General features: G+C 40.8%; 2 long non-coding RNA genes across 2 annotated transcripts; both read left to right on the top strand.

Moving 5' to 3' along the window:
• The first annotated feature begins 10,730 nt into the window (after positions 1-10,730).
• On the top strand, positions 10,731-13,910 carry LOC129630002 (uncharacterized). Its single transcript, XR_008703458.1, has 3 exons — positions 10,731-11,063; positions 12,371-12,471; positions 13,409-13,910. It is a non-coding gene; the product is annotated as an uncharacterized LOC129630002 (long non-coding RNA).
• An 11,716-nt stretch (positions 13,911-25,626) lies between these two features.
• On the top strand, positions 25,627-70,634 carry LOC129630141 (uncharacterized). Its single transcript, XR_008703555.1, has 4 exons — positions 25,627-25,771; positions 26,881-27,017; positions 69,627-69,757; positions 70,286-70,634. It is a non-coding gene; the product is annotated as an uncharacterized LOC129630141 (long non-coding RNA).
• The last annotated feature ends 1,455 nt before the right edge of the window (positions 70,635-72,089 follow it).

The raw sequence follows: 72,089 nt of genomic DNA, 5'->3' as shown, positions 1-72,089 counted from the left end.
AAAGCAGCCAAATCAACCCCAGGTTGACCTGTGATGCTTCCCAGTCCTCCGTAGTATTTGGATCAAGTTTTAGAGGAGTCTTCAATGACACATTAACCCAAAGATTTCAGCGCAGCATCTCCAGAGTGGAGGCTGAGACTTAGCTGTCCTTGGGTGCCTCTGGTCAGCATTCTGTCTAGCCCAAGTGGCATCTTAAAAATACCGTTGGCACCACATCAGGTTTAACAAAAATATTGGGTCGTTTAGACCCCATGGACTATATATAGCATGCCAGGTTCTTCTTTCAGACTTCACTATCTTCTGGAGTTTGTAAAGGGTCCATTGATTTGGCAATGCTATCTAACCATTTCATCTACTTTATCCTTGTGACTCTGGTTTTCCCTCACTCTTCCCCAAGGATGTCTAGCTTTCCTTCCTGACTGCCAGCCCTTCTGACCAAAAGTGACCCCAGGTTCACCACCGGATGGCTCACCGGGTTTCACAGACGCAACTGCCACAAAGAGCCAACAGCCTTCCATAAAATTTAACATCATCCCTCATAGTTCCACTCTAGCAGCTTTCACTTTCACTTTTCACTTGCATGCATTGGAGAAGGAAATGGCAACTCACTCCAGTGTTCTTGCCTGGAGAATCCCAGGGACAGGGGAGCCTGGTGGGCTGCCGTCTATGGGGTCGCACAGAGTCAGACATGACTGAAGCGACTTAGCAGCAGCAGCAGCAGCTGGTTAGTATTTTTTTCTGGAAAAAACTAATTCAGATTGAAGTGTACAGTTTATTTTAAGCCTTTACTTTCCAACTTCTCCCATAAATGCTTGAGGTCTAATTTCTACAATCAATTCCTTAGTCCATAATGCCCACAGCGGTTCTACTTCTCCCATGGAATCCCGACTGATACAGGGAGGAAGGGAAGGAAATGATGGAAGGTCTCTGGCTTGGAAGATGAACTGGATGATGTATATGAAGAATCTCTAAAAAATAGCTAAAGATACATATCCAAAGCTTTTGAAAGGAACCCCCTAATGGCTCTAAAAAGAATGGAAGAAATTTTGGATTAATCTAGAGGACCCAGAAATGTAGGGGAGAGCTCATCCCCAAACCAGGACTCATTTTCATAAGGCTTCCATCTCTAGGTCACAGATGCATCTGCCTAACTAGCTATGCAGAAAGAGATTCATCTCTAGATAAATTTGTTTTTGGATATATCAGATACCACTACCCTCAGAAATATGGCCAAAAACATTTATCCTACATCCATATTAATATAACTTCTTTACAATCCATTTATACATTTTTGTTTCTATATAACTATCATATAGGGTCTCAGCAATTCTAATAGATGGAGAAGATTTGCATAGCAAGGTGCCTCTGTGACCCTTAAGAAGACTAAACTAGATTATGAATTTTGGGAGAAGGAGTTACAATGGAAGGAAGGTCTCACCATCCTTTCATCACTCTTATCAAAGATAGAGAAAGTTACTCAGAAGAAATAGCTAGTACAGCTTGAAATGTGAAGTTTATTTTCAGGACCCATTTTCAAGGCATATTATGATGGCCTTCCTAGTTCTCTCTGCTGCTCACTAATCACATTGTCTGTGGCAGTTACACACTTATGATAAGGAAAGGGAGCTTTGAAAAGTGCTAAGAAGAGCAGCTCCACATTTTTTTTTTTTTCCTCTGATCCAAAACTGAAGATTTGAGGCATGACTCACAATCATTGTGTGTGCTTAAGTTTAGTTTTTTCCAATTGATTAGGAATAACTTTATAGTATATGAGCATTTTCTAAATGTGCAAGATGTTATAAAGTTGTTCCTAGAGTATCAAGAAATTATTTTGTCAGCTGGTTTTTCTCTAGGAATTAAAAAGAAAATTTTTAATCTAGGGGAAAGCTATGAAACTGGAAAACAAATGAGGACACCCATGTCTGTCAACCTCAGATGTTTTAAAGCATTTTACTGAGGCAGGAATTGAATTGGAATACTACTTCCCAGGTAGGTGGCTCAGTGGTAAAAAATCTACCTGCCCATACAGGAGATCTAGGAGTCTCAGGTTCAATGCCTGGGTCGGGAAGATCCCCTGAAGAAGGAAATGGCAACCCACTCCAGTATTCTTGCCTGGAGAATCCCATGGACGGAGGAGCCTGGCGGACTACAGTCCATGAAGTCGTAAAGAGTTGAGCATGACTAAGCACACATGCACTACCTCTGAGAAAGGTAAAGTCTTTGAATTATCTGCCCACTTCTCTTCATCCCCACTGCTGCCATCCTGTCCGAGCTCACATCACGTCTCCCTGGAGCATTACAGCATCCTTCTACATGGGATCCCTGCTTCCAGCCTCTCCTCCTACAGTTGTGCATAACACTCAGTAGTCAAAGGAATACTTTTTAACTATGTCAGATTATGTCACTCCTCTGCTCAAATTCCCCATGGCTTGGTTTTCCCTCAGGGTAAGAGCTAAAGTCTTTGCATTTGCCAGAAAACCAAATGATTCCCGCTTTCCCTGCTGGCTCAGATGGTAAAGAATCCGCCTACACTGTGGGAGACCTGGGTTTGATCCATCGGTTAGGAAGATCCCCTGGAGAAGGGCATAGCAACCTAGTCCAGTATTCTTGCCTGGATAATCCCATGGACAGAGGAGCCTGGTGGGCTGCAGTCCATGCGGTCGCAAAGAGTTGGACAAGCGACTCGGTGTGCTGAGTGACTAAGCACGGTATATCTCCCAAGTTAGATCTCTTTTACTCTTTAGATATGTTGGCTTTCTTGCTCTTCATTGAATATGCAGACAACTGCCTCCCCAGGGCCTTTGCACTAACTGGTCCCTTTGCTTGGAGCACTTGACCACCTTCCTCACTTCTTCAAAATTTTGTGCAAATCTTACCTTCTCTATGAGGCGACACTGACAGCCTTATTAAATAGCAAATTTCCACATATTTCCTCTCTTCTGATCCATCTTACTCTACTTTTTTAAAAATTGTAATTATCACTTTTTAATAGCCTATATAACCCACTTACAATAAACTTGTTTATTTTTTGTATCCTCCCACTAGAATGTAAACTTCATGGAGCTGGTATCTTTGACTTTGTGTACATTGATACAACCAAAGTACCTAGAATTGTGGCACATATTAGGGGCTCAAAAACTACTTGTGGAGTTGGATTGAATGCTCATAGTAAATACTGAGATTCAGCAGTTATAGGATAATGAGCTTTATTATATATACAGTTGGTCTTTGAACAGTAATATAGGTTTGAACTGTGTGGATCACTTATAGGTTGGATTTTTTTTCAATAAATATGTACTACAGTACTACATGTACCATGGTTGGCTGAGCTCATGGATGGGTTCCTCTAGATACAGAAGGCTGACTGAATTCATATGCTGTTTTCCTCTGGAGAGACAGTTGACACTTCTAAATCCCAAATTATTCAGGGGTCAGCTGTTCAGAATCAAAAACAAGTATACAGAAAGATACAAAAATGATTCGGTAGTAAGAGTTGTCTGTCACATATGACATGATATAAATCAGAATTAAAGTGATTCTGTCTTTTGTGTCTAGGGGTGATAAGTGTTGGTCAATGTCACACCAACATCATGGCCACCTTGTTGCCTTAACAATGATAGAATCTGTCTTGAAATATAAAGAGGCAAACAAAGCATATTTCAGAAGGGATACTCAAGGACTAGCATCTGAAGTCAGTTACCCTTTGTGTAATGAATCTCCCATAATTTAGATATCATAAGCTTTAATAGTTACTGAAGCCTGGCAACATGGTCGGCACTGAGTGAGGTACTTTACGTACCTTAGCGCATTTAATCCTTTCCCAAGTCAGTAGATGCTGTGATTTTGCAAATGACTAAACTGAGATAGAGAAGCGCTCCCCAGTATTCTTGGTGCCACACAGATACTAAGTGGACTCACCTGAACCAGGCTGACTCCTGAGACTGCTTTCTTTGATGAGCATAAATATGAAAAAAAAAATTGCAAGGAACTTGTTTGCTTATTTGTACTTGTGACATTGACAAGCTTACTCTCTCTTCCCAATTCTTCCCCTCTAAGAGAGGATTCATTACTTTCAGGATGGCTCTTGGGTTCCCTTTTGTTTTACAGAATGCAAATAATGTCTGAAAAGACAGAGGTTAGTATGTTGTTGTTGTCGTTGTTGTCTCTGAGTTTAGTCACTCAGTCATGTCCAGGTCTTTGCAACTCCATGGACTGTAGCCTGCTAGGCTCCTCCGTCCATGGGATTTCCCAGGCAAGAATACTGGAGTGGGTTTCCATTTCCTTCTCCAGGGGTTCTTCCCTACCCAAGGATCAAACCATGTCTCCTGCAGTGGCAAGTGATTCTTTACCACTGAGCCTTCAGGAAAGCCCCAGAGGTTTATATAGATGCACATAATAAAATTCTGATCAAAGAAGACAGCAGCAACAGCCTACTTGGCTTGAGCTTATGGGATCGTTTTTTGAGGCAATCCTAAAAAATAAATTGGCGAGGGGGGTTCTATTTTATGGCTGTTCCAGGGATCAAACCTGTGTCCCCTGCAATGGCAGCTCAGAGTCTTAAACACCTTCATTTGTATTATTTTCTTTACATTCCACATATAAATGCTATTATCCAGTATTTGTTTTTCTCTGACTTATTTCAATAAGCATCATATTCTCTAGGTCCATCCACATTGCTGCAAATGACTGTATTTCATTCTTTTGTGAGTAACATTCCATTATATATACATACATATATATGTGTGTGTATATATATATGTACACATGTGTATATTGTTGTTCAGTCAGTAAGTTGTGACTGACTCTCTGTGACCCCATGAACTGCAGCACATCAGGCTTCCCTGTCCTTTACTATCTCCCTGAGTTTTCTCAAACTCATATCTGTTGAATCAGTGATGCCATCCTACCATCTCATCCTCTGTCACCCTCTTCTCCTCTTGCCCTCAATCTTTCCCAGCATCAGGGTCTTTTTCAATGAGTCAGCTCTTCACATCAGGTGACTTAAGTATTGTGGTCAGCTTTAGCATCAGTCCTTCCAATGAATATTCAGGGTTGATATCCTTTAGGATTGACTGGTTTGATCTCCTTGCTGTCCAAGGGACTCTCAAGAGTCTTCTCCAACACCACAGTTTGAAAGCATCAGTTCTTTGGTGCTCAGCCTTCTTTATGGTCCAACTTTCACATCCATACTTGACTACTGGAAAAACCATAGCTTTGACTATACAAACCTTTGTCAGCAATGTAATTTTCTTCAATTGTTTTCTAATATGCTTTCGAGGTATGTCATAGCTTTTCTTCCAAGGAGCAAGTGTCTTTTAATTTCATGGCTGCTATCACCATCTGCAGTGAGTTTGGAGCCCAAGAAAATAAAATCCGTCACTGTTTCCATTTTTCCTTGCCTATTTGCCATGAAGTGATGGGACTGGATGCCATGATATCTAGTTTTTTGAATGTTGAGTTTTAAGCCAGCTTTTTCATTCTCCACTTTGACCCTCAATTAAGAGGCTTTTTTAGTTTCTCTTCACTTTCTGCCATTAAAGTGGTATCATCTGCATATGTGAGGTTGTTGATATTTTCTCCTGGCAATCTTGATTCCAGCTTGTGAACCATCCAGCCCATCTTGATTATTGCCTTGACTAATATAACAGCCAGAAGGCCCTGACTCTCAAAGTTCTCTCTCTTCAGCTTTCAGGGACTGTCTGCAAAGTTTTAGAGCAGCATCACCAGTAGAACTCTCTGCAATGCTGAAAATATTCTATATCTGTGCTGTTCAGTAGGGTAACCACTCACCACTTGTGGCTGTTGAGCATTTGAAATGTGGTTAGTGGGCTTCCCTCGTGGCTCAAATGGTAAAGAATCTGCCTGCAATGCAGGAGGCCTGAGTTCAATCCCTGGGTCAGGAAGAACCCCTAGAGAAGGAAATGGCAAGCCACTCCAGTATTCTTGCCAGGGAAATCCCATGAACAGAGGAGACTGGCAGGCAACATACAGTCCATGGGGTTGTTAAGAGTCAGACATGACTGAGTGACTCACATTAGTGTGAGGAAGTGTGTTTTTAGTTGTATTTACTTTTAATTAAATTTAAATAGCCATATATAGTGAGTGGTTACCAGAGTATTCAGGACAGTTCTATTAGTCTATAGTTCTGCTGCTGCTACTAAGTCACTTCAGTCGTGTCCGACTCTGTGCGACCCCATAGATGGCAGCCCACCAGGCTCCCCAGTCCCTGGAATTCTCCAGGCAAGAATACTGGAGTGGGTTGCCATTTCCTTCTCCAATGCATGAAAGCGAAAAGCGAAAGGGAAGTCGCTCAGTCGTGTCTGACTCTTCACGGCCCCATGAACTGAAGCCTACCAGGCTCCTCCATCCATGGGATTTTCCAGACAAGAGTACTGGAGTGGGGTGCCATCACCTTCTCTGAGTCAATAGTTCTATAGTTGTTTTATTTTAAATGAAGTATAGTTGATTTACAATGTTGTGTTAGCTTCAAATTTTATACCTATTATAATATAAAACAATATACATATTCTTTTTCAGATTATTTTCCTTTATAGATTATTACCATATAGTATATTCTCTGTGCTATGTCCTTGTTGGTTACCTGTTTTATGTACAGTAGTGTATATATGTTAATTCTAAACTGTTTTATCCCTCACCCCTTTCCCCCTTGATAACAATAAGTTTGTTTTCTATGTCTTTGGCCCTATTTCTGTTTTGCATATAAATATCATATGATATCACTTATATGTAGAATCTAAAAAAGTGATACAGATGAACTTATATAGTTCTACAGTTTTATAGCACACAGTAGGCATCCCACTGAACAGATGTTCTCTTCCTCTTCTCTGTGGCCAGCCAAGGTGCTATTAAAAATGTTCTGTGAAAATCTGAAATTGAACACTTAGAGACAGAGCAAGGAGAGTGTTATAATTTCCTTATTCAAGAAGCACAGACTGACTTACACTCCTACTGTGCCCATAAACCAGGCATTCTGAAGAATAAACAAGTGTGACTTCTGTCTTGAGAAAGGTATGATGATCTAGGAAATTCAAACTGCACAAATACCAGAAAATCTCTTGGGTTAATATGCTAAGTGAGAGAAAATAGTTAACGTACAATTGCTATTTATGATTTTATTGCCAGTTGAAAGCATTTTAATGTAATCCCATGTATGTCATTCCCACCGTCCTCACCATCCCATCCCCAGCCCCTCTAACTCATACTGTGTTTAATCCTGACAATGACTTATGGTATTCATTTATTACCCTCCCTCCTTTTTATTGATGGGGTGAATGAGGCTCTGGAAGACTAGGAAACTTACCTAAGGCCCACACTGTAGTGAGTGGCAGAGAGGGCTTTGAGCCAAGGACTGTCATGATGGAAAGCTTATTTTGTCAACCATTTAGCTCTACTACCTCTGCCTCGTTCTTTATAACACATCTTTCACATTGCTTGCTAGGTTTTGAGTGTCTATGTATGTGATTCCTTTTTCTCAATTTTATTTTAATTAGAAATTTATATACACAAATGGAGTTTGAATTTGGCATTAGTTGTAGCCTGGTTTACCCGCTGGTGGGAGTAATCACAGAATGTAATTTACCACCCAGCCTGTCTCCTCCAGCAAGGGAGCGACAGCCCAGTGTGAACTGTGTGCTTAACATTTGTTTACAGGGCCAGCTCTTTGTATTTTCTCACATGTGCAGAATATGAAGGGAACATATTGACTATCAAATGGTTCTAGACTGGCTTCCTCATTTTCAGAGGAGAGAATTAGTAGGTCCATGAGTTTAAATTACTTGCAATGATAATTTCCCAGAAGGTAAAATTATCCTTCACCAAAGAAAAGGCAGCAGGACTTTTAAAATCCCTCTATGCACATATGAGTTATATTGCATTTTATGATATTCCTAAAATCCTCTTGTTCATAAATTCAAAGTTGACAGTCTCCTGGCAGCCACTGCTGCCATCTGTTGGTGCTGGGCAGAGCTGACGCATAAGATGTTATATCTATGAAAGTTCTTAAGTTGAAAGTTCATCACAGGAACCTCTGCATTCATTAAAAAAAAAAAAAAAAGTAAATCATGTGGAGTCAGGTAGACCCGAGTTCAAATCTTGATTGTGCTTCATGCAAGAAGTGTAACCACTTTCATTCTTCATTTTCCATTTGTAAAATGCAGGTAATATCTAACCCACAGGGATCTGTTAAGGATTAAGTAACACAAATATATCTGTTTGGGCAAAGGCTAGCCAAAACTTAAGTGGCTTAACAGAGTCTCCTGTTAACATCACTGTACCTTGCTCACATCACAGGCCAAAATGGACGCTCCAGACCACCAGGCAGCTCTCATCCAAGTGGTGATTCCTTACCGAGCTCCTTCCATCTCATTACGCCACCATCTTCAACTCTGGCCTCCAGGGTCACCAACATCCACCAGCAAAGCAAGAGGAGAGGGCATGAAGGTATGCAAGGAAGTTTTCATGGGCCAGGCCTAGAGCTGCACACATACATCCATCTCATTGTTGTTGTTGCTGTTGTTCAGTTGCTAAGTCATGTCCGACTCTTTATGACCCCATGAACTGCAGCACACCAGGCTTCCCTGTCCTTTACCATTGCCCCGAATTTGCTCAAACTCATGTCCATTGAGTCAGTGATACCATCTAACCATCTCATCCTCTGTCGCCCCTTTCCTCAGTCTTTCCCAGCTTCAGGGTGTTTTCCAATGAGTCAGCTCTTCACATCAGTTGGCCAAAGTATTGGAGCTTCAGCATCAGTCCTTCCATGAATATTCAGGGTTTAGCCATGAAATTAAAAGACGCTTACTCCTTGGAAGGAAAGTTATGACCAACCTAGATAGCATATTCAAAAGCAGAGACATTACTTTGCCAACAAAGGTCCATCTAGTCAAGGCTATGGGTTTTCCTGTGGTCATGTATGGATGTGAGAGTTGGACTGTGAAGAAGGCTGAGCACCAAAGAATTGATGCTTTTGAACTGTGGTGTTGGAGAAGACTCTTGCGAGTCCCTTGGACTGCAAGGAGATCCAACCAGTCCATTCTAAAGGAGATCAGCCCTGGGATTTCTTTGGCGGGAATGATGCTAAAGCTGAAACTCCAGTACTTTGGCCACCTCATGCGAAGAGTTGACTCATTGGAAAAAGCTCTGATGCTGGGAGGGATTGGGGCAAGGAAGAGAAGGAGACGACAGAGGATGAGATGGCTGGATGGCATCACTGACTCGATGGACATGAGTCTGAGTGAACTCCAGGGGTTGGTGATGGGCAGGGAGGCCTGGCGTGCTGCGATTCATGGGGTCGCAAAGAGTCGGACATGACTGAGCGACTGAACTGAACTGATTTCCTTTAGTATTGACTGGTTTGATCTCCTTGCTGTCCAAGGGACTCTCAAGAGTCTTTTCCAGCCCCTTGGTTCCAAAACATCAGTTCTTCAGTGCTCAGCCCTCTTTATGGTCCAACTCTCACATTCATACATGACCATTCCATTCATCACAGATCAGTCTCATGGTTGCATCTCACTGCTGAGAAAATGGGGAAACATGGTCCAGACATGTCTGCCACAGTCATAATTTTTAGCAACAGAAACATAAGCATCACTTTAGTGCAGTTATACATTTTTCTTTATGTATTGTGTAACACTGCTTACACTTTTCTCTGTTTTTTGTATGACACAGACCTGAAACTAAAAGGCAATGTGGTATGGTGAAATGAGCAGTCTTGGAGATGTGGCTTCCAGTCCTGTGATCTTGGCCGTATCACTTGGCCAATCTGAACCCTAGTCCTTATCTGAAGAAGGATGGGAGTAAAGCCAGTAGATAACTGCATGGTCTGCCCTCAATTTCATCTCTGATTCTATAGGTTTATAGCTTCGTGCACAGAGGTGATGCAAAACAAAACAAAACATGCCATGACTTTGAGTAGGCACGTGATAGAACACAAGTTTTTGATGGGTTTAGATGGGAAGACTTCTAAAAGAGAAGTTGCTTTAAACCCATTCTTGGAGTAGGTGATGGTTCTGAGTAGAGGGAATGAGATATGGGATGCTATGCAAAGAAGGCGTGAAGAAGATAATGAAAAAAATCTGAAGGAGTGGGTATGATGAGGAGAAGCACCTGGCTGAAAAGGGGGAATGTTTCGGAGTAGGGCTGGGGGTGTATTAAAGATGTAGTTAGTTAGGAGTTAATAATGGACCGCCAGACTCAGGTGGTCATATTTAATCCAAAAAGATACCAGTAGGAAGCCAATTATGGTTTTGTTTTTTTAAATGGGTAATGGTTTTTGTATGTATAAGTGACATCATGAAAAACTGCTAGTCATTATGAAAAGCAGTCTGATTAGATCATGGCTTGACTGTGACATAGTATTTGATATGACAGTACTTCTTATTAAATTCCTGAAATTCTAATGTCTAAATACTCCACAAGTAATCTTTCGAAATATTAGTTATCTGAATTACATACTCATTTCAAGGTTAAGAAAAAAAAATTTTTATCCAGTAATGGAGAAAAGCTGAGGATGTGGGAAAAATCAAATGGTTTACATTGAAAGACAGCCCTCATTTCTCTGCTTTATTTTATTTTTAATCAAGGTAAATATGTAAGTAAGACATGAGTCAGAGCAAGCTCAGAAAGTACCTAGAAGCCTTCAGCATTTGAAACATGCGAGCTAGTTTCATGTGGGTGAAGTTTGGTTTTCAGGAAGACACATTGAAAATAGAACTTGTTTATTTAGACTTTGCCATTGCCATTCTTAGGGAACAGACACACGAGGATGTTCGAAGAACCAAGATGGGGAAGAACTTCTTCCTGGGAACTGCTGCAGAGCTTTGACTGGAGAGAATATGGCCCCCAGCGCACACCCTGTGAACACTGCAGCTTTTGTCTGGACCAAGTCTGGGGAGGTGCAGTCTTAGAGAATCTGAGCAGAAGTTCAGTCCAGTCTTTCAACCAGGTCTCCAATGAAGGCCTCTGTCACACTCTCGAGAAACACTAGAGGACTGAACACTCCATGGGAAAGCTGATGATGACCCCTTGGCGCTCCTTCAGCTCTAGTAAGCTCTTGGAAAGCACTATTTCTGGGTTTGTTTGTTTGTTTGTTTGCTGGCTTGTGTTTAAGAAAATGGTTACATTTTAGATAGGTAACTATTTGTTATGTACTACATATGAATTTTTTTACACAAATGAAATACTCAACTGTTAAATAACCATGTGACCTTGGCAAGTCACAAGACTTTTTTCTGGGCTTCGGGCTTTGGTTTTCTTCTCTGTAAAACACAGAGACTAGACTATATAATCTCCAAAGCCTCTTCCTGATCTGAAATGATAAATTCTAATTCAAACAACTTCCTCTTTCTGGTGAAGTAACATGAAGCCTGAGGTTGCTTTATCACCTTGTTCTAAATCTCTATCACTCTTTAAAAGTATAGGAGAAAGACCGGCAGCCCGTCGAGCGCAGCCTGTGGGAAGGAGGCTCTCTTCAGCGCAGCCGCACAATGGTGGGAGACTGAGCTCAGAGCTGTTTCCCTCCCACCCCCACAGTAGGGGGGTGTTCACACCTTTACGCTTCTTAGAAACACCTGCGGCTTTTATTGTGGCTCTGCAGTACATTCTCTGGCTGAGCGCACTTTCCAGTTTGGCAGTAGTTTATTTGCTGTCTACTCTTATTCTTTATCCACTTCCATGTTTTTAAGTGGGTTCTACTACTTCCTCAGAAGTTAATTTCTTCTACAGCAAGACCATATCCTAAATACAGCAATTATACCCAAAGTGTTCAGGAGAGAGTATGTGATAATAATGTAATATTCAGTGCTGGGAGCTAGAAAAATAGCACAGGATTTTAGAGCTAGGCTAATTTGGTAGCCATCAGCCACAGGTGACTTTTTAAATTGAAATTAACTAGATGTGAATTCAATTAAAAATTCTTCCTCTCTGTCCTACTAACCACATTTCAAGTGCTCAGGAGTCATATGTGACTGGTGATACCATTTTGAACAACCCAGATATAGCACATTCCATCACCACAGAAAGTTCAATTGGACAATGCTGCCTTAGAGATCAACTAGTCATAGAATCATATTCTTAAAAGATGTCAGGGAGCTTTAAATACACTAATACACTCTTCTATCCAGGACAGTTCAAATCTTTCCAGGACCAAAGAATTTGTCACCTCACAAAGTGGTCCATTCCATTTGGGGAAAACTTTATACTAGAGTTCTTCCTTAAACTGAGTCAAAATCCATATCTCTGCAACTTCTGCTCTCTCTCTTTACACATTCGATATGTATAATACTTCTTTCACTTGGAACTTCATCAGAGGGACAACACCACTATTGTGTCAACTTTATCTGCTGTTTTCCAGTTAACCGGTCCCCCCAGGGAAGAGGCTGAGGCCTGGAGCAGTTCTGCCTTACGCCTCACAACTCCATGACAGAGCTGGGACCGAATCCGGGTTTCCATTTGGTATGTTCCAGTCACAACTTCCCTGGAGAAGGCAATGGCAACCCACTCCAGTACTCTTGCCTGGAAAATCCCTTGGATAGAGGAGCCTGGTGGGCTATAGTCCATGGGGTTGCAGAGTCAGACATGACTGAGCAACTGACACATACAGTCACACCTTACTGCTTCCACAACTATACCATTAAAGAATATGAGTATATGATTTTATAGGGCTTCCCAGGTGGTGCTAGAGGTAAAGAACCCGCCTGCCAGCGCCAGACATAATGAGACATGGGTTCGATCCCTGGGCCAGCAAGATTCCCTGGAGAAGGACATGGCAACCCATTCCAGTATTCTTGCCTGGAGAGCCCCATGGACAGAGGAGCCTGGTGGGCTATAGTCCACATGGTCCCAAAGAGTCAGACACGACTGAAGCAACATAGCATAGCATAGCATATATGAGTTTACAGAATTTAAGTTCATGGTCTTTTACTTTTCTTTCCATTTTGTTGTTGTTCTCCATTGTTTTATTCTCTTTTTTCACCACATGCTGCCTAAGAGACACTAGACTATTTCTTCCCCAATAGAACAAAGATTACTGGAACTCTGCACAAGGATTTCAGAACATAAAACAATTGCTTCCCTGCCCCTAAAAACCTCAGCTGCCAAGCATAGCAATCACATTGAATGGCTTACTTCAGTTTGCTGGTTTGACAGTAGTATGAGGATAGAAGAGGAAGCCAGAGGCACATGAGGCAAATGATCACTTCCAGATGGTGTCTAAAGGATGCTCCTGATAACTATTCAGTAGAAAGGCCATGGGGCTCTTTGGAGACTCCACAAGTGAGACGTTGTGTTAAATGCCTGTTACAGCTTCAGATCTGTTTGACAAATGCTCTTTAAGGTATGGGGTCTGTCCTTGGTCAACAAAGATGATTGACACATGGCCTTTACCCTCCAGGCACTGGCAGGGAAGCCAGGTGGAGTCAATGAACAGTCAAGAACCAGTCTAGATGACCCTACTGAACACCTGGATGTGTGTGTTTCAAAGCAACCGGCAGGTCAGTCTCAGAGCTCAGCTGGTCACATGCAGTTGCTGCCACAGTGAAGCACTGAGAGTCACTCAATAAGAGGATCCACAAACCCATCTTCCTAGGGAACAGGACTCTGACCAGATGTGCCCAGACCCAGCAGGATGTCAGGCACTGCACAGCTATCTTCTGTACCAACAAAAAAAAAGTGCTACCTGATTCACTTTAGTAAATTTGGCATACCATCAGAAATAATAATAATGTCACCAAGTTCCACTACCAGCCATGCCCCTTTAATATCCAGTGCTAGGTCCATGGTGGACTCTATGTATGTATGCATATATTCTTATGTGTATTTGCATAGATTTTATAGAGAATTATTTTATATATGTGTGTACACATACATATGTAGGTGTGATTTTATGTTATGTGTTTTATATTTTAATGGTCTTATAATTTGTGCATAAATATACATTTATATAACACATATTTCTAGCTGTGATACTTATAGAATATTTTTATTTAATACATATTGTATATATGTAGGCATGTATACATACTAAGGACATTCCTGGAAGAATACACAAGAAATTTTTCCTGGTAGTTACCTTGGGAGAGTAGGAATGGGAATCTTGGGGCTAGAGTAGGGAAGGATATATTTGTGCTTCATTTTATAGCCTTTAATTTTTTACTGTCCATTCATTACTGTTAGAGCAAGGAAACATTTTTATTAAAACTGGGTTACACTAAGGACACCATCATCTATCTTCACCCCATCTTGCAATATGAGCTCCAATGTACAATCAGTTAGAAGACCTTGTTTCAGCCTGGGTTTATCCAGGCACCTTACCTTAGATTATTGAAGTTGCTATGTCTTTTCTATGAACTCCTAAATGCAGGTGCATAACACTTGCTGGTCAAAGAGTGCTCACAACTACCCAGCCTGCCTGAAATCATCTAGACTCTAGTCCTCTGCATTAGCCTGTTTGTGAAAAGGGATGTGCGTAGTAGGAGTAGACTATGTTGGAATGCCAGGGAAAAGTGGTGGGAGCAGGAAGAAGAGGAATGAGAGTAGTACAGGCTAAGGCATCAGAGGGTGGGAGAGGAGGCCCCCGGGAGCCCTGCTGTAACTCAGGCCTCCTTGTGGAAGGGTGCTCCCTCTCTGACATGAGGCCAGAGCTGCCATAACTTGCCCCTATTCTCAACTGATGTGTGAAGATCTTCGCTGGGACAACAAGGTATCATTCTAGATAGTTTCATGAGAACATGGTAAAATTCGTGTCTCCCTGAGCTGCCTCCCATCGTCCTCTGTCAGGATCCTTTATTAACTCTCTTGAATCCTCTTATTTAATTATTAATTCAACCAGTGTTTATTGAGTCTCTCCTCTGTGCTCTGTCCTGTAGATATTGGATCCATATGATACTACCCCAACCATCAAGCTAGTCTCTATTCACAGTGGGTAAGGACATGAAACATGCCACGTAGCGTGTTTACTGGTATAGGAGGGAGCTGTGCAGAGTGCTAAGATGGTGACTGAGGGACAGGAAAGAGACATTTCAGTATAGGTAAGAGTTTGCCACACAGGAGGCTTTGAAAAGAGAGGCTTGGAAATGCATGATAGACACAGAGGAAAGTGAATAATTGGGTTTGGCTGACATGCAGAGTAAGGGCAAAGTGTGTTAGTTGGCTCAGTCATGTCTGACTCTTAATGATCCCAAAGTCTGTCCATGGAATTCTCCAGGCAAGAAAACTGGAGTGGGTTGCCATTCTCTTCTCCAGGGGATCTTCCCAACCCAGGGATCGAACCCAGGTCTCCTGCATTACAAGCAGATTCTTTACTATCTGAGCCACCAGGGAAAGATTTGCAAAGGGACAGAGCAAATCTGAAAAGCCTGGGCAGAGTCAGATTGTTTTGTGTCATGCTAAGGAATCTGCACTCTGTCCAGTAGACAAAAAAAGGGTTAGAGAAGGTGGGATTCCCTTCATTTGATTTTACATCTTTTAAAAAAAACATTGTTTATTTGGCTGAGCCATGTCTTAGTTGCTGCATGCGAGCTCTTAGTTGCAACATGTGGGATCTAGTTCCACCAGGGATCAAACCCAGGCCCCTACCCTGGGAGTGCAGCATCTCAGCCTCTGGACCACAAAGAAAGCCCCCAATCTTACATCTTTTGTGAAGGAACACAGTTATTTACCTTTAACAAATTAATAATTTATTCATAATGAGAACTTTTCGACCTACTTACTTTATTACAAAGTACATACAATTTGTCATTTATATTCAGTTTCTCTCAACTAATTGCTTTTGGCCACTCAATATTAGTAAGCATAAAGCACAGAAGAAATTCTAAACCCATTGGGAATCAAAATCCCATTTGATGAGTTGATGAAAGTTATGATTTTTCCTCCCATTAAAATGTAGATTAAAATATTGCATGTAATTCAGGGGACTTTTTGAAACTCTTTTTAAAATTCCTGAGTCCAGAGTTGTATAGAAAATCAAATAAAAGTTTTGTTTCTAATAAAGAAATTATAGAACAGTCTTATGGACTCTGTGGGAGAGGGAGAGGGTGGGAAGATTTGGGAGAATGGCATTGAAACATGTAAAATATCATGTATGAAACGAGTTGCCAGTCCAGGTTCGATGCACGATACTGGATGCTTGGGGCTAGTGCACTGGGACGACCCAGAGGGATGGTATGGGGAGGGAGGAGGGAGGAGGGTTCAGGATGGGGAACACATGTATACCTGTGGCGGATTCATTTTGATATTTGGCAAAACTAATACAATTATGTAAAGTTTAAAAATAAAATAAAATAAAAAAAGAAGACATATCCAATTCAAAAAAAAAAATTATAGAGTCTTATGTACTTACTTAAAGCCTCATAGAGTTCAAAAGAATGAATTAAAAAAATCTTATTTCAGTGATAAAGTCTGAGGTAATATCCCAAATACAGTATGGGGTATTGAAGTATTTTGAAGACTTTTTTTAAAAAGACCTCTAACTCATATTAATATGGATAGGGTCACTAAGCTATTTTAGGATGCCCAAACAAGAAATGAAAGAGGAAATAATCCTATAAAATAAGGTGAAAAACAGTTTCATCAGATGTCAAGTTTTCAAAAGTCTCTTAACTGCTGCTACGTAAATGCTGGGATGAGTTTGTAACCATAAATAAAGATCTTTCCAATTTAAGACTTGCTAACTTTCAGAATAAAACGTGATTCTTTTATTGATTTATTGACCCAAGAGACCCTTGAAATTGCATTCTTTTTGCATGTGGAGTGAGGATAACAGATTTTGGAAATATTATTACTGAACTTTCCTGTTTGGATCCGCAGAGAAGGGGAGGTAGGAGGTGATGGGGGTGTACTGGAACATTTTGTGGCAGGAGTGCAAAGAAAAAGATTCACTGTTTGGCTTCTGAAAACCAAAATAGGATTTTCATGTTTTGTTTGTTTTTTGTTTTTATTGCTAGAGACAATAAAACCTAATTTCATTGAAAACAAAGAACAATTTTTCTAAATTCCTATTTGTCCTATTAACATGGGAAGAACCTGATCTGGTAACTTGGTCTTGAGGTTTGGTGTAAGGAAGGAGGATTAGAAAGGAGGATTAGAAAGGTGGAAGAGTGTGGAAAGAACTGGTGAAGGGGCCAGCGGGGGAGAAGAGAGGGAGGAGAGGAGGGACTGAGCCCCAGCCCCCTCCCCTTGGCTTGCAGGCTCCGGAGGGCAGACGTATCTGCTGGCCAAGCTGAGCAGCCTTACTCCTATTTGTGAATGTGGGAGAGACTGTCCTGCAGGGCATGTGGGGCCACCACAGACTCAGGAAGTGCCTGAGCTCGCCCTCTGGAGCTGCCCTTGGCACTCAGATGATGCAGAGAGTTCTTGGGTTCCTGCTGGCAGGATGAGGGCTGCAGCAGAAGCAATTGTATGTTGACCAACTTGGCAGAAATCCCCAGGTAGGAGCAAGTGGCTCTGAAGCCAGGTTGCAGCCAACCTCCAGGGGCCAAGTCACCAGAGAGGAACCTTGGCCTCAGGCCAAACTGAGAGAACACAAGCCAGTCATACCAGCCCCAGACTTCAAGAGCGGCCAGCAGCAGCATGCCCAGGGCAGAAGCAGAACAGCCAGAGCGCAGAGAACACCAGCCAGCATGTGGCCAGGGATGCCACAGAGAGCGTAGCAAAGCCCATCATTCAGCTAACCTCTGCCCCATATGAATAGAAGGAGAATTCTCAGACGAGCATGAAATGAACGACTGAATCACCCAAAAGAAGCCATTTGAACCAGCTCTGACTCATGGTATCATATCATACTTGCATAGATTGAAATTTAGACAGAAATAATCAGTTCTTTATTGATGCATTTAAATGCCCCCACCTCCAGCAGGATGGGAACTCACAAGAAAGATGAAATTAACTGTAGAGACACAAAGAAGCTGCATTTTCTTGGTACGTGGAAGTCTACCGCGAGTGAATTTGGAATCCTGCTTCATATTTTTTTCCGCTACACAATCCTACCGCAAATTTAGGATTATATTGTAATTTATTCTTTTCTTTGAAAAATGAGGAAAAATCCAAATGTAATTAACAGGGCTTATACTTGTAAGTGCACGTGTCATATATCATTGTATATGTTTCATGTATGTGTGACTTTTCTGTTACGTAGACCACATAGTCTGTGTGCTTGTGTATGTGTGATACATATTAATATATGTATATATCTTAATAGTCTCTATTTCCTTTTTTTCGCTACATTTCCTGTGTGCTGAGCTGGGGTATTTATTCTTCTGAATGATGCAATGGGTTAACAAGATAGTATATCAGGAAGGAAATCTTCTAAGGTACAAGGACCTTGACACTACAGTTTGTTTCGGTTTGATTAAACAGATGGAATTCCACGCAAGTGGAAAGTTGTGAAGGCGGACACCTATAGCACGTACATCAGTGAACAAAAGTGGTAGGCAGTCACTGAGATGAAAGGTGACGGGGTGGTGTCTGGCATCTCACCTTTTACCAGCAGTACTCTGCTGCTTTGAGGCTTCAGGTTAAAAATCCAGGTTTTATAACAAGAAGAAAAAGTGATGTTTTTGTTTGTAAAATGTTCAAACTCCTAACCATCAGAGAAGAGAGTGGGTGATTACCTGGAACGTTTCTCTCAAAAAGTAATTCTTTTATGAACATGTAGAGGAAGCACCAGGAGCTATAGTTAATGTGGGAGGTTTTTGTTTTTTTTTTAAATTATTGACATTTATAAAAAGAATTATTCTTCATTTTGCAAATAGATGTTAGGGAGACATCAAAAGTCAACCCCAAAATTTTAAATGCAGTATTTTGGAAAGTTTGGTGTGACCTAATTTTGGTTAACTGGAAAAATTTCTAATTAAAGATGAACATGTTTGAAGTAACAGAATGCTTACAGGACACATTATTTCCAACTAATTCTGTAATGTTGAAACAAGAATTAATGGAAAACAATGATGTGAAAATCCAAATTTAACTTTTTTCTTCATTTTTGAGAGGGACATAAATCTTGCCAATTTAACTAGAATCTGTTTTCTTTCTGCTTACATTTTTACAGCACACAGGGTTGAAGAAATCTAGAGTAAATATATTAACATCATGTTAAGTTTAGATGCATTATTTCCAATGAAGAAAAAAATGTCCAATTTAAAATAGAGGAAATATCAAAGAAAAAAAATAAAAAAATAAAATAAAATAGAGGAAATATCCTTAATGTTAGTGGATGTTCGAAAGTGTGATATCTATAAAGAGAACAGCAAACGGAGAGCTCATGTTTTTGAAGAGAATCTATCAGTGAGATAAACCAAGAAATTCTGATTTGGGTCATTTAACACTTGTATCATTTTTGTATACTTGATTTCCTTTTGTTTCTTCTTTTCTGTTTAGTGGTACAAGTGGTTTGTGGCCAAAGAAAGTGGAGACGGCTTGATTATGTGCCATCACCCCAATTCACCAGCACTCTGAGAAGCAGCAAGCTAGTCAGTGATGATGGTAAGCAGCACTCATGAGGAAACCACTTCAAAAAACTAAGGTCAGTGTTCACAGGACAGTGTTACTGCAAAGCTCCATGCAGAATAAAGATTTCTTCTAAACAGAGGCATGCTGTCAAGGAAGGGAGGGCACGATTGCGGAGTGTGGAGCAAAGGGCAGGGATTTTGAGGACTGACTGCCCTGGATTTCAACCTTACTTTCAGTATCAGTTGGGAAAAGTCACTTCAGCTCTCTGCTCTCTTGCCTTGTCACATATCAAATAGGAGTAAGGATACAGACCTTTAAGATTATTATGAATATTAAAGTAAGTAAAAATATTAGTTAAAAAGTGCTAAGTTCAGATCAGATTTGAGGGGACTTTATTCATTGGTGGTTGTTCAGCCGTTAAATCATGTCCAACTCTTTGTGACCCCATGAACTGCAGCATACCACGCTTCCCTGTCCTTCACTGTCTCCTGGAATTTGCTCAAATTCATGTCCATTGAGTTGGCGATGCCATCCAACCGTCTCATCCTCTGTCACCCCCTTTCCTCCTGCCATCTGTCTCTCCCAGCATCAGGGTCTTTTTCAGTGAGTCAGCTCTTCACATCGGATGGCCAAAGTATTGGAGGTTCAGCTTCAGCATCAGTCCTTCCAATGAGTATTCAGGGTTGATTTTCTTTAGGACTGACTGGTTTGATCTCCTTGTAGTCCAAGAGACTCTCAAGAGTCTTCTCCAGTTCCTGGTATTTCTACTTAAGACAAATTAGAGAACAAGTATATGCAGATTAAATGCTTTAACATGATGATCTACTCATTTTTATGAGCAAACATGCCCTCCCTAGGGTCTCCCCCTAGGGGAACATGGGCTGATGTGGAGAGTCATTAGTTCCTACCCCTTGGCAGCTCTGGAAACCTCAATCTCAAGGCTTTCCCACTCTACTTCCAGTTATTATTCAGATGATTCAGGTGAATCCTCTGTGCTTTATCAGGTTTATGGTTAATTCTGCTCATTCAGAGAAAACTAAGTGTTTTTTAATCCTTTCTAGAATAATTCAGAAATAATCTACAGAGGGCCCTCCCTTGCCAAGGGCTTTAATTTCCTTTACCTTCTTTTCCCATTTGATGATGATGATAAAGAGATCAGCTGTCATTTAGTGAGGACCTGTTACACTAAGCACTGTGCTAAGTCCTTTAAGCACATTATCCTTCCAACAATTCAGAAACGTGTGTATTTTTATCTACACGTAAGTTTGTTGATATCAAGGATGACTGCTTACTAGGCAACATTTCTGAAATATCTGGAAGTGAGCTTTCTGAACATTTTGGTTCTGCACCTGAAGCGATGACTTTGCCACCTGCCATCCTAGAGAATAAGGACCCCCTCAGGCCACTTGGCCTTGTCCAGTGGTGATTTCTAATTCTGGTCAGCCACACTGTAAGGCCATACTTCCCACATCTCTCCCTGAGCCTAGGGTTCAGGGAAACCAGGATGGTCCAATTGGAGCCCTTCTTGTTAGCCAAGAGGGCTCACTGAGTTCTTCAACTTAGTCACTTGTTCTTAGCCCAGAGCTCCTGGGAAAGACCCTTAAATGTCCTCTTGAGTCCCTCACTCCTTTCATCATGCATTTTCACTGTGTAAAACAGTATCACTTCCACACATCCCTAAATTGCACTGTATGAATGAATCCCTCCCTGAACTAAGCACTCTCACATGAAATAATATCTCATATGATGTTCATAGTAGAATTTAAGTATTAAAAACAAGGCCATGACTGTGATTCAGAAATATCAAATAGCTTTGCTAAGATGACCCCGGCACTAGGCTCTAGGTCTTTTGACTTCAAGTTTAGGACTTTTTCTGCAATACTAGTCTGTTTCCTGATCTTGTCAACAATATATTTTCAGGAATGTCAGAAGTAAGACAATATCATTCATACCTTATTTAAATGCTTGTTCAGTTCTATGGAAAATGATGATCTTATGATGATAATGTCATTTACACATAGTAGCATATAAGAAATTTAAGTGTTGAATGCTAAGAAACATTAAGTACTTAAAACATTTTAAAAGAGTGATTCACTACCATTACTAAGAAAGTATGTGATGGGAATGATTCACCATAGAAAGTTTAAATGAGACTTTGAAATAGACAATGTACGAATCACAAATAAATGTAATAAAGAGAGAGAAGAAAAAAAAAATTGTGGTTGCTTTTCTTACAACTAAATATCATTTTACTAGAAAAGGGTTTGGCCAGTCTATTGATTCATCCTGAACGGATGCTGTTTTTTGTTTTAGATTTTTTTTTTTAAAACCCACTGCTCATTTTAATAATTTCATTTCTATTTCTTCTTCTCCTTCTCAGTATCCTTCTACTCCTCCTTCTCTTCCCCTTTTTCTTCTTCCACCTACCCATTCTTTTTCTTTTTTTAAATTTCTTTGAGTATTAAAATTATCTTATGCAAATAAATCACATATTTAATATCTATCACAAAACTTAATACCTAATCAAAAATTAGTACCTATCAAAATGAATTTTATGTTTGGCTTTATTTATTCTTTTTTCTCTTTGCCTACAGATAATGCCTATAATTTTGCTCTGAGGGAGATAAAGATATTAGAATGATCTGCCTCTAAAGGTAAAATAAGAGAAGAGTCAGTGTTGAGATGTTATGAACTCACTCTTCAGGGAAGTTTTTAAGCTTATGTAAGAGAGTATATTGTTAGAATTCTCCAGAGAAACTGAGCCCATAGGAGATTGATTGATCTATCTATCTATCTATGAGAGAGATTTATTTTAAGGAATTGGTTCACACACACATCTTTGTAGAGGCTAGCAAATTCGAAAGCTGCGGGGTGGACTGGCAGGCTAGAGACATGGGGAAAGGAAGCATTGCACATTAAGTCTGCAGTCAACATGCCTCACAGAATTCCCTTTTCTTCACAGGAAGTCAATTTTCTTCTATTTATGTCTTCACCTGCTTGCATGAGACCCACCTACATTATGGAGGATAACCTGCTTTTACTCAGAGTCTGCTGATTTAAAGGTTAATGTCATTTAAAATAACACTTTCACAGAAATATCTAGAATAGTGTTTGACCAAATCTCTAGGTACTATGGCCTAGCAAAGTGAACACCCAAAATTAACTACCACATCTGATTAGAGAGGTCATCATGCCTGCAGAGAGAGCTTTAGCCTTGTCCTGTTTTCAGCTCTATCAGAATAAGTGGACTAGTGATCAGTGTGCTTATTCTGATAAAGTTGAAAACTGGTCCCTTAATAAGCTGTGTCAAATATAACTCTTCTCTCTCTGGCTTAGCCAGAAATTTCTGTTTTTTACAAACTGAAACCTGGTTCCCTACATTTATGGAAATTTGGAAGGGAAATTATTGCCTCAATCCCAACTAAAGTGTCACAAATAGCAATACTAACAAAACTGGTAAAAGCCTTTCCTCCAAAATCTAAAGCTCTGACAGCTCCTTCCCCACTACTCACTTAATGGTACTAACCTATGGGGTTATTAGAGTCACTCTTCCATAATTTCCTAAGAATTCCAGTTCTCCAATTGCTTTCTTCTAATTTCTAATGACTCTATTCCCCATTCTGTCTTATAAATGTAAGAATAGCCTAACAGCAGTTGAGTCAGAGCTGGGGAAAGCAGAAGTTGTGGGTCCTGATTCTCACAATTCTGAATAATCCCACCCTCCCTGGGGGCTTCTACCTGAAGAAGTTGCTGCTCTGTGTGTGTGTGTGTGTGCACGCACACGTGCACACATACATGTCCATTTATCTTTGATGGGTGACGAGTTGAGAGAAGGATTTGAAAGACATAAAATAAAGAGGGGATTAGAATTTTCTTGATCATTTTTTTGGTTCACTCTCCTTAATGCTTAAAAAATTAGGACTGAGAGGGTGTAGTGAAGTTTTTTTAAAACATACAACCAATGTAAAAAGTTCATCTAAATCCTTCTGCATCAGGGTTTGCATCGTGCTGGTGCTGTCAAGAATCGAGTGTAAAAACTGAAACTGGAAGAGGAAAAAGGTATCCCAAGCTGCAGGTGTATGGGTCTATTGAGAGTTTGTGGGGAAATGACCTGACCAGACTGGACACCAGCAAGAAATGAGATTGGATAAGGAGAGCACAAAACCACATTTTGGAGGGTCTTGGAAACCCCACTGAGATGAGGCTTGTTACAATTGTATTGTAATAAGTAGGCAAAGAGACTGGATGGAAGGGGGCTGGTGAGAAGTGAACAGAGTGAACAGAGGGCCAAGGAGCTTTGGGGAAAAAACCACACTCCTAGAGGGTGAGAAGAGGTGGCTGGTGTGTATCTTCTCCCATTGTTACCTAACTGAACTCGGGTCCACTGGTTCAATACATAGCAAAGCCAATCTACTGACACTGGGTTGTGGTGAAGGAAATACAGTGTTTACTGCAGGCACCAAACAAAGAAAACAGGCAGCTAGTGCTCAAAAGATCAGAACTCCCCTGTGGCCTTCAAGGAAGGGTTTTTAAAGCCAACGATAGGGGTGTGGGTTGCAGGATGCCTGATTAGCTCATAAACATTCTTCTGCTTGTTTGGTGGTGAGGTAACAGGATGATGTTTCAGGAGTCAACATCACCAGTCTTCTAATCCCAGTCGGTCTGGGGTCTTTGTGGTTATGGTCAGCAGTTTCCATCTGGTGGGAGTCTGGTTTCTGTAAAAACAACTTAGGAATATATGTCAAGCATTGTTATCTATGTCCTTCAGGGAGGAACGAAAGGTCCTGTGGCTCTGCTATGTGGCTCATCTATTGTCTGAACTGTTGCTAGTTTCCCGACTCAACAACTATATTTTGTTTCTACATATTCACATTTTCCTGATCATTAACTCCTGATCATTTGCGACTCAGAGGAGGTGTAAAGCAAAGCCTTTTGCTTCAAGAGACAAGGAACACTGTGGTGGTGGGGCTCATATAGCCAAGGGGTCCCAAAGGGTCTTGCTCGGTGTTACCATCATTGATTTCCTCCCCAAAGTTAGAAGGGAGGTCATCTGATGATGGAAAAGACAATAGACTAGGATTAAGAACTTGAGAGAAAGTTGTTCAGTTTGATTCTGCAAGCCATTTCTGAGCCTCTGCTCTGGACTGGCCTCAGTACTAGATGTTAGGAATACAAAGATGGATAAAATGTAGCTTCTCACCTCAAGAAGCCCCTGGTCTTCCTGCAACCAATAAGAAAAAATATATATTTTTAATGAGTCAGAAGCACAAGTCAGTCTTGGTTCCCTACTTGACTGTGAGTATTGAGACCTAGCAGTCCCATGGTGGGTGAGGTCAGCTTACCATGGAAGCTAGGCTGGTGTTGACATGTTATGTCAGAGTGAGCTAGTGCCTAAAGCTGGATGATTAGAAGTCCCAGGTGAAGAGCAGTTCCGCACCTGCAGGGGATTGGGAGATGCCCCTATGTAAGAACAATCCCTTTAGGTGAGGACTCCGTCTCTGTGAGTGCCCAGGGTCTGCACTTCCTTTCCCTCTGGCTGCTCCTCTCCAGGAAGAGACAAGGTGTGGCTTACATATCCTCTCGCAGGATAGACTAGGGGGATTAGGACACATAGTTCCCTGCTGCTGCTGCTGCTGCTAAGTCGCTTCAGTCGTGTCCGACTCTGTGCGACCCCATAGACGGCAGCCCACCAGGCTCCCTGTCCCTGGGGTTCTCCGGGCAAGAGTGCTGGAGTGGGTTGCCATTTCGTTATCCAATGCGTGAAAGTGAAAAGTGAAAGTGAAGTCGCTCAGTCGTGTCTGACTCTTAGCGACCCCATGGAATGCAGTCTACCAGGCTCCTCCATCCTTGGGATTTTCCAGGCAAGAGTGCTGGAATGGGTTGCCATTGCCTTCTCCGATAGTTCCCAGCACTGCCCCCTATATCTTCACTGGTCTCTAGAAATAAATAGTTGGGCTTTGTGCTTCCTATGCTGGTGGCCACAGAGGTGCAACTAGCTCATCTGGTTTTGAGAGGTGAAGTGCTGGCCTGCCTGCTGAAGTGTGTGAGTCCAGCCTCTGTCCTTTTGAGTGGAAATCTCAGCTCAGGACAGCCTCCTCACCCTGGCCCTGGGCTTAGCCAGTCTACCAGCGTTTTTCAGCCTCTGTGGTTTGTCCTCAGGGTACTTAGGAAACATCCAGGCCTCTGAATTCTGATCTCCTGTGGACACAGTTAGCCTTGCTGAGGCCCACCTGTCTCCAGTCTTCCCACACTCTTCCTGAGTCACTGGTTCCCAGTGGTGAGGGGTGCTTGCTCCCATTCATCTGAGAAGGTGAGTCAAGTGCCCTGATGTTCGTGAGCTATCTCACATCTGCTTGAATATTTCTAGAAAATCCACCAGGACAGGCTTTTAAAGGCAGGGCAAAGACCTGCCTATTTGCCCCAAGTCCATCTCTGCCCACAGCTTCTGGGTCTTCTCTTTCCCACCATTTCTCCAGCTGAAAAGAGATGTTTTGATCTTTTTGACATTTTCTCTGTGTCATATCTTACTCCTGTTTTATGGTCCTTGGGTGCATAGACTTGAACTAATCAGAATTTTAGGTTCATAATGCATTATCATCATTGGTTTCCTGCATGTTCCTCTTTTGTTTTTAGCTCATTGTTTATTAAAATATCCTGATTATGGTAAAAAGCATCACCCAAGACAGGAACTAAAACGTTAGCAATAACTCCCATCTGCCTCACCGTGCCCTCTACACTTTATCCTCTCTCTCTCACACGCACAGTCTTATTTCATATGTAGCCATCGGTATGCTGTAGCCAGTTTGTACCAGTTCAGGAGAGTTAACAGCTATGTAGTACATCCCTCCTCAACTCTGCATTTAGTGATATCATGTGAGTAACTGGAAGTCAGCCAAGGTGAGAGCATTTGCAGCATGAATTAGCAAATACCCCAAAACAGAGCCCTTTCTCCAGAGAGCTCACTATTAAACACTTACCAGCACAGCACTGTATGGACATTCCTGAATAAGGACTGCCTCTTTTGTGTATTTGCTGAATTCTTAACACTTTGAATGATGCCCAGGACACAGAAGACACTTTGTTGTTTAACATATAAATAATATCCTTCTCTGTGTCTCATGACCTAGATAGCACTGGGCCTACAGGAGAAACTCTTTTATCTGAGCGCTAAATGAACTTAGAAAATCCTGTCTCTTAATAAAGCCTAACTTCACTAACTGTTGTCTTCGACCTATAATCCCATACTAGATATTATAAACTTTTCTCTTTACATTCTTTCTGGACCATTCTAAATCTCTGTTAGGCAAATATATGCCTCTGAAAAAAAGCCTGGGGTATCAGTCTGTACAAAGGAATGCAAGAGGGAAATTTTAAAATATATATATATATATTATCCCAGATGCACATTACTTTTTCCAGGAGCCTACACCAAAGAAAATGACCCCCTGGCAGGAAATTGCAAACATGGAGACCAGGATGCCATGAAAGCAGCCAGGGACGGAGATTGTGTTTCTATCAAGGATGTGTCTAGGAGGCATTCGAATCATTTCACGCAGGTAGGGGTCTATTACTACCATGTAAAGGGGAAAAACACTCTTCCTGTGTGTCTCTCCTTTACTACCCACACAGAACACTTCACTTCTGACACTTCTGATCACCAAATGTGTGGGGATTTTTCTACCATCGAGCCGTTCTCTGAGATACCAGCTGGATGTCCTATAATTCAGTTCAACTCTGACACCAACCCAAGTTCCAGGCCGCAAAGGTGAAGGACTCAATCCCACAAGGCTGTCCCTCATCCCCACTTCAGATGCGAATCACAAGTTATAGGTCCCCAGGTTACCCACAACTTTGGTCTGACTTGGCTACCTATCACAGGTTCCTGGGACCTTCTTTGGATATGATCATTCTGGAACAGCTCACATTACTGTTTCCCAGTAATTAAAGAGTATCATAAAGGATACAGGTAATAAGGTACATGGGGTGAGCTCTGGACATGTCCTGAATGCAGGAGCTTCTGTGCCTGTGGAGGAGTTGGGGTGTACCACTCACCCCGTATGTGGAAGCTCCCCAAACCCTGTACTTTCCACATGCAGGCATGATATATCATTAATTCCATTTTCAGCCCTTCTCTCTTCTCAGGAGAATGAGGCAAGGCTGAAAATTCCAAGCTTCTAATCATGGGTTGGTCTTTCTGGTCACCAGCCCCCACCCAGGGGCATATCAGGAGTCACCCCATTAGAACAAAATATATTCCCATCCAGGAAATTCCAAGGGATTTAGGAGCCCTGTGTCAGGACCAGGGATCAAAGGCCAAATATTAGAAGAGAAGATGCTCCTAGTGCTGTTATCACCTAGGAAATAGTTTTAGGAGATCTGTGCCAGGAACTGGGGGCAAAGACCAATATCTATATTTTCTACTGTTTCATATATAAGCAGGACCAGCCGCACTTCCCCACATGTGTGAAGCCTAGTTTGTTTTGCAAAAGTGCAGAATTAAGAAAATGCTCTCTGATAACTGATGACTAGAAACTCCAAGCACAAATGCCATCAGTCTTACCACTACTGCCTCCTTCTTCTCTCTCCTTCTCTTCCCCTTTTCTCCCTAGATTACCTCTCCTTTCTCTCCCTGCTCTTTTTCATTCCCCTCTTTCTCCTCAGTACTTCCATCTTTGACCTCCCCCTTTTCCAGGCAGTCCACAGTACAGCAAATTGCTGTGTATACATGAAAGAAATAATATGGAAATGGACTAGCCTTCCATCTCAGAGCATTTTACATCCCTAGGAGTTAAAACACTGGGTCCTCTGGCTGGGCACAGGCACATCTGTGGCTCTTTTTGAGTGTATCATACACTCTGCAAAATCTTATATTAACTTTTTGTGGAAGTAAAAGAATAATCCTGATACTTTGTGCATCTTTAAATTCAACAATCTTACTTTTCCTATACCCTCCCTCATGTGCCAGAAAGAATCCCAAATGTTTAGCAAATCTTGTTTCATTTTCCTCTTCCCAGACAGGAAAAGTGAAAGTGAAAGTGTTAGTCGCTTCAGTCTTGTCTGATTCTTTGTGATCCCATATACTATACCCCACCAGACTCCTCTGTTTCATAGAATTCTCCAGGCAAGAACACTGGAGTGGATAGCCATTCCTCTCTCCAAGGAATCTTCCTGACCCAGTTGCAGGCAGATTCTTTAGCACCTGAGACACCAGGGAAGCCCCTTCCCAGGCATATAGTGCTGTATTTCCCACCTCTTTTAAAGTTTGGTTGAAGCCACATGATTGGGCTTTTGCCCAATTCAGTTCAGTTGCTCAGCTGTGTCTGATTCTTTGTGACCTCATGGACTGCAGGATGCCAGACTTCCCTGTCCTTCACCAACTCCCAGAGCTTGCTCAAATTCATGTGCATAGAGTTGGTGATGCCATCCAACCATCTCATCCTCTGTCATCCCTTTCTCCCCCTGCCTTCAATCTGTCTCAGCATCAGAGTCTTTTTTAATGAGTCAATTCTTCGCATCAGGTGGCCAAAGGATTGGAGCTTCAGCTTCAACATCAGTCCTTCCAATGAATATTCAGGACTGATTTCCTTTAGGATTGACTGGTTGGTTCTCCTTGCAGTCCAAGGGACTCTCAAGAATCTTCTCCAACACCACAGTTCAAAAGCATCAGTTCTTTGGGGCTCAGCTTTCTTTATAGTCCAAATCTCATATCCATAGCTGACTACTGGGAAAACCATAGCTTTGACTAGCTTTGTCTAGTCACTGGGTTTTTGCCGAGTGAAAAAAAAATTTGGCCACTCAACATCTAAGACTAACTATGTTCTCTGCCTCTTTTCATCTGCCATCACTTGCTTAAAATGGCAGTGTACAGGATGCTACAAGGTGCTAAATCACTGAATCACTGCTTGGAGGAGAGCCCTGAAGGGGAGCCTCCAACCCCATATCAGACTGTGACTTGAGCAAGAAAAGAAACATATTGGGTTAAGCCACTGAGATTTGACAATTTTTATTGCAGCCTACTCAATCCTATCCTAGATCTCTTCTCAGGGGTATCTTAACAAGTCTTAGGATTCATTCTGTTACTACTTGAACATACATGGGTCATATATTTATCCCCGAAACAATTATTATGGCCAAGGAGGAGCTGGCACATTGATTGTTCACGTTTGTGTCACATGTGATACTCCTGGAATTAGACATAGAAACTTGGCAAACAAATGGATCGATATTGAGGTAAGAGTTGATATAGCAGAAAGAAATCATGAAATTTATTTGTCTTTTTTTCCTTTTAAGTGAAAGAGGCAGAGAAAGACAGAGAGTAGAAGCTGGAATCTAAAAACATCATTGGCTTTTAGGAATTATGAGTAGGATATTTTATTTTAATAAATATTAATGTCAAGATTTAGTTGTAGACAAGTCTAAACTGGCAAATTAAATTCAATTTTGGAAATTCTAACTCTGGAATATTAAGGTAAGTTGTCTATTCTACAAAATTTAAGGAGTCATGAATGTTTTTGAGGAGGGCAGTTATGATATTCAGTAAGAGCAGTTTTTGAATATTTCATACTATATTTGATATAATTCCAAATTTGATATTTGATATTATAATATTGATATTCAGTGAGAGCAGTTTTTTAAAGAATAATAACTTGGCAGCAGAATGCAGACTAGATTAAGGTCAAACAAAACTAGAATTGAGAAGATTATAATAATCCAAGACTGCAATGGAGGGAGTTCCCTGGCAGTCCAGTGGTTAAGACTCCACACTTCCACTGCAGGAGGGCATGGGTTCAGTCTCTGGTCAGGGAACAAAAATCCCCCAAGCTGTGTGGCACAGCCAAAAAAAAATAAGACCGAATGATAGGTGATATTAGCAGTGGTAGAGGGAGTAAAAAAGGAATTGATACTTTGAGATCAGAGATGAGATGAAATGAGAAAGGAAGAATTGACATTTCTTCATGTCTGACTTGATATGGGGAGATAAGAGGGAATCAAAGATGATTTAGATGTTTGAAGAAACTGTATTTGGGGAAGTTGGTGTGCTTCATTCAGTGCACCGAGTCTGAGATGCCTAATAGACATTTAAATGGAAATTAAACAGTTTTACAGCTGAAATCTGGGGAACAATCTGGTCTAGAAAGAAAAATTGGGGAGGCATCTATATAAAGATGTTTGTTGATAAAATTAGTCAGTGATAGTGGAGATTATGTGAAGCAGAGGTCTGAGGACAACTCCTTGGGTGATAACCACCATTAGGACAGAGTTGAGGTAGGAGAAATTGAATGAAGAAACAGGGGAGTAGGAGGAAGAAAGTAGAGTGACAGGGAAGGGGAAATCTCAACGTCTCTTAAAATTGCTGAGCACTGCAAAGAGTGACACTGAGTCACTGGGGATCTTAAAGTTTCAGTACAGTGAAGATAAAGTTGCTGGAGAGCCAAATTTTGAAGTGTTAGTGAAATGGCAAACAGTAAGGAAACCGTGTTAAAAAGCAAGTAGGAAATAAAATGGTAGATTGAATGGCACATCACCATCAAACCAAGGTTTCCCCAAGACTGAGAAGACCTGTGCATTTTTAAATTGGAGAAAAAGAAGCCAGGGAGGAGGAAAAGCATTTGTTGTTGTTTTGTCTGTTTGTTGGTTGATTTTTAAGAAAAACTGGTAATAATATAATAGCACTACCTTTTATTGTCACCTGATATGTGCCAGGAACTGTGATAGGTACTTTTCAGTTATATTTTCCCAGTTATTGAATATCATTTTATAGGCGAGAAAATAAAACGCAGGAAGGTTAATAAGTAAGTCAGCAAGATCAATCAGCAGTCAAGAGGCTCAGCAGAATCAGTCCCATGTGATCAGAATTCAGTTTCAATGCTGCCCCAAGTCTCTAAAGTACCCAATAGTGCTGGTATGAGATGACCCATCAGAGAGTTCTGAGACCAGGAAGCAGGTTCTCACCAGACATTGAATCTCCTAGCACCTTGATCTTGGACTTCCCAGCCTCCAGAGCTATGAGAAATAAATTTCTGTTATTTGTAAGCCAAAAAAAAAAAAAAGTTCTCAGAGAACGGTAGGTGAGGTCTAAGAGCCTGGATAGAATATGAAAAGACTTCTAGGGATTTCTAACAAGGGTCCATGAAGTTATCTTGGCAAACCAATCAAGCCCTCTCTCTGGAGGCTCCTCTTCTGTGTTAACATGTAGTTACACATGGTTTGATTTTTGTATCAGGGATGAATTGGTCTTTAAAGGTAAACAAGTTTACTTTCTTTTATCAGGTAAAAAATAATGATATAGCTCTTTTGCCTTTTAAATTAAGAAAAGCCCATAAACAAATTAAGAACTCTGCTGAGATAAGAGATCAACCCAAATACTTGAACATGTGTCTTCCCCTGTAACTTTTCTTTTCTTTCATTTGTTCTGTTTTGTATTTATTTTGAATATTTTCAAGTTGTTTGGGGATCCTTTGGGAAAGTCAGTGGTATGTATGTGGATTTATGTTGTATATATTGGGGTATGCTGACTGGTTCTTCTCTCTGGAGAGATCTGAAGGATGTGTAGGATTTCAAAAGAAACACATGCTGAAAGGGACATTCCAAGAGAGTTTGGGCCAAGTGCCTTGTACCAAAGTGTTGATACTTCTGGTTGGAGAGAAGTAAATACAGTCTTCATCCATGGTCCACATGACATATGCAGGGGAATAGGAGGGGAATGGGGGTGGAGGCAAGGAAGGCAAGTCTGAGGACTGTGAATGCTCATGAATGTCAGGCTGAGAAATCTGAAAATCAGAAGCTCTTGTGGTGGATGTCCAGTCAATTAGCTCTGTAGATAATCAATATTTCTTATTCGATCTGTAAAACTTGTTCACTGATGCCTCCTGTGCCTGACCTTGGGAGACAGTTCCTCTCTTCATACCTCCTGGCACTTCTGCTCCCACCATCTGAGTTCAGGGCTGATCAAGAATTAGTTACCTTTGCTCATAGGCTGTTGGTGACTTCTTATATATGTGACTAGAATGTGTGCGTGTGTTCTCAGTCATGTCCAACTCTTTGCAGAATACTGTAATTTAATTAAACGCTAGGTAACCTGATGAAATACGAATGTGAGAGGGAATGGTGGAGACGGAGGGGATAATTTCTATGACAGTTTATAAGTAGACTGCTTTGGAAAGAATTAAGTGAAGACCTTAAAAAATTCATGTTAGACTAGCTATGAGAGAGAAAGTTATTTTGAAAACTGGGGAAAATATATAAAACTCAAAAAGGATTCTAGGCTCAGGTTGCCTCAGAGATGTCTTTCAGATCTTGTTCTACTTTAAAGAGCACACTTCAGATGCAGCTGACCATGATGTAACTAAGGAGGCCCCTCTGAACTCCACCAGAGGACCCCTGCTCAAGGCAAAATCCTGAGTCCATATCCCATGTGGCTGCCCATGTTTCATGTTCAATATAAAATATTGGGGTGTGTTTACAGCATTGTCCTCATTTTAATTGATTTCTTCAATGGATCACTTAGGTATGGCTCAATAGGGAATCACTGGAGATTTTGAAGCAAGGAAATGACATATTCAGCAGAATTACAGTACAATTTGTTGCATTTAATAAGCATTTTAATCTACCTCTCAAACAGTAACTATTTCAATATACTTGCACTAAAAAAACTATCAGCTTGAATTATGAGTTTAATAGAATTCCCTCCACAACTTGACTTGATATCAAGGTACAAATGCAAGATGATATCACAGGTCTGAAGAAGAAGACTGGTGGATTCAAGTCCTGGCTTGTTTTACCACCTACCAGTGGTGGGAATAGAATCTATCCGAGAGGAATGAGATATACATTAGCACTATTATTATTAAAGAAAGGTCACCATGAGTACCTCTGCTGGCTGCAGAGTGGACTGAGATTAGAGATATCCACGCCAGAGACTCAAGAGTATAGTACACTTTACCTAATGCAGGTAGACAGGATTTTTGTGAATCTGCACTGTACATTTTAAAAATATTATTAGAAATAATTTCCAATGTTTCTAAAATATCTACAAAGTGAACACAAAGCCCTAAGACCACTACTTTGCCATCTTCCTGCTTCATTATATGCCAGCCTGACCAGTTGTCAGCTCCTCTGAGTATCTCCATGTATAAGGGTGATCTTGTCAGTTGGGCATCTCCTGTATGACAAATGAAGCCTCAGCTTTCCCCCAGTTTCTAATGCAGGGGCCAATTTTCTCTGTAGTACTGTTTAGATACAGCATATGCTACATAAATTTCAGCACAGAAAAAAAAGTTTAATATGTCAAAAACAGTCATTATAATCTCCCATTGACCGAAGATCATATCATAAACAAAATACAAATGTTTTTCCACTGTGCTACAGCTTTTTACAAGGTAAACTAAGTATCAGATATGTCTTTAGTAAAGATAAAAAATACAAATGATCCTATATCAAAAATACTGATTTTTCTGAAGACTCAACCTTTTTTAATATTTATTGATTTGGCCGTGCCAGGTCTTAGTTGCAGCACATGGGATCTCCACTCCTTGTCACAGCGTGTAGCATTTTTTAGTTGTGGCATGCAGGATCTTGTTCCCTAACCAGGGATGGAACCTGGGCTCCCCGGATTGGGAGTTGAAGACTCAATCTTGATATCATTCTTTGAGACTCATAAAAATAATTTTTTAGTGTTAGGGTGTGTATATGTGGGCTTCCCAGGTGGCTCAGTGGTACAGAATCTACCTGCCATTGCAGGAAACACAGGAGACGCAGGTTCGATCCCTGGGTTGGGAAGATCCCCTGGAGGAGGAAATGGCAACCCACTCCTGTATTCTTGCCTGGAGAATCCCATGGACTAAGGAGCCTGGAGGGCTACAGTCCATGGGGTCACAAAGACTGGGACGCAACTGAGCAGCTAAGCATGTACGTGAACATGTGCATACCCAGAATAAAAGACATGCAAAATTCAGAGTTTATCACACCCTTAAGAAAATATTCTAAGCCACACGTCTCACAACTTTCATAATTAAAATGCCTTTTGTCAATGTCCCTGAGCTGTGTAGATGCCCATTAAATTCAGTCATAGAAAGGGAAGCAAGGGAGAAAGGGGGTGAAAGACAGAGAGAGATTCATCGCCCATTGTTACCTTAAGTGGAAAGGAAGAGAAAGTGTAGGTGGGGTGAGCCTTTCTGGGACATTCCTGCATATAAACAGTCCCGCAGACACCAGCAGCTCCCTGTGGGCACCTCTCCTTCCCTCCGGTTCCCTGCTAGCTAGAGCTCAGCACTAGGAAAGCCCCAGCAGAGGGAGGACAGAAAAGGTGTGAAGCAGCCGCTTTTCCATTTCCCGTCTTGGGCTCTGTTTTTCCACCTTACAGTTTGCTCTGATTCAGATTGAAAAGGTGAAAAGATACAGAGGGAGATGGCACTAGCCTCTTTCCCCACTCTGACCAGACGTCACAACAGCCAAGCTGTGACACCAAGATGTCCGTGAAACCAGGGCCCAGCCATTTAGGACAGACTTGTTTCAATTCTTGCTCCAGTTTTGCTCCATGAATGTTAGACTGTCCCAAAGGGAGGAATTTGGAGCAGTTGTTGAGCAAGCTTCCTGGGAGCTGTAGAGGCACTGGATTCTCTAATGCACACTCGCAGCCTTGCCCTCACTGACACTGCTTCCACTTGCCCTGAACTCCTTGTCTCATGAGCCACTGACGCAGGCTTTGTTTTCCTTTTACTCATCAGCACCCAAATCCATGGGGTTGTGATAGGTTGGCAGACGTTCTTATATTGAGAAGTTGGTTGGCCCTGTGGCTGCATAGGCAAATTGAATTATGGTTAGAAATATTCATCTCCCCACTCCTTTGGTATATATGGTGCCGTCATTTAAACCATCTAAGTATGGAAGAATCTCTCTCACTTGTAAAGCCTTGAAGAGAAAACTTCAGATTGAAACTTTCCTTAATTATTCCAATATTTAACAACAAACTTTGTAGTATGGCGATCTCACTTCACTTCCTAGTATATTAAATGATTTATTTTTTTACAAAAAGAGTAAAATATGTTTAACTGTAATTAAACTGTCTTTACTAATGCCAGGGCTTAACAAAAATATGTATGTAATCTAAAAATCTAGGATCAATTATTCAATGAATTTACTGCTTGTGGGTTTGTTTTTTTTTTAAATTTGTCATGGTAATCTTTTTTTAAATTGCAGTGTAGTTGATTTACAATGCTGTGTTCTTTTCAGATGTACAGCAAAATGAATCAGTTATAGATATATATATATATAATTATTATTATTATTCAGATTCTGTTCCCTTACAGATTATTACAAAATGCTGAGTGTAGTCCCCCGTGCTATACACATCCTTGTTGTTCCTCTATTTTATATGTAGTAGTGTGTGTGTGCAACAGCACCCTATTCCAGTAGTTTTGCCTGGAAAATCCCATGGATGGAGGAGCCTGGTGGGCTGCAGTCCATGGGGTCGCTAAGAGTCAAACATGACTGAACGACTTCACTTTGACTTTTCACTTTCATGCATTGGAGAAGGAAATGGCAACCCACTCCAGTGTTCTTGCCTGGAGAATCCCAGGGACGGGGGAGCCTGGTGGGCTGCCGTCTATGGGGTCACACAGAGTTGGACACGACTGAAGCGACTTAGCAGCAGTGTGTGTATGTTAATCCCAAATTCCTAAGGTATCCTTTCCCCTACCTTCCCCCTTTGGAAACGGTAAGTTTGTTTTCCATGTCTGTGGATCTATTTCTGTTTTGTATGTTAGTCCATTTGTATCATTTCTTTAGATTCCACATATAAGTGATAGCAAAAGATTAAAAGAGACAGTTATAAGCAAAGGATCTCTCTTGGCAGCCCAGTGGTTAGGACCCCATGTTTCCAATGCAGGGCATGGAGGTTCAATCCCTAGTCAGGGAACTAAGGTCCCATATCTCATGCAGTGAGGCCAAAAAAAAGAGACAGAATTATAAGCAGAGAATAATGTTATTAGAACTAATGTTACTTTCTGAAACTGTCTGAAATTGCTATTCAAGGATTGATAGGAATCCTTTATTTTAAAATATTAAAGTTTGTGGCCTGAGTGGGAAGGATAGACATTTCTACCTCACTCTGGCTGTTTCCTCCCATTTTCAGAGGCCCCAGTCCCATGACATTGCTGGCCTCTCTGCCCCTTTACTCATCTGTCCCAGAAGAGGACGTGGATTTAAGGAAGACTGTTTACAAAGGGACACAATAATTCCTCCCTCCCCAGGCCCTTTATAATGCGACTCAGTCTCTTCTCCAGTCAGGAAGTGGAGTTAATTTGCCCACCCTTCCCCTTCAATCTGGGATGACCATATGATTTCCTTTGACCAACAGAATGCAGTGCAAGTGTTAGGCTGTGGCTTCTGAACTGCTCTGCCTCCAGCAGCCTTGCAGCTTCTGCACTAGTCCCCTCTAATGCTGCTGCTGCATGAAGAAACCCAATCTAGACTTCCCAACAATGAGAGAAAGCCTCAACCAACAGCCAAAACCAACCCTCAGCTGTGTAAGAGAGCTTGCCTGCAGAACTCATCTGCAGATGACTGCAGCTGTGTGTGTGACCCAGACAAAACCAGCAGAAAGACCTCCCACTGGGTCCAATGCAAACTGATGACCCACAGTAATTTTTTATTGAGATATAATGTCCGACACATGCAATATGTTGATTTGATTCATTTACATATTACAGTATGTTTAGCACCATTGGCTAAGTTACCGTCCTTATCATGACATACAATTATCATTTAATTTTTTGTCATGAGAATATTTAAGATGGAGTCTCTTAGCAATGACATATGTAAACTGTACAGGTGACTGCAATCATTATGCTGTGCATTAAGCTGTCTGGAACTTACTCATCTTCTAGTTGCAAGTCTGTGCCCTTTAACAACATCTCCCCAGTTCACCCAACCCCCTAGCTCCTGGTAACCACCATTCTATTCTCTTTCTACAAATTCTGCTTTTGTAGATTACAATATGAGTGATACCATACAATATTTGTCTTTCTCTGTCTGTGTTATTTCACTTAACATAGTACTCTCAAGTCCATCCATGTGGTGGTAAATGGCAGAATAGCTCTCTTCTGATGGAGTATTTTATATATGTGTATATATTTGGCTGAAATCAAGGTCAAAACCAAACATTGCCATGAGAGAAAGAGTGAAGAATCAATAATAAATCTGAAAAATAATTTTAAAATTTAGAATTATTAAAATAATTTTAGTAGTCACAAATTAAAATTTGACTAGTGAAATTGAAATGGATTTTAAATGTTTTTTCTAACAATGTATTCCATCTCCTTTCTCTTTACATTCTTTATTATGTCAAAATTGAAAGTAATTTATCTGGATTTTGAATTCATTCCTTCTCATGACATTTTAAGGAAGCAAAAATGATATATTTATTTTTATAATTGGACAATAACCATACATCAACATGAATCAACCACAGGTAGACATATGTCCCCTTCCTCTTGAACCGTCCTCCCACCTCCTACCCCATCTCACCCCTCTAAGCTGTCACAGAGCACCAGATTTGAGCTCCCTACATCATACAGCAAATTCGCACCGGCTATTTTAAGTATGGTAATGTATGTGTTTCAGTGTTACTCTTTGAATTTGTCCTTCCCTCTCTTTCTCTCACTGTGCCCACAAGTCAGTTTCCTGTCTACATCTCCATTGCTTCCCTAAAGACAGGTTCATCGGTACCATCTTTCTAGATTCTATATATATGTGTTAATATATGATATTTATCTTTCTCTTTCTTACTTCACACTGTGTAATAGGCTCTAGGTTCATCCACCTCATCAGAACTGACTCAAATGTGTTCCTTTTTTATGACTAAGAAACATTCCATTGTATATTTGTACCACAGCTTCTTTTTCCGTTCATCTGTTGATGGACATCTAGGTTGCTTCCACATCCTACCTATAGTAAACAGTGCTGCAGTGCACACTGGGATACGTGTGTCTTTTCAATTCTGGGTTCCTCAGGGTATATGCCCAGTAGTGGGATTGTTGGGTCATATGGGTAGTTTTATTCCTAGTTTGAAAAATGGTAGTTGAATTCATCCTCACAAGATGTAAAAATTCTCAAATAGGATTTTTATTGAAAACATATGGGACCTTTGGATTTGACCCTGACATTTTTCTGTTACTCATTTTTGTGTGAATTTAGTTTTCCTATCAGAATATTTTGTTCTAACAACTTCTGTTGTTTCTTGTAGTATTAAGTATATTTTTTTAATGTAAAAAATATTTTTCTGAGTTTTTCTTCCTCTATTTGTCTGCCTTACTTTTATCTGGACCTTCTCTTTACTTCATCATTTTGTTCCTTCCTGGTCAATTTTGATTCAGCTCTGACCATTTTACCAGAGTGTAGGGCCCTGTGGAAGGTGGGAGGGGCATGCTCTAAGCCCACTAACCCGGCTTACTGCAAGCCCTTTGCCTCACATGCTAAGCAAGGGGTAGACCTCTCTCATTCCTGCTGATGCTCTCACTGTCCCACCAACTCCTGAGTATCTGGTAGCCAATTTTGGTGTCCCCTATTCCCATATACAGGTTTCTCAGGAGACAGGTAAAATGTTCTGATATTCCCATCACTTTAAAAATTTTCCACAGTTTGTTGTGGTCCACACAGTCAAAGGCTTTAATATAGTCAATGAAGTAAAATTAGATGTTTTTCTACAATTCCGTTGCTTTCTCCGTGATCCAATGAATGTTGGCAATTTGATCTCTGGTTCCTCTGCCTTTTCACCCAGCTTGTACATTTGGAAGTTATTGGTTCATGTATTGCTGAAGCCTAGCTTGAAGGATTTTGACCATCTTGGCTAGAAAGTGAAATGAGTGCAATTGTATGGCAGTTTGAACATTCTTTGGCATTGCCCTTCTTTGGAATTGGAATGAAAACTGACCTTTTCCAGTCCTGTGGCCACTGCTGAGTTTTCCAAATTTGCTGACATACTGAGTGCAGCACTTTAACAGCATCATCTTTTAGAATTTAAAATAGCTCAGTTGGAATTCCAGCACCTCCACTAGCTTTGTTCATAGTAATGCTTCCTAAGGTTCACTTCACTTCACACTCCAGGAGGTCTGATCACACCATTGTGGTCAACCAAGTCATTAAGATCTTTCTTCTGTATTTCTTCAGTGTATTCTTGCGGCCTCTCTAAATCTCTTCTGCTTCTGTTAGGTCCTTAATGTTTCTGTCCTTTATTGTGCCCATGAAATATTCCCTTGATAGCTCCAATTTTCTTGAAGACATGAAGTTGGTGACTTGCAGTCATGAAATTCAGACACTTGCTTCTTGGAAGGAAAGCTATGACAAACCTAGACAGCATATTAAAAAGCAGAGACATTACTTTCCAGACAGAAGTCTGTTTAGTCAAACTATAGTTTTTCCAGTGGTCATGTATGGATGTGAGAGTTGGACCATAAAGAGGGCTGAGTGCTGAAGAATTGATGCTTTTGAACCATGGTGCTGGAGAAGACTCTTGAGAGTCCCTTGGACTGCAAGGAGATCAAACCAGTCCATCCTAAAGGAAATCAACCCTGAATATTCATTAGGACTGTTGCTGAAGCTGAAGCTCCAGTACTTTGGCCAGCTGATGCAAAGAGTTGACTCATTGAAAAAGACTCAGATGATAGAAGACTTGAAGGCAAAGGGGGAAAGGGAAAACAGAGAATAAGATGGTTAGATAGCATCACCGAATCAATGGACATGAATTTAAGCAAACTCTGGGAGATAGTGGAGGACAGAAGAGCCTGACATGGTGCAGTCAGGTCGCAAAGAGTTGGATACAACTTAGTTACTGAACAACAATTTTCAGGTTGTCATTCGTCCCCTGGCCTCCCTCTTCTTTCTCCTGAACAATTGCTAATTATGTGCTGATCTTGTGGTTCTTGCTGGTTTGTACTTTGGGATTCACAATGAATCCCTCATTACCTTGTTTTGTTGTAAATGTTTTCCACTGATTTTTTTAATTTCACAGTTTTCTGTATACTGGGATTTGGGAAGATCCAAAAGCTTGCTACTTCCACAACTGTCATCGTCCCAGAATTTAGTAATAAGAATATTAACACAAGTTCAGTCTCGACTGCTTGCCCATAATTTAAAGGACTATCCAAATACTTATTCAGATCAGTTATAAACCCAAGTGACATCTCTGTTCACATCTCTTGTTGACATTACTGTCACTGTTACACTGATCATCTATGATGGTCCCCTGTGACTCTATCACACCATCTTTGATCACCCACAGGTTTTAGGATGTGAGAAATGCTGTGAAAGTAACATCTGTATGGATCTTTCAGCAAAATACCAGGGCCAAGATCAAACTTGGGTGTATCTTTATTACATCGCTGACATATGTGTGATCTTGCTGTCCTGCAACTGGGTGGATGAATCAGATTCTTCACTGTTGGAAGCCCTGCAAAGATAGAAACCATGTCCTCCAGCCTGGTCCTTACTAATTAAAAGTTTTAGATTTTACCTCAACTGCCAGCTTACTCCTTTATATCTGTTTTTTATTACCTTGGAATGTGATCAGGAAGAATTTTTCACAGTTTAAAAAACAAACTGAATAAAATATTGGAGAGCACCTTAACACCTGGAGACTGAGGTATCTGGCAGGGCCAAGGAGAGTAACTTTAACTTTTGGTGGCTCTTACTGAGTGTTATGGGTTCAATTGTGTCCCCGCAAACTAGATACATAAAGCTGTCAGGAAGCAACAGTTAGAACTGGACATGGAACAACAGACTGGTTCCAAAGAGGGAAAGGAGTACATCAAGGCTGTATATTGTCACCCTGCTTATTTAACTTACATGCCATGAGAAACGCTGGGCTGGATGAAGCACAAGCTGGAATCAATATTGCTGGGAGAAACATCAATAACCTCAGATACGCAGATGACATCACACTTATGGCAGAAAGCAAAGAACTAAGGAGCCTCTTGATGAAAGTGAAAGAAGAGAGTGAAAAAGTTGGCTTAAAACTCAACATTCAGAAAACTAAGATCATGGCATCTGGTCCCATCACTTCATAGCAAATAGATGGGGAAACTGTGGAAACAGTGACAGACTTTATTTTCTTGGGCTCCAAAATCACTGCAGATGGTGACTGCAGCCATGAAAGTAAAAGACACTTGCTCCTTGGAAGAAAAGTTATGACCAACCTAGACAGCATATTAAAAACTAGAGACATTACTTTGCCAACAAAGGTCCATCTAGTCAAAGCTATGGTTTTTCCAGTAGTCATGTATGGATGTGAGACTTGGACTATAAAGAAAGCTGATGCTTTGGAACTGTGGTGTTGGAGAAGACTCTTGAGAGTCCCTGGGACTGCAAGGAGATTCAACCTGTCCATTCTAAAGGAGATCAGTCCTGAATATTCATTGGAAGGACTGACGCTGAAGCTGAAACTCCAATACTTTGGCCACCTGATGTGAGGAGTTGGACTCATTTGAAAAGACCCTGATGCTGGGAAAGATTGAAGACAGGAGGAGAAAGGGATGACAGAGGATGAGATGGTTGGATGGCATCACTGACTCAGTGGACATGAGTTTGAGTAAACTTTGGGAGTTGGTGATGGACAGGGAGGTCTGGCGTGCTGCGGTTCATGGGGTCTCAAAGAGTCGGACATGACTGAGCGACTAAACTGAACTAAAGCCACTGAACCTCAGAAGGTGAACTTATTTGGAAATAGGGCTGTTGCCAATGTTATTATTTGGGGGATGAAGTCATACTGGAATTGGTGGGGACCTACTTCAACATGACTGGTGTCCTTAGGAGAATATGGCCATGAAGACAGACAGAGAACACCATGTGACGATGAAGGTAGAGAGTGGAGTTAACAGCTGCAACATCAAAGACTGCCCACGAACAACCTGAAGCTAGAAAGAAGTCAAATTACAACAGTCTGTTGCTTGCAACAGAGAACATAAATGAGTTTGAGGACAATGCTGCAGATATATCAACTTAAAAGAATCTTCTCCTGACCAAGAAAAATTCTCCACAAAGTAGAGGAAAAAGAAAACAGTTTTATTATTGTGTAACATTAAACCAGAATGTGATGTGTATCACAGGCAGTCCACTGCAAGACTATAAACACAGAAAGAAATCTCACCCTTTTACGTACCCAGGCAGATAACAACCCATTCCATACATGTTCTCAAGGTAAACCATACATTCAGTTCAGTTTAGTCACTCAGTTGTGTCCGACTCTTTGCGACCCCATGAATCGCAGCACGCCAGGTCTCCCTGTCCATCACCAACTCCCAGAGTTCACTCAGACTCATGTCCATCGAGTCAGTGATGCCATCCAGCCATCTCATCCTCTGTCATCCCCTTCTCCTCCTGCCCCCAATCCCTCCCAGCATCAGAGTCTTTTCCAACGAGTCAACTCTTCACATGAGGTGGCCAGAGTACTGGAGTTTCAGCTTTACCATCATTCCTTCCAAAGAAATCCCAGGGCTGATCTCCTTCAGAATCGACTGGCTGGATCTCCTTGCAGTCCAAGGGACTCTCAAGAGTCTTCTCCAACACCACACTTCAAAAGCATCAATTCTTCGGCACTCAGCTTTCTTCACAGTCCAACTCTCACATCCATATATGACCATTGGAAAAACCATAGCCTTGACTAGACAGACCTTTGTTGGCAAAGTAATGTCTCTGCTTTTGAATATGCTATCTAGGTTGGTCATAACTTTCCTTCCAAGGAGTAAGCGTCTTTTAATTTCATGGCTGCAGTCACCATCTGCAGTGATTTTGGAGCCCAAAAAAATAAAGTCTGACATTGTTTCCACTGTTTCCCCATCTGTTTCCCATGAAGTGATGGAACCAGATGCCATGATCTTCGTTTTCTGAATGTTGAGCTTTAAGCCAACTTTTTCACTCTCCTCATTCACCTTCATCAAGAGGCTTTTTAGTTCCTCTTCACTTTCTGCCATAAGGGTGGTGTCATCTGCATATCTGAGGTTATTGATATTTCTCCCGGCAATCTTGATTCCAGCTTGTGCTTCTTCCAGCCCAGCGTTTCTCACGATGTACTCTGCATATAAGTTAAATAAGCAGGGTGACAATATACAGCCTTGATGTACTCTTTTTCCTATTTGGAACCAGTCTGTTGTTCCATGTCCACTTCTAACTGTTGCTTCCTGACCTGCATACAAATTTCTCAAGAGGCAGGTTGAGTGGTCTGATAATCCCACCTCTTTCAGAATTTTCCACAGTTTATTGTGATCCACACAGTCAAAGACTTTGGCATAGTCAATAAAGCAGAAATAGATGTTTTTCTGGAACTCTCTTGCTTTTTCCATGATCCAGCGGATGTTGGGAATTTGGTCACTGGTCCTCTGCCTTTTCTAAAACCAGCTTGAACATCTGGAAGTTCACGGTTCACGTATTGCTGAAGCCTGGCTTGGAGAATTTTGAGCATTACTTTACTAGCGTGTGAGATGAGTGCAATTGTGCGGTAGTTTGAGCATTCTTTGGCATTGCCTTTCTTTGGGATTGGAATGAAAACTGACCTTTTCCAGTCCTGTGGCTACTGCTGAGTTTTCCAAATTTGCTGGCATATTGAGTGCAACACTTTCACAGCATCATCTTTCAGGGTTTGAAATAGCTCAACTGTAATTCCATCACCTCCACTAGCTTTGTTCATAGTGATGCTTTCTAAGCCCCACTTGACTTCACATTCCAGGATGTCTGGCTCTAGGTGAGTGATCACACCATCATGATTATCTGGGTCATGAAGATCTTTTTGTACAGTTCTTCTGTGTATTCTTGCCACCTCTTCTTAATATCTTCTGCTTCTGTTAGGTCTATACAATTTCTGTCTTTTATCGAGCCCATCTTTGCATGAAATGTTCCCTTGGTATCTCTAATTTTCTTGAAGAGATCTCTAGCCTTTCCCATTCTGTTGTTTTCCTCTATTTCTTTGCATTGATTGCTGAGGAAGGCTTTCTTATCTCTTCTTGCTATTCTTTGGAACTCTGCATTCAGATGCTTATATCTTTCCTTTTCTCCTTTGCTTTTCACTTCTCTTCTTTTCACAGATATTTGTAAGGCCTCCTCAGACAGCCATTTTGCTTGTTTGCATTTCTTTTCCATGGGGATGGTCTTGATCCCTGTCTCCTGTACAATGTCACGAACCACAGTCCATAGTTCATCAGGCACTCTATCAGATCTAGTCCCTTAAATCTATTTCTCACTTCCACTGTATAATCATAAGGGGTTTGATTTAGGTCACACCTGAATGGTCTAGTGGTTTTCCCCACTTTCTTCAATTTCAGTCTGAATTTGGCAATAAGGAGTTCATGATCTGAGCCACAGTCAGCTCCTGGTCTTGTTTTTGCTGACTGTATAGAGCTTCTCCATCTTTGGCTGCAAACAATATAATCAATCTGATTTCGGTGTTGACCATCTGGTGATGTCCATGTGTAGAGTCTTCTCTTGTGTTGTTGGAAGAGGGTGTTTGCTATGACCAGTGCATTTGCTTGGCAAAACTCTATTAGTCTTTGCCCTGCTTCATTCCATATTCCAAGGCCAAATTTGCCTGTTACTCCAGGTATTTCTTGACTTCCTACTTTTGCATTCCAGTCCCCTGTAATGAAAAAGACATCTTTTTTAGGTGTTAGTTCTAAAAGGTCTTGTAGGTCTTCATAGAACTGTTCAACTTCAGCTTCTTCAATGTTACTGGTTGGGGCATAGACTTGGATTACTGTGATATTGAATGGTTTGCCTTGGAAACAAACAGAGATCATTCTGTCGTTTTTGAGATTGCATCCAAGTACTGCATTTCAGACTCTTTTGTTGACCATGATGGCTACTCCATTTCTTCTGAGGGATTCCTGACCGCAGTAGTAGATATAATGGTCATCTGAGTTAAATTCACCCATTCCAGTCCATTTTAGTTCGCTGATTCCTAGAATGTCGACATTCACTCTTGCCATCTCTTATGGACAGAATGTGGTCCACTGGAGAAGGGAATGGCAAACCACTTCAGTATTCTTGCCTTGAGAACCCCATGAACAGTATGAAAAGGCAAAATGATAGGATGCTGAAAGAGGAACTCCCCAGGTCAGTAGGTGCCCAATATGCTACTGGAGATCAGTGGAGAAATAACTCGAGAAAGAATGAAGGGATGGAGCCAAAGCAAAAACAATACCCAGTTGTGGATGTGACTGGTGATAGAAGCAAGGTCCGATGCTGTGAAGAGCAATATTGCATAGGAACCTGGAATGTCAGGTCCATGAATCAGGGCAAATTAGAAGTGGTCAAACTGTAAGTAGCCCCCAGAAAAGAGAACTTGGCACCATTTATCACGCAGAGATCATCCAAATGCATCTGGTAATGGAGGTGACCTCTGCATTAGCTAATTGGTTTTAATCAAAGGAAAAACAAAGTTCTCATTATCTTTATGTAATGAGGTCATTTTGTAATTTGGAGGAAGGTGCCCACTGAAGTTAGGCTCCTACTTGAAACTGGGAGAGAATTCTTTCTTGATGATTACATTTCAAAGAAGTGGCTTCCCAAGTGCTTGAGGAAACGTTCTGCTTTCAAGTAAATTGTAATTGCTAGATATGTATAAAGCAACATTAATTCTCCCTTTCATGCTCTGTTTCCTATTAGAATGCCTTAGTAAATCAACTCTCCAGTCTGGCTTCTCAGGCTCTTCCAGTGGATTGCCTTGGACACTGATTCCTAGCAGTTAAGAAAATACTGAGAAATTTGATTAATATACATCAACATTTCCACACCTTTATTTTATGAAGTGTTTCATGAAATAAAAAATTTTAAGGTTGTTGCAGAGACTGTTCATGGTCCCCCTCCTCATCCTCCATAGAAGGAGAATTTTTAAATTTCTTTTTGGATGTCCTGGGTCTTCGTTGCTGCACAGGTGCTTCTCTATGCAGCGACTGGGCGTTACTGTTCGCTGCAGTGTGCTGGCTTCTCACTGCAGTGGCTTCTTTTGTTGTGGAGCATGGGCTCTGGGGTGTGCGGGCTCAGTAGCTGTGGCACGTGGGCTTTGTTGCCCCATGGCACGTGGGATCTTCCCAACCATGGATCAAACCCACATTCTCTGCATTGGCAGGCAGATTCTCATCCACTGTGCCACCAGGAAAGTCCCAGAAGTAGAATTTTTAACCAGGCTCATGGTTGGCTGCATAGAATAAAGCCTACATTTTTAGTCCTCTTTTTCAAGTAGATGTCATCATGGAATTAAGTTCTGATCAATAAGGTGTAATCTATAATCACTTTGAAACCTCCAGGAAGTGTCCTTGAAGGGAAAGGGGCTTCTCTTCTCTTTTCCATTTCCTCCTTCCTGCCAGACAGAATATGGATGTATAAGTTGGAGCTGGAGGGGCCATGTGGGACCATGAGGTGGTCTTAACAATGGAAGCCTGACACCCTAAAGAGCTGAAGCATCTCTTGAGTATCTATCTCTGGAATTTTACACTTAAGAAAGAAACCAACTTTTATCTAATTTAAGATGTTACAATGCTGATAATTTATATTTTTTTCTGTCACTCTTCAGATCAGATCAGATCAGTCGTTCAGTTGTGTCTGACTCTTTGCGACCCCATGAATCGCAGCACACCAGGCCTCCCTGTCCATCACCAACTCCCAGAGTTCACTGAGACTCATGTCCATCGAGTCAGTGATGCCATCCAGCCATCTCATCCTCTGTCATCCCCTTCTCCTCCTGCCCCCATTCCCTCCCAGCATCAGAGTCTTTTCCAATGAGTCAACTCTTCGCATGAGGTGGGCAAAGTACTGGAGTTGCAGCTTTAGCATCATTCCTTCCAAAGAAATCCCAGGGCTGATCTCCTTCAGAATGGACTGGTTGGATGTCCTTGCAGTCCAAGGGACTCTCAAAAGTCTTCTCCAACACCACAGTTCAAAAGCATCAATTCTTTGGCGCTCAGCCTTCTTCAAAGTCCAACTCTCACATCCATACATGACCACAGGAAAAACCATAGCCTTGACTAGACGGACCTTTGTTGGCAAAGTAATGTCTCTGCTTTTGAATATGCTATCTAGGTTGATCATAACTTTCCTTCCAAGGAGTAAGCATCTTTTAATTTCATGGCTGCAGTCACCATCTGCAGTGATTTTGGAGCCCCAAAAAATAAAGTCTGACACTGTTTCCACTGTTCTGTCACTCTTAGTTGAGCTTAATCTTAACTGACATCATAGTCAAATATATCAGGAAAATTCTGCATATATTTTCTCCTGCATTACTAGGAGATATTGGCATTGTTGTTGCTTGTTGTTCAGTCGCTCAGTCATGTCTGACTTTTTGTGACCCCATTTACTGCAGCATGCCAAGCTTCCATGTCCATCACTGTCTCTCCCTGAGTCTGCTCAAACTCATGTCCATTGAGTCAGTGGTGCCATCCAACCATCTCATCCTCTGTCATCCCCTTCTCCTCCTGCCTTCAATCTTTCTGAATATCACAGTCTTTTCCAATAAGTCAGTTTTCGCATCAGGTAGCCAAAGTATTTGAGTTTCAGCTTCAGCGTCAGTCCTTCCAATGAATATTCAGGACTGATTTCCTTTAGGATGGACTGGTTGGATCTCCTTGCAGTCCAGGGGACTCTCAAGAGTCTTCTCCAACACCACAGTTCAAAAGCATCAACTCTTTGGTACTCAGCTTTCTTTATAGTCCAGCTCTCAAATCCATACATGACTACTGGAAAAACCATAGCTTTGACTAGATGGATTTTGTTGGCAAAGTGATGTCTCTGATTTTTAATGTGTTGTCTAGGTTGGTCATAGCTTTTCTTCCAAAGAGCAAGCATATTTAATTTCATGGCTGCAGTCACCATCTGCAGTGATTTTAGAGCCCAAGAAAATAAAGTCTGTCACTGTTTCCATTCCCAAGTGATGGGACCAGATGCCCTGATCTTAGTTTTCTGAATGTTGAGTTTTAAGCCAGCCTTTTCACTCTTCTCTTTCAACTTCTTCAAGAGGTTTAGTTCCTCTTTGCTTTCTGCCATAAGGGTGGTGTCATCTGCATATCTGAGGTTATTGATATTTCTCCTGGAAATCTTGATTCCAGCTTGTGCTTCATCCAACCTGGCATTTCACATGATGTACTCTGCATATCAGTTAAATAAGCAGGATGACAATATACAGCCTTGACCTACTCCTTTCCCAATTTTGAACCAATCAATTGTTCTAACATGCCCAGTTCTAACTGTTGGTTCTTGACCTGCATACAGGTTTCTCAGAAGGCAGGTAAGATGGTCTGGTATTCCCATCTCTTTAAGAATTTTCCACAATTTGTTGTGATCCACATAGTCAAAGGCTTTAGCATAGTCAATGAAGCAGAAGTAGATGTTCTTCTGGGATTCTCTTGCTTTTTCTGTTATCTAACAGGCATTGGCAATTTGATCTCTGGTTCTCCGCCTTTTCTAAATCCAGCTTGTACATCTGGAAGTTCTCAGTTCATATACTGTTGAAGACTAGCTTGGAGAATTTTGAGCTTTACTTTGCTAGCATGTGAAATGAGTACAGTTGTGTAGTAGTTTGAATATTCCTTGTCATTGCCCTTCTTTGGGATTGGCATATAAAGACTTTTAGAAGACATGCAGCAAAATGATATTTTGAATTTTGTTTAGTCCTCTCTTCCCCAGTGCTTTTTTTTTTTTTTTAACACACTGCAAGGAGAGTTGATTTCCATCTTATTATTACACAGTGGAGGCCCCTGAATATAAATATAGTAGACTTTCATAGCAATACAACTTTGCTAGTTTTGCTGCCATTTTAACAGCTAAGATCTCATATCCATCATTCATATTCTGATGAAGACGTAACTCCGTACTTTGTTCGGGGTGCTCTTTCAGGTGCACATTATGCCACCTGAATCCTAGGAGCAAAGAGGAGTGGGAGGGTGATGCTTCCACAGCCTGAGTTAAGGCATTGCTTAAATGATTAAGTCGTCAACAGACATTTTAGACATCTATCTACTGAATTCTGCTAATTCTGATGTCAAGAGCTTGTATTGAGCTTATATGCATGTGTTTCTATAAAAGGTGGTCTCACTGTCTAAAGTCTATTTTTGGATCAAGAGGAATTAATGGATGACTTTATCATGAGCTGCAGCTGTAAGTCAGTCTGGTAACATGTCATCTAAGCGATACTCAAATTACAGTGTTGAGACTTAACCTCAGTTCTTCAATAAATATAGCTTTAGCCAGACCAATAATACATTTTATTTGAGGAATTTTAATATCTGGTGTTATAGAGAACAATGTCTTTAAATAGTTCTACCAAGTGCAGTGAAGTGATAGTCACACAGTTGTGTCTGACTCTTTGTGACCCATGGACCATACAGTCCATGGAATTCTCCACGCCAGAATACTGGAGTGGGTAGCCGTTCCCTTCTCCAAGGGATGTTCCTGACCCAGGAATTGAACTGGGATCTCCTGCATTGCAGGCAGATTCTTTACCAGCTGAGCTACCAGGGAAGCTCAATAGATCCACAAGCTCATCAATATAACTGTTAAACTAACGTGAAGGTTCCTTGAGGGCCATGACGAATTTTTCTCTTTGGCGCATTCAGTGACAAGCATGAGGCACAGAACAGAACTCAGTTACCACTAAGCGGGATGTAGGGGAAGCACCTGGGTTACCTTAACAAGCGCAAAGGCAGTTTTGTTACAAGCTCTATTTCAACATTTTGTTTCAACAGTGCCTCCTTTTCTCTTCATCAAATGGTTACGATATTTTCTTTTGACACTGTACAGAATCTGTTTTGGTTCTTCAATACTTGAGCCAGTCTGGATGCACATAGACATGAGAGGCAGGAGCATTTTGAATTACTCTGATGTACAAGTATTCTGTAATCTGATTAATGTAAATATCATACTGATGTTTTTAAAGCTGTTAAGACCAGAAGTGCATTCAGAGTGCTCTGCCGTATAATCTGTCTGACTCCCATACCTGGGGTGGTCCTGAGGAATGACAGTTTGCCTTCCTACATTTTTCTGTAAGGATAACATTTTATGTCACAGAAAAGTTTGTTTGACTTTACAGTGGGTGAACTTTGGGCATTATCTCTCTTGGAAATAATGTTTTATAAAAAGGTGTTTTTAAATAGTTTTTATGTTTAAAAAGATTTTTTTCTTTCTTTTGAAAAATATTTCTTTATTTATCTGTGCCAAGCGTTAGTTGCAGCATGAGGGATCTTTATTTGTGGCATGCAAACTCCTAGTTGCAGTAGTGGGCTCTAGTTCCCTGACCAGGGATCAAGTCCAGGCCCCCTACATTGGGAACACAGGGTCCCAGTCACTGGACCACCGGCTCACCAAACAAACAAACACAGTCTCAAAGAACTGCAATTTTTCTTGGTTAATTCCATTAGAGAAGGATGCTGACCTTAATTCTTCCTTATTGAAGGAAAGGCTGCTTTGGTTGGGTTCTGCAGTAATTGTTAGAAATATCATTGAAGGTAAGACCTTTATTGGGCTTGGAGAACTATATGAAAACACTCTCAGGTAGTTTCTGGAAATTAAATAGAGATAATCTTGCCTAAACTATACCTGCATTTGAAGCGATTATACCATTGGGCTTAGGGTATATTTCTATGGGTCATTCCCTGTGAAAATTCAAACTAGTTCAGGGTTAAAGGGCTTTCCCCTCTTGCCCATGTAATCCGTGTTTCAACTTCCTTGTTATAGTCTCAAGAGTATTTTATGATTCTGAAACAATCATTTTCAAACCTGAGTGTGCATGAGACTCATCTTTTTTTTTTCCCAAGATTTATTTATTTTTGGCTGTGCAAGGTCTTTGTTGCTGCAGGTGGGCTTTCCCCAGGTACAGCAAGCGGGGGCTCCTCTCTAGTTGCAGTGCCCGGGTTTCTCATTGCCATGGCTTCTCTTGTTGCTGTGCGTAGCTTCATAAGGTACAGCACATGGGCTCAGTAGCTGTGGCACAGAGGCTTAGTCGTTCCGAGGCACGTGGGATCTTCCCAACCCAGGGGTCAAATCCATGCCTGCTGCATTGGCAGGCAGATTCTTTATACCAGTGAGCCACCTGTACCGAGCTATTACATAGCTCCAGGACTAGTCTTAGACCGCTGTAGAACTAGACGACCTGGAAAGGTATATCAGACAGGACACCCAGCTATGTTGTTTTCCTAATTAAATGTCTACATTTTTTCCTGACAATCAAAGACCTAAATTTCCTTTGTAGTAAAATGAGAGATTTGGACAAGCTACTTTTCAGACCCTAAAGTTCCAACATCCCATTACTTTGCTTCCTTGGCCATTATCTGTATGTGTGAGTAAAACTCATGGAATTATTTTGCTGGTATGTCAGAACTATTATAGCCATGTGTATTAGTTAAAATCAGCCATAGCTATGAGTGCATCTTCATGTAATCTCTATCTAATAATGAAATCAAACACAAATTCTGCCTCTCTTCCAGTTACTTTTAAGGTCTCTGTGTGTATATATACTTGTAAATGAAAGTAGAACGTAAGCATAGTTGGTCTCCATATTTTAGTTCACTGTCTCTACCAAATGCTCTATAGACTACCCTAGTAACATTGTCAGTACAAAGACAACATTGTGTAGATTTCACAGGGACTTTGAGAAGTGATGAATCAAGATTTCTCTAATTCTTTTTAAATTTACTTCTTTTCTCCTGTGTTAGACTAAGCTCTACACTTTGAAGCACTGGAGAAGAGGGACAGAGCCTCTTTAGCTTTGTAATTTAACACATGTTTTTTGAATGAATAATTAAGCTACCTTTCCTTTCTCTAAACATAAAACCCAAATATCCTAAAAAGCTGTCAACCTACTGAGTTTTCCTAAAAGCTACCGTATTTGAGGGTGTGAAATCATGAGTAATGATTATGATTATGTACAGCTGATATTTTTTGAGGGTAAATATTCTGCTTTGTAGATGTTATCAGGTAAAACCCCATTCAGTCTAGAAATCAGCATGAAAACTTTTTTATTCAAATTTGTTTATTTTCATTTGAATTGTCTCACTTGAACTAAAGCAATAATCCTGATGGTAAGACATAAAAACAATCACATTTCTTTGTTTTAGTCTTTCTTTTCTTTCATCCTAGTCATTTCTGTAGAAACAGAGACCAAAATGACTGGATAGCATTATGGAGGGTAAGAATTTCTGGTAAGAATACACCTACACAAATGTGCTGCAGGAAGTAGAAGTCCATACCTGTTACCCTTGTAACTTATGAGTTGATGAGTCATATAAGAACATAGGACTACTGCTACTGAATGTTGAAAATTTATGTCCCAAATATGTTTTTCTGCACCAATAACAAAACATGGATTCAAGGGGCAAAAACATTAAAGGCATAGATTTTATATACATATACATTTATATTTGTCTATACAGATGTACTGGGGCTACCCTGATGGCTCAGCAATAAAGAATCCACCTGCCAATGTAGGAGATGCAAGTTTGATTCCTGAGTTGGGAATATCCCCTGGAGGAGGAAATGGCAGCCCACTCCAGTATTTTTTTCTGGGAAGTCCCATAGACAGCAGAGCCTGGCAGGCTACAGTTCATGTATAAAGAAGAGTCAGGCAGGACTGAGCAATTGAGCACTCACTTACACAGATATACACATGCGCAGAGGTGGTTGCAAGTGTTAGGTAGTTAGAATAGGAAACAGGAGTCCAAAATGGCGGTGGCTAAAAGACAAGGAAGGGAAAAGCCAGGAAATAGAACAAAGGAAGGTCAAAGGAAGGTCCGAGGACCACAGTGAGGACCTCAGGTAGAACAAACAGCACTCCTGGCTAGCCCAATTTACAGAGGGCAGGCCCAGGGTGGAGGAAAAAAACATATAAAAAGAGGAGCCAAAGGGCCGGGGCTCTCTCTCCCCCGCTCATGTGCTCTCTGTCTCTCTCTTTCTCTCTGTGTCTCTCTCTGCCTCTTCTCGTTTTTTGGGTCGGCATCCCCCCACGCCTCGAGGATGTATTTTCCTGCTATTTTCTAAATAAAATAGAGCTGTAACACGGAACTGTAACACTGATCTAAGAGCTATAACACGGTCTGTCCAAGACCCGAGAGCTATAACACGGTCTGTCTGAGAGCTATGACATGCTAAGGGCTCTAATGTCTGTTGCTTCAAATTTTTGTTGAGACAAGACAGAACCAGGGAGAGTACACTCTCCTGACACAAGTAAGGTGTGGGAGGTGGACATGGAGGATGAGATGATGAGAAATGATAATGTTAATGAACACCTTTTATGTATGAGCCAAATGACATTCATTCATTAGTTTTATCATCACAATAAATGGTTTCTAGTAACACCATTTTACAGATGAAGAAAATGAGACTCAATAGAAAGTAGAGCCCAGTTTTGAAACAAGTTTTACCTGATTCCAAAGCTAATAAGACATATGACAAGACTTTGCCTGTTGTCCCTGGACTGCAATGGGTGTTCTAGCCAAAAGTCCATATTCAGTGAGTATGTCCATGTTTTAAAATCAGATTGCTGCCTGGAGCCAACCACATTCTGCCAGAGCTTCAGGTAGCAGAATTGCTCCCACCACATGTCTGATGCACCTTCCACCTCTGCTCCCCTCCCCACAACCCCGTTCCCTGGCAACTAAGAGGACTCAGAGGGAGGAAAGTGTGACTTTTCCTCTCCTCAGAGCTAATGGAAAGGGAAAGGGGGGAAAAAAGAATTTCTTCTAAAGGTTGAGGGCCTGCAGGAAGAGAGAACCAACATTTTTATTCCCATAATGGAATTTAGTTCAAAAGTTGACATGTTGACCAGTATGTGATCTGAATAGGGGCAAAGAGATTTGGGAAGAGAGGGCATAGTGACATCCAAGGACCACTCTACCTGTGACCTGTCCGTTTCCATTAGAGGATGGATCCCATGTGACTGCTGACCTCACAGTTTGTGAAAGGTGAAAACCAAGGTTATGGTTTGGGGTAGTGCCCGCAGTGTGTGTATAGGTGCGTTTTGGAGAGCAGGATGATGGCAAAGAGGCACACGCATTGGAAGTAAATGCCACAACTAGGGGTCACTGAGAATAGACGGCTAGACCTGGCCAGGGCCTAAGCGAGTTGCACCAGAATAAGCTCCCTCCCCACCACGTCTACAAGGGATGTTGGGGCCTCTTCATCAGCTATGTAGACACTGAACAGAAGTGTAGTCATAATCAATCAAGAAGAGGTCTGCAACTCTGCCCCTCCCTCCCACCCCCACTTGAAACGCAGCTAGAAGAGGGAGGAGGAGATGGATACAGATGGAGCCATGGTCCCTTCAGGCAGATCTTGCCTAAGCTGGAGGAAGGAGATGAACTTTGAATCAGGTTTGAGAATAGGATTAAATCTGAAAATGCCAGAATTAGACTGTGCTAATAATCAAAATAGGTTGAAATTTGTAAAACTAAACCATGCTGAAATGTTATTAAAGAAGCCAGTACTAGAGGGAAAGATTGGGGGGATGGGGTCATTTGGCACAAGATCCAGGAGAGTTTTAGGAAAATAGAAAACTTTTGTATTTATATGCTCTTCCGAACAAAAGGTCAGCATCATCACCAAACCATTTTTTTCCTCTCAAGTGATCCTGGTAAAGGTAGTGAGACAGAGGCATATCTGTAGCACCTCAGGGCCCGTCTTAAGACATCCCCTAAGAACTGAGGCTCCTCAAAGCTGCTAAGAAAGTGTAGCTATTTCTCTTAGGTACTTACCCCGTAGGTGTTCCTGCCTCTGTTGAACATCCACCTCCCATTAATCTGACTTGATGAAAAAGTTCCTGGCTGCCTCTCTTTATCACAGATCTGAGATGGAGACTGAAGCCCCCAGCTCCTCTGCAGGACCACTAGATCAAATGCTTTAAAATACTCTCAGATTCAGGGAGTCTTGAATCTTTAAATGGAAGGTTTAGGTATTGTGCGTTTGGAAGACATGCCACTCAAAAATTTGCCCTGCTCTCCTCTCCCTGATCCAAAACCCCCAAGTATTCACAGAGATACCTGTGTTTTTAAAGAGCAGTCAGTTCAATCGCTCAGTCGTGTCCAACTCTTTGGGACCCCATGGACTGCAGCACGCCCGGCTTCCCTGTCCATCACCAGCTCCCGGAGTTCATTCAAACTCATGTCCATTGAGTCAGTGATGGCAACCAACCATCTCATCCTCTGTCATCCCCTTCTTCTGCTGCCTTCAATCTTTCCCAGGATCAAAGTCTTTTCAAATAAGTCGGTTCTTCACATCAGGTGACCAAAGTATTGGAGTTTCAGCTTCAGCATCAGTCCTTCCAGTGAATATTCAGGACTGATTTCCTTTAGGACTGAAGGAGCAGTATCTATATCTAATTTAAGTTTGTTGTATCAGTGACCATTGTGGTAGCTTGCATCACTGCCTCCCATTCACTACACCTTCCTGTGTCCATATCTTTTGCCACAGACCTTACAATTCTTCCCTCTAAGGGAGCAGAGTATATTTTCCCATCCCTTGACCTTAGATTTAGTCATGTTATTTGCCTTGAACAATGGAATGACAGGGAAATGAACCCAGGCTTAAGAGGCATTGAATATTGGCTCTCACAGACACATGAGTCATGTAGTTTTTAAGCCCCTGAATTTTGTGATGGGGTTTATAATGCACTAAAAAATCACAACAAACTGTAGAAAATTCTTAAAGAGATGGGAATACCAGACCACCTGACCTGCCTCCTGAGAAATCTGAATGCAGGTCAAGAAACAATAGTTAGAACTGGACATGGAACAACAGACTGGCTCCAAATTGGGAAATGAGTACGTCATGGTTGTATTTTGCACTCTGCTTATTTAACTTATATGCAGAGTACATCATGAGAAACGCTGGACTGGATGAAGCACAAGCTGGAGTCAAGATTGCCAGGAGAAATATCAGTAACCTCAGATATGCAGATGATATCACCCTTATGGCAGAAAGTGAAGAAGAACTAAAGAGCCTCTTGATGAAAGTGAAACAGTGAAAAAGTTGGCTTACAACTCAACATTGAGAAAACTAAGATCATGGCTCCAGCCCCATCACTTCATGGCAAATAGATGAGGAAACAGTGAAAACAGTGACAGACTTTATTTTGGGGGGCTCCAAAATCACTGCAGATGGTGCCTGCAGCCATGAAATTAAAAGACACTTGCTCCTTGGAAGAAAAGTTATGACCAACCTAGACAGCATATTAAAAAGCAGAAACATTGCCAACAAAGGTCTGTCTAGTCAAAGCTATGGTTTTTCCAGTAGTCATGTATGGATATGAGAGTTGGACTATGAAGAAAGCTGAATGTTGAAGAATTGATACTTTTGAACTGTGGTGTTGGAGAAGACTCTTGAGAGTCCCTTGGACTGCAAGGAGATCCAACCAGTCCATTCTAAAGGAAATCAGTCCTGAATATTCATTGGAAGGACTGATGCTAAAGCTGAAACTCCAATACTTTGGCCACCTGATGCGAAGAGCTGACTCATTTGAAAAGACCCTGATGTTGGGAAAGACTGAAGGCGGGAGGAGAAGGGGACAACAGAGGATGAGATGGTTGGATGGCATTAGCGACTCAATGGACGTGAGTTTGAGTAAACTCCGGGAGTTGGTGATGACCAAGGAAGCCTAGCATGCTGTAGTTCATGGGGTCGCAAAGAGTCGGACACGACTGAGCGACTGAACTGAACTGAACTGAAAAAACTAACTGATACTATCATTTTTCTAGTACAGTGAAGAAATGTGGTAGAATTTAAACAAGGTCACTGTATTGAAAGGCGATGAATACCCCTCCCCCCAACACACACACACACACACAGACACACACACACACACAACTGCACACACACACTGCTTCTCTGCCCTGTCTCCTCCTACAAGACTGTTTGAGTTCATGGACTTGGAGTCCACTCTGCAGTCTCTCTTTCTCTCTCTTCCTCTCAGACACACTTGAACCTACTGTGCTCTTGTTTCATACTTGCAAAGGCAACAGGAAATGCCACTTCAGTCTTATACCTAAGATGGGGTCTCCATCACAGATGACCCAAAATCTTATAACAAGGAAATTTGTTTAAATGCTTGTGCAGATCAAAAAGTGCTTAATTTCACTCATTTGGTTTGATCCTTGTTGGAGACATCATCAGTCAGATAGCTAAAGGGGACCAGGGGGAGCTAGCATTTAGAAGTCCTAAGACCCAACCCCTTCTGTTCATTATTTCTGTTGCAAAATTATTCCTGTATTCCAACTGAAGAAACCTGGGCACTCTTGAAAGCAGCTTCTTTTTGTGTCTTGAAAGGAAAATGCTTACATTTCACAATGACTCATCTTTTGGAAGAATCTCCAGTTCTTTCTTGGGAAAGAAGTAGTTATATTTTGTTAGAAGAGGGACATAAAAATTGATTTTGGAGAAACTAAAAGTGGTAGTTAAAAGCATATGTATATTGCATTTCTTTAAAAATCACATAAAAATACATTAACTTATTCTTAGTTCAGAACTCAGAGATTTAATGGCTCCCTAATCTTAACTTCAACTGATACCAACTTCAGTTCAGTTCAGTCGCTCAGTCGTGTCCGACTTTTTTCAACCCCATGAATCGCAGCACGCCAGGCCTCCCTGTCCATCACCAACTCCCAGAGTTCACCCAAACTCATGTGCATCGAGTTGGTGATGCCATTCAGCCATCTCATTCTCTGTCGTCCCCTTCTCCTCCTGCCCCCAATCCCTCCCAGCATCAGGGTCTTTTCCAATGAATCAACTCTTCGCATGAAGTGGCCAAAGTATTGGAGTTTCAGCCTCAGCATCAGTCTTTTCAATGAACACCCAGGACTGGTCTCCTTTAGGATGGACTGGTTGGATCTCCTTGCAGTCCAAGGGACTCTCAAGAGTCTTCTCCAACACCACAGTTTAAAAGCATCAATTCTTCGGCACTCAGCTTTCTTCACAGTCCAACTCTCACATCCATACATGACCACTGGAAAAACCATAGCCTTGACTAGATGGACCTTTGTTGGCAAAGTAATGTCTCTGCTTTTGAATATGCTATCTAGGTTGGTCATAGCTTTCCTTCCAAGGAGTAAGTGTCTTTTAATTTCATGGCTGCAATCACCATCTGCAGTGATTTTGGAACCCAAAAAAATAGAGTCTGACACTGTTTCCACTGTTTCCCCATCTATTTCCCATGAAGTGATGGGACCAGATGCCATGATCTTTGTTTTCTGAATGTTGAGCTTTAAGCCAACTTTTTCACTCTCCTCTTTCAATTTCATCAACAGGCTTTTTAGTTCCTCCTCACTTTCTGCCATAAGGGTGATATCATCCGCATATCTGAGGTTATTGAGATTTCTCCCAGCAATCTTGATTCCAGTTTGTGCTTCTTCCAGCCCAGCGTTTCTCATGATGTACTCTGCATGTAAGTTAAATAAGCAGGGGGACAATATACAGCCTTGACATACTCCTTTTCCTATTTGGAACCAGTCTGTTGTTCCATGTCCAGTTCGAACTGTTGCTTCCTGACCTGCATACAGGTTTCTCAAGCGGCAGGTCAGGTGGTCTGGTATTCCCATCTCTTTCAGAATTTTCCAGTTTATTGTGATCCACACAGTCAAAGGCTTTGTCATAGTCAGTAAAACAGAAATAGATGTTTTTCTGGAACTCTCTTGCTTTTTCGATGATCCAGCAGATGTTGGCAATTTGATCTCTGGTTCCTCTGCCTTTTCTGAAACCAGCTTGAACATCAGGAAGTTCATGGTTCACATATTGCTGAAGCCTGGTTTGGAGAATTTTGAGCATTACTTGACTAGCGTGTGAGATGAGTGCAATTGTGCAGTAGTTGAGCATACCAACTTACTCTAGCACAAACTCAAGACATCATTTTCTGAGAGAACTTGGACATTCTTCAATAAGATCACTGTTTTACCTAACATTAGTCTTTTCTTCAGTTAAAACTTTATTTTTTCCTCATTCCTCCAAAGAACCAAATTATTTAGTATAGACATCAGGCCATTCTATTTATTACTAGAATTTCCCTCTTAAATTTATTGAAAGCCATTTTTCTCCATAGTCTGTGTCTAATAAGAACCTCATGAGCTATATGTATACATATAAAAAATGTGAGTTATCATTTTCCCTATCAGTTTTATAACCAGTAAAACATACTATGATAGTCATATATTTTAACTATAAAAATGTATTAAAGTTTTTTTAAAAAGTTGGCTTAAAGCTCAATATTCAGAAAACGAGGATCATAGTATCTGGTCCCATCACTTCATGGGAAATAGATGGGGAAACAGTGGAAACAGTGTCAGACTTTATTTTTTTGGGCTCCAAAATCACTGCAGATGGTGACTGCAGCCATGAAATTAAAAGACGCTTACTCCTTGGAAGGAAAGTTACGACCAACCTAGATAGCATATTCAAAAGCAGAGACATTACTTTGCCAACAAAGGTCTGTCTAGTCAAGGCTATGGTTTTTCCAGTGGTCATGACTGTGAAGAAGGCTGAATGCCAAAGAATTGATGCTTTTGAACTGTGGTGTTGGAGAAGACTCTTGAGAGTCCCTTGGACTGCAAGGAGATCCAACCAGTCCATTCTAAAGGAGATCAGCCCTGGGATTTCTTTGGAAGGAATGATGCTAAAGCTGAAACTCCAGTACTTTGGCCACCTCATGCGAAGAGTTGACTCATTGGAAAAGACTTTGATGCTGGGAGGGATTGGGGGCAAGAGGAGAAGGGGACGACAGAGGATGAGATGGCTGGATGGCATCACTGACTCGATGGACATGAGTCTGAGTGAACTCTGGGAGTTGGTGATGGACAGGGAGGCCTGGCGTGCTGCGATTCATGGGGTCGAAAAGAGTTGGACACAACTGAGCAACTGATCTGATCTGATCTGATGAGATTTTCTAGCCTTCCTTTAATGTAACTGGTATTTTTTAAAATGAGTTTAAATCTATGTATCATGTCTTACATATGGTCCAAATATCTGTTAAGGACATGGTGACACCTCACCTCTAGATGGAGAAGGCAATGGCACCCCACTCCAGTCCTCTTGCCTGGAAAACCCCATGGATGGAGGAGCCTGGTAGGCTGCAGTCCATGGGGTTGCTAAGAGTCGAACACGACTGAGTGACTTCACTTTCACTTTTCACTTTCATGCATTGGAGAAGGAAATGGCAACCCACCCCAGTGTTCTTGCCTGGAGAAACCCAGAGACAGGGGTGCCTGGTGGGCTGCCGTCTATGGGGTGGCACAGAGTCGGACATGACTGAAGCGACTTAGCAGCAGGAGCACCTCTAGATAAGAATTATCCTGAGCCAAGAGCTTAAAGACTAAGTGAGGTCACCTTGTGAGTCAACTGAGGACCTCTGAAAAGCACTTTATTTTTTTTTTTTTTCATCCCAACTACATTGAGATTTTAATAGTATAACAAGCTTAAAGCTAGAGCACTGACTCTCAAATGGTAAAATTATAGGATTTGCAATATTCCCCATGAGAATGAATTTAAGAAATGCAGGAGAGTCCTTCATCGCCTGAGTCCATTTTTACATTTCAAAGATGACTACATGAGGCTGTGATCTCTCTGACAGCAAACCCAAATCTTATTTTTATTGATTTCAGTACATGGTGCAGCCTCCAGCAGGTTATAGGTATTCAATAAATGTAGACTAGATGGTCTTAAGGCCATGTCAGATGTATAAAAATATTTCCTAGCCCACACCACTGCTCCTAGATACAAATCTAAAACCATTTATCAAACACCTGGGAGAAGGGAGTTAGAAGAAATAAAAGTACTTTTCTTTAATGTTGAGGAGAGAGGGTGTAAATTCCCTTTACTTCAGTTCAGTCGCTCAGTCGTGTCCAACTCTTTGCGACCCCATGAACCGCAGCACGCCAGGCCTCCCTGTCCATCACCAGCTCCCAGAGTTTACTCAAACCCATGTCCATCAAGTTGGTGATGCCATCCAACCATCTCATCCTCTGTCGTCCCCTTCTCCTCCTGCCCTCAATCTTTCCCAGCATCAGGGAAAGATTGACTTTTCCAATGAGTCAGCTCTTCGCATCAGGTGGCCAAAGTATTGGAGTTTCAGCTTCAGCATCAGTCCTTCCAGTGAACACCCAGGACTGATCTCCTTTAGGATGGACTGGTTGGATTTCATAGAAGAAGGAGGATTTGAATTGAGCTTCCCAAGGCCAGGGTGGCAGGATCACCCTGAAAAGCACTTTAAAAACCCTCTCAGGAATGCCATCCTTTTACACACTCTTGAGTGGTTTAGGATTAACATCTCCACCCCTCAAGCTGTGCCCGTAGAAGCTACCACCTCTAGCCAGTCAACTGTACAGGTCCTAGCCTTCTCTGTGGAAGGTAGAGAAAGGAGGCTTTGGTGCCATGGGCAGCTGATCTTCCCCTGTGTGGAAGCAGCTCATCTGCTCTGCTGCAGGAGAGCCCAAACATTCTGAGAGAAGCAGGGACAAGCAAGGGAGAGAAAGCTCAGGCTGAATTTGATCCTGGCTCCATGCGTCCAGCAACTAGATACCTGTCTGCACCCCTCAGTTACAGAAGTGACTCAGTTCTCTTTAAAACACATCAAAATATGTCTCTCTTTGAATTATAGAAAGAGAGGATGTGTCTAGAGCCTAACAGTACTTTTGGTCACTCCATGAGTGCTCCAGTGTCATGAGCCACCAGCTGTCAGGGAGCCAAGGAGGGTGGGCTTCCAGAGTCAGGCAGCCCCTAGAGAGTGCAGACACCAACACGCACTCTCCTGAGATGTCCATTCTCTGAGGCTTTGGGGGGAAGCAGGGATGCCATCGTTACCCTGCTGCTGCTGCTGCCAAGTTGCTTCAGTCATGTGCAACTCTGTGCGACCCCATAGACAGCAGCCCACCAGGCTCCCCCATCCCTGGGATTCTCCAGGCAAGAACACTGGAGTGGGTTGCCATTTCCTTCTCCAATGCATGAAAGTGAAAGTGAAGTCGATCAGTCGTGTCCGACTCTTCGCGATCCCATGGACTGCAGCCTACCAGGCTCCTCTGTCCATGGGATTTTCCAGGCAAGAGTAATGGAGTGGGTTACCACTGCTTAACTTTCACCTGTTTCTTTTCTTTACAAATTATAGACAAACTACTATAGTGATAGTTTACAAGTCATAGGAAAATCTCTCTTGCTGTTTAGAGAGCCTGAAATGTATTATAAATATGAAGAAACCACCAACTAATAAATATTTCAATATTAAACTAGGACTTTCTTATTGTTACTATCAACAATATTAACAGACAAAAGTAAAACACCCTGCCCTTTTGGGGCTCCAAGGACAAAGAAACATGCATCCAAGGAAGCAAAATGAAACCAAGAACCCATAGATCCAGATGATTTGTCTCATAAGTGTGTGAATGCATATATATGCATTTATAAGTATGTATACACTAATGGCAGCCCACTCCAGTATTTTTGCATGGATGAAGGAGCCTGGCAGGCTGCAGTCCGTGGGGCTGCAAAGAGTCGGACACTCAGTGATTGAGCACGCATACACTAATCAACAAAAATGTAATAGGGATTATGTGCATACAGCTCCTTTTTTAATGTTTGAGCCCTTAAGAAGGTGGCTCCTCATGCTGACAGCTTGATTGAGGAGAACTTGGGGAGAAATTGTGCCACACTCTTAACAGGTTTTTATGTTTTTCATCCATTTATATAGGAGCTTCCTTCCAGAACTTGTTTCTTAACAAATAATGGCAGAGTTTACAGGGTGTACTTTAAAAATTATCATACATTGTGAATAACGATATATAGTTATCCCTCAGTATCCCTAGGGGATTGGTTCTAGGACACCACCTCCCCGCCAAGCCTTGGATACCAAAATCTGCAAATTCTCAAGTCCCTTATGTAAAATGGCATTAGTAGCATTTGCGTATAACCTATGCACACCCTCTTGTGTACTTTAAATCATCTCGAGGGTACTTATAAGCTAATACAATGTAAATGCTATGTAAGTATTTCCCACATGAAGCAAATTCAAGTTTCCTTTTCTGCAACTTTCTGGAATTATTTTTCCCCAATATTTTCAATACATGTCTGGCTGTATCTGTGAATGATACGGAACCCATGGATATGGAGGGCCAACTCTAAAGAAACTTTATAAGTAAGTGCTCAGTCACTTCAGCTGTGTCCAACTCTTTGTGACCCCATGGACTGTAGACTGCCGGGCTCCTCTGTCCACGGGGATTTCCAGGCAAGAATACTGGAGTGGGCTTGCCCTTTCCTTCTCCAGATAAATGAGTACTTAGGAAATAATAAATGAGAACTAAGAACACACATCAAAGAGACAATTATGTTGCAATGGTATGCAGAGTTTCATTCTAGATAGATAACTGCCTTAATTCTCTGTTTCTCTTGACCCTAATAAAGGAGCTGATGAATGACTGGATTCTAATGAGTTATTCAGTGATTTTAAAAGAGGTGTCCTCATAACGATCAGACCAGTGTCTCAAATTAATTTCTAACTATAAAAATGATGTTTATTTGCCACATTTTGTATATATTTTATTTTTGTAAATATGTAAATAAAACTCTAAGATCCTTTTTATATAGAAGAGCTCCTAGGGAGTAGGATTTAAGATTGTGGCCATAAAAAGCCAAATAATCTGATACGCAGAAATATTCAGGTTTTCCTTTGAAGGTGGCAACAACCTTAAACCCAAGTCTTTTTGTCTGTATTATATGTATCTCCCAACAGTGTGGCATAGACACATTTCCTCCTTCTTTCACAAACGGAGGCATTATAGTGATTTCTTGATATTTCATACCAAAGGTAATGGTAGATTATCTTAAAAAAAAATCTTACTTGAATATGAGAGAAATGCTCTAAAAACTCGGTCTTTGAGAATAAATAATCAACATCTAGGTCAGGAGAACTGGAAACTGTTCAGTTGCCCCACATTTAGCCGGGCTAAGAAAGCTTTCTTGTTACTCAGGTGGTGCAGGGAGTCTGCACGGCACTCCTTGGACAGGCGTTTATTGGCTCATCACTTAGAGAGCCACATATATTATGGGATTATTCATAGCTGGTACATGTATTCATTTTAAAATACTTGTCCAGTTCCTTCTGGGTTAGAGAGAATATCACATTAAGGTGGAAAGAACAAAAAATGGATAGACTAACAGACATGGAAAAAGGGAGCAAGGGACGGTGAAAGGAAAATGGATTCATTATGACACAGGTGTAAAATTCCCTAGTTAAGAACAATACAGCATTACAAATATACATGTAAAGGTATGGTTTGGTACTTTTCCATTAATTTTTCAATTGACCTCTTTGACCTCCTAAAGAAGAGTTTCTGACTAAAAGGGGGTTTCCTCACCACTCAGTTCTTTCTTCGGCTGGTCCTACAGCAAAACAGCGATCCTATATTTGGCCCTTCGGACAGTTGCCATGGAAATGAGAATGGCAAACACTTTCAGCTTTCTGGCTTCACTGTGGGATCCAGCGTAGAACATGATTAAGCTGTCAGAGAACCTCCTGAAGTTAAGTTTTACCTGATAACTAAAAGTTTCCAGAAAAATGGTGACACATACGGGAAGGAAAATAGATTGCTTAACTCACTCTGAAAAATCCCTTTGATTCATAGACTGTCTGCATGATTGAAACATAAGAAAACCATGTCTTTCTCTAATCAGACTCTTCTCAATTCACACATTTGTACCTCAGGGAGCAAGTAAAACCTCCCTGTGCTTGTGTGAGGAGGAATCACATTAACAAAAGGAAAACAGGTCTTCTGAGTGCTGAAGAGACAAGAAAGCAAGATGCTAAATTAGGGATGAGAAGTGACAGAGTAAATGAGAGGGAGGGAATCCAATGCTGTTCAAACCATTTTTAAGGAAAATTAGATATCTTATTTGTGGGGTGGAGGGATGTGAATGTCAAAGAATACTGGTTTTTTATAGCTGGAATCAGAGATGATTGGGAGCTTGAGGGGCTGCACTACAATGGATTTGAAACTCTCTTTGTTCCATTTGTCCCAGACAAGACCTGGCTTCTCTGGGAAAACACTCTAGCTATCACTTTGAACCCATTGAGAAGTTCTGTTCTACATCATTGCCCCCTAGTGAAGCTCTACCAGACAGAGTAAGGTCAGCAGTTTTTATACTGGAAGTAAAGAGGACAGACCACTCCATGTAGTACCGTGACTACAAACAAAAGAGCTGATTTGCAGAGGCCAATAGAGAGCTGCTTGGAAGAAGACTTTCCAGATATTGGCGGAACAGGAAAAAGAAGTTATCATTTGAAAAGATGATGTGCTCTATGTTCCATTTGGGATTGTTTAGTTCTTTTAGTTAGAAATATCCCTTCATCTGTATACTTGCTGGAGAGTGTGTAAATTATTATAGCCACTTTGGAGATCAATTTGGAAACATCTAGAGAAGTTGAAGATGCAGAGTTCATATGACCCAACAATTTTACTACTAGATGACTACTATAGAGTGAATTGTGTTTGCCCAAAATTCATATGTTGAAGCCTTAACTCCCACGGGACTGTATCTGGAGGTAGGGTCCTTAGTAAGTAATTAAGGTAAAATGAGATCATTAAGGTGGGGCCCTAAACTGATAGGATGAGAAGAGGTAGGATCTCACCTCTCCTTCCATCTGCCATGTGAGAATAGAGCTAGAAGTGACCATCTACAACCCAAGGAGAGAGCATTCAGCAGAATCCAACCATACTAACACCCTTATCTTGGACTTCCAGCCTCTAGAACTGTGAGAAAATGAATTTTTGCTGTTTAAACCACTCAACCTACAATATTTCATTACAGCAGCCAAAGCTAACTAAGACAGTGACTATCCTAAAAAAGTTCTTATGCATATGCATGAAGGAAATATATAAAGATGTTCATTAGAGTATTGTTCCTAATAGTAAAAGTAAGGAAACCATCTGACTTCCATTAGAGAAAGAAATATCTTGTTCACATAGCAGAATTCTATAGATCAGTTGAAATGAATGAACAATATTAACATGTACCAATGTAAATAAATCTCAACAATATGTCAAGTAAAAAAATCAAGCTGACAAAAGATATTTATATATGCTATCATGAAATGTTCAAAACACCCAAAATAATAGTTTATAACTTTAGAGGTACATACTTGTTATAGTTAAGGCACAAACATATGCAAGAACTTCTGAGAAGGGAGGTAAAAATGATACTTAAGGCAAGGGGGTGATTTTTGCTATATCTGTAATGTTTTATTTTTCAATATGAAATGAGATTTGTGCCAGTTTCAGCAGATTGTTCACATCTTTCAAATCTAAGTGGTAAATGCATAGTATCTGTTAATTACTTGTGGGTTTCACATATTTCATAAATAAAGGTTGTTTTCCCTTATCATCTGGGTTTCAAACAGTACAAGAGTACATTTTAGATAGATAGTTTTCTTATCTACCTTTTGTATATGCTGCAATAGAAAGCCCAGAGAAGGTAGCTGTCATGACCAAAGTGACCAACTGGTAACTCGAGGATTAGAAAATAGCTGTTTTTTTCTATGGTGTACCCTCTGTCTGTTAATTGTTTGTTATAGGGACAAGGACTCCAACTTGATAATCTAAGCCAGAAATACTCCAAATCCTGTCCAACTATGGAAGGGAATGCTTGAACCCCCTGCACCCTCCCTGTCCTCCAAACCACATTCCATGATCGCATCACCTGTTTTACTCACTCACGGATGTCAGCCCTCCTAAGCAGCGTTCAGATTTTCTAGTTTCAAACAAAAGAATATATAGAAGCAAGATTACTGATCTAGAAATTTTCCAAAGCAATTGAAAGGTTGGTAAATCTAAACATGGATTAACAGCATGAGAAAGAGTGGTCATTATACTGAATTTCTAAATTAATCTAAATAATTGAATTTCTTTACAAAAGAAAAAGGATGACATGAAGAATGCCACAATATAATTCTGAAATAATAAGTAGAAAATATTCAGGGACATTAAGAATAAGAATTGGTTTTTCAACACCTAACATATACAGACCAAAGAAGAAAAAAAAAATCCATTATCAGATGCATTTTATTATGTTTTATGTAGTTGGGGTGAGGAATTTTGGCTGCATTGATTAGGTTGTGTTGACCCACTTCAGACGCTTGATGGTATCCTTTAACCTACATTTCCTAGAAGATAAATAAGTAAATAAAAAAGACTTGGAGGAAGACTGAACTTATTTTGAGAAATAATGACTAAATATGCAAGTTATGCATAGTTTCATACTACAAATTTACCAAAAATACACACTTGGGGGAAAGGTGCTATTACTCACGTACAGTGACTGGGTCACACACACAGACACACACCCTGGGCCAGCCATAGAGAAGAGAATGGTCTCTCATCTTGCTCAAATCAGATTACCTTTTTTTTTTTTTTCCATTGTCTGGATTTTACTGGTTTCTCCAGAGTGTGTTTTCCACAGTATTCTCACCTGTTGCTTCCATCATCAGAGCCCTATCTCTGTTTCCAAAAAAAACCCCACACAACTTAGCCTCCTGTTTATCTGGTTGTTTGAAATTTGTTTTTTAAATTCTATCTTGATAATTAGTATTCCTAAAACATTCTCTTTCTACATGCTCTGTGTCCTCAGGCTAGATGCCTCTGTGACATTTCCCTGCTGGGTTGGAGAACAGATATTTTAACTCTAGTTCTCTGGGCAGGAAGGATGGCCGTAGTGCTTGGGTTAGCAGTGAAAACGTGAAGGCCCTGACACAGTTTCCATCCCATCATCAGACACTTCTCAGAACACAGTAGTTCAAGAGTGTTAGCCAGTGATAGTATGAGGTTGTTACTCGCATTTATAGCGTTTTACTTCTTATATTTTATATGGTTTGATATTTGATTTATCCACAATATATTCCTAAGAGAAGTAAAAGGTATTTACATATTTCTAATAAAATGACAGAAGGCAACAATGTAACCAATGCACCTATATGTTTCCCTGTAATTTTAAAGTTAAAGGATCCCATTCTGGGACATAATTTACTTTGACTGTAAGTGTTCATTTTTTGAAGGGATTGGGGGCAGGAGAAGGGGACGACAGCGAATAAGATGGCTGGATGGCATCACTGACTCGATGGACGTGAGTCTGAGTGAACTCTGGGAGTTGGTGATGGACAGGGAGGCCTGGCGTGCTGCGATTCACGGGGTCACAAAGAGTTGGACACAACTGAGCGACTGAACTGAACTGAACTGAGTTAGTTCTTTTGTATGTTGCTTTTCCCCAAACTGAGTGTTATAGAACTGTGTTATTGAATCTTTTGTTAAGCATGAAGGAAAAAAAGTGTTCCACTCTAAACTGGAGCTAGAAAAAATTAAATGTTTCATTTTGCAAGAGTTCAGAGTCTATATGATTATCCAGCACACAACCCAAGAGACGCTAAGGTAAACAGCGTAACAGTGCCCTTCCTTCCTTTTTGATGTTGTATTGTGGGATGCTTATTAATATTACTTGAACAGTGTATTTGTAAATCCTTAAGCAGGTTATATTGACTTATATTTCTTCTTCTTTTTTTGCCACGCCTTGTGGCTTCTAGGATCTTAGTTCCCCAACCAGGGACTGAACCTGGGCCCTCAGCAGCGAAAGCACAGAGTCCTAAGCACAAGAATACCAAGGGATTCCCTTGACTTATATTTCCAATTCATTTTTATAATAGTTTCCTAACCAAGTTTTAAATGCAATTGCATTTTAAAAACTTTAAATTAGAAGCTTTATGTTCATAAAACTTTACCTCATACACAGCTATGGTGTATAAAATGTAGACATCTTTACCCTCTCCCTAATCACACTCTCCTCTCCTAGAAGTAACCATTGTCAACAGTCTAGTGAGTCCCATTTTAGTCATTTTTTCATGAAATAATTGGGTTCTTACCTCAGATAGAGAAAAATGTTAAATGTCTTCAAAATTGGGTTGGAGGGGGAATTTAGCCATTTTTTAAAATCTTCAAATAGTATATTCCATGGCTTACATTTTGAATAGTGTCAGATTTAGTTTTAAGTGAAACTCTTGACTTTTTATTAACATAAATAACTACTTACCAAGAAAGTATGTTAAATAATAATACAGCTTCTATACATTTTCCCTCAAATTGTGCTAGATAAATTATATCTTTAATTTTGATCTTTCTTTAAATCCTTCACTAATTTAGGTCAAACTCTGAGGATAAGCATATATCAAACCAGGCCATCACTCACCAAACTGAGACAAAACCTCAACGCCCTCTAGTGGAGAGACTGTTCCATGCTCCATTACGTGGGACCAACCCTCTGACTCCCATGGGTAAGAGAAATTTGTGTGAGTTCATTTTTTAAAATATGTATCTATTTTAATTGACTGATGATTGGTTTACAATATTGGTTTGATTTCTGTCATACATCAACATGAATTAACCACAGGTGTACTATATGAGCTCTTAATATTAGAATATTACTTCTTTCTTTTGTTTGTTTAACAAATATTTAAATTTGTAATTTAAAATTTTCTGGTTAGAATGAACCATCACCAAGAACACAAGGGAAAATATTGGGTGGGGGGTGCCTATACACAAAATATCAATAACTTTGTTACTGTAATTAGTCTCTGATCTTCCAAGTTACCTGCTTGTCTTGACTGCCTACTCTTGGCCATATCATGACTCTCTACTATTGAATCTACAAAGAATTAAATCTATTCCTTTGTTTTAAAAAGTTATCTTTTTCTTTGGTTTTATTTCTCCAGATTTATCACTTCTCTTAAGTATCGCTTCATTAATTTTTCCAAACAACAGCAAAAATAACCACTGAATTCGTTTTCTGTTTTTCTCCTAAGAATATGGTTTATCAGCCTCTCCCATTTATAACATGATGCCTGTTCCAAGGAATGATGAGAACAGCAGAGCACAGTGGTTAAGAATAGAAGGGTGGAGCTGGAAGCACTGACTCCGAGTCCAAAGGAGCCATTTACTATCCATATGATCTTGGACTAGTCACTTAGATCCTCATTTTCTCAGTTCCCTCATCTGTAAAATCAAAACGATGGTGACTGTACCCAGAAAGCCTAGGACTTAACTAAGAAAATCCATGTAAAGCCAGTAGAACAGTGCCTAACATGTAAAAAGCACTCGATGACTGTTACTTAATATTGCTATTTCATCAGTCTTATGAATAAATAATAAGGTAGCATGAATAAAAGATTTGAATCCAACCTCTTTTTTCAAATGTGGTTGTTCACTAGTCACCTTCTGTATTTTATATACCTACTAGAATAAAACTATTTTCTGTGGAGAAATATCACAGCATTTATTAATATAACCTCTCCAATTTTTTTATCCACAATATCTGGCTAAAAAACATCAAATAACTAAATGCCACAATTAAAAATAACTATAATAATAAACCTGGGATAATGAAGATATTGAAGTAATCAGACAGAGTATTTAAAATTAAAATAATAAATGGGTTCAATAAAACAGAATAAAATATGAAGAATTTCAACAGAAACCTGGATTCTATTAGATATGGCAGAACAGAGAACTTCTGGCAAACTGGAAAACAAGTAACTGAACTATAGTTTGAAGCCGAGAGAGAATAAGAAATAGAAAATACAAAAAAGAGTGTAAGAGATATATATATGAAGAATAATGATACAGTTTAACATGCATATTGGAGTTCTGGAAATAGAGAGGAAATGATAGTTCAGAAACAATATTTGAAGAAATATTAGCTAAAAATGTTTCAAAGTTAACAAAAGACATTAAACTGCAGAATCTAGCTATGCTATGAGCCTCATGTAGAATAAAAGTATAAAGAAAACCACACTTGGCTACATCAGAGTTAAGCTGCTAATAACAAAGACAAATGGAAGCATCTTAAAGCACTCAGAGGGGGAAACAAAAAACCCACACATTACCTTCAAAGAAGCAGCAATAAAGCATGTGCTTACTTTACAACAGAAACGATGGAAATCAGAACAAAATGGAATGGCATGAAAATGTAAAAGAACAAAAATCCTTCCTACCTTCTCACCTAGAATTGTGTACAAAATAAAAATATTATTCAAAAAAAGAAGGCAAAAATTAAGACCTTTTCAGACAAAGAAAAGCTAAGTTTATCACCAGTAGATGTCTATGTTAACAAATACTATAGAGTTATTCAGGCTTAAGAGAATAATCTCAGATGGAACCATCAGGAATGAAGAGCACCAGAAAGGTATGTGGGTAATCTAAATGAATACAGACTGGTTTATAATATCTTGTGGGGATTTGAATATGTATAGAAGTAAAATATATGACAATAGCACAATAAAAGAGAGAGAGAAATGGAGTTAAACTTTTGATTATAATAATAATATAAAATTCTATATGGGGGAACTGGTAAAAGTACTAATTAAAGGTGAACTGTAGTAAGTCTAGGATCTCCAAAATTTACTGGTTCAGAACAATCATAGCATTTACTTTGCTTACAAATCTGTAATTTACACAGAGTTCGGTGGGGACATCTTGTCTCCACTCAGAATCAGCTAGAATGGCTCAAAGTCTGGACTGTGGAACCATCTGAAGGCTCGCTAACTTGCTTGGCTAGTTAGTTAATACTAGCTATTGGCTAGAAACTCCATGGGGTCATGCCCAGAATAC

This window comes from Bubalus kerabau, chromosome 16 (genome assembly GCF_029407905.1).
Source record: "Bubalus kerabau isolate K-KA32 ecotype Philippines breed swamp buffalo chromosome 16, PCC_UOA_SB_1v2, whole genome shotgun sequence".
Lineage (NCBI taxonomy): Eukaryota > Metazoa > Chordata > Mammalia > Artiodactyla > Bovidae > Bubalus > Bubalus kerabau.
The sequence above is the reverse complement of the archived record's forward strand: the minus strand, read 5'-3'. Positions and strand labels throughout refer to the sequence as shown.